The sequence below is a fragment of the Eschrichtius robustus genome, chromosome 4 (genome assembly GCF_028021215.1).
Source record: "Eschrichtius robustus isolate mEscRob2 chromosome 4, mEscRob2.pri, whole genome shotgun sequence".
NCBI classification, from domain to species: Eukaryota; Metazoa; Chordata; class Mammalia; order Artiodactyla; family Eschrichtiidae; genus Eschrichtius; species Eschrichtius robustus.
In genome coordinates this window covers 152024571-152094313 of record NC_090827.1, presented here as the reverse complement: position 1 = coordinate 152094313, position 69743 = coordinate 152024571, and the positions used below count along the sequence as shown (strand labels likewise).

The following is a 69743-nucleotide window of genomic DNA, read 5'->3' as shown; positions in this document are numbered from 1 at the left end:
TGGCGGGAGGATGCAGCCTGGGTGCTGGATGAACACCCCCAAGCAGGGTAACTGGCCCCCCGAAGGGACCCCCTCCTCTTAGCCCGGACCTGGACCTCAGAGGGTGACAGTTGTGCCTTGGGACCTTGCCCTTTCCCGTCAGAAGAGAGAATAACATTTATTTGGTGGAGGTTTACAGGAACATTGTGACCTGACCATGACCTGACCTCAAGAACAAAGGCTCTGACACCAAGAAGTTTGCAGCAACTAACCACGCCTCTCCCTCACCTTTCCCATAAAAGGGCTTTGCTGAAAGCTTTCGGGGAGTTTGGGGTTTTTAAGGCATGAGCCACCCGTCTCCTTGCATGGCCCTGCAATAAACCTCTCTCTGTTCCAAACTCTGATGTTTTGGTGTTGTCTGGCCTCACTGTGCATCAGGCACACGGACTTGTGTTTGGTAACAACTGCACAGGAGTGATGGGGTGCTACCTAGGAAGGATACATCCACCTTACCACATGGGTGGCCCACTCCCTCTGTTGTCCTGGACCCTGCGGTATGAAGGCCCTTCTTCTTCTTAGAGTCTCACCTCCCCTGTCCTTGCCCCACGCCACCTGCAGCCCATCCGCCCCGTACTCCATCTCCCTTTCTCTGAGGGCCTGTCTTCTGAACCAGCTATCAGACGGCAGAAGCTGAGGAACAAAAGCGAGCAGTTGCAGCGTCAGGATCCAGGCAGGTTTACTGTCACCATGGAAACCCTTGGGCGGAGCTTACTCGAGGGGCGGGGCGGGCAGACCCGCACCGCGGAAGGAATACCCGCCACTTACTGGCTCTGCGATCAGCCTGCTCCCGGATGAGGGATGGCATCTGGGCCGGAAGTCACGAAGGATACGGTGAGAGACGCCTGGCGATTGGCCGGGGGTGCGGCGGGACGTCACAGGGAGGCATTGTGACGCGCGGGGCTGTTATAAAAGCCCGGCGCGGCCGTGGTCTCCCAGAGGTGGTGGCGCTTGGAGCCGTGCATGGCGTGGTTCCCCGGAAGGGTCACTGTGCCGAGGTGCTGATGGGCCCCTGGCCTGGAACCAGATTCAAGCCACTGTTCTGGTGGTATATCACCTGGGGAGTCTTCGTCTTCTGGGGAGGGCTTAGAACAGGACAAGGACAGGATTGCTGTCCACAGGCAGGAAACTCGTGGATAAAGCTTTGGAGGAATTTGACAGAAAGCTTAACTTTATGAAGACAGTTTTTCACAGAAAGAGGGAAATTAATAAAAATCTATCCAAGAAAGTGTCTGAACTGAAGGAATTGCTCGGAATGTCTGAAGAAAACCAAAGGAGGAAAAATCTATTTCACTTGTCACAGAAGGACACCATTTAAAGAACTCGCCAGAAGAACAGGCGTCCCTGGACGTGGCTGGAGATGAGGGAGCCTGCGAGCACGTCCCAGGGGGCGCCCCGGGCCCTGAGCGCAGAGGGGTCCTTGGCTGAGCTCCTCCAGGTCCAGGACAGGTTCTCCCGCCTGGAAGGGGAGAGGGAGGCATTACAAGAACAGGCCGAGCGTTGGGGTCGGAAGGAGGCCGAGGTCCGAGAGCTGGAGAGCTTCTTCCTCAAGATGCAGGACTTCCTGGAAGCTTTCGCACCAGGGGCGATTTCACGGTACGAAGGCCTGGCACCCCTGTGCACCCCACCCTGGGAGGGGGCCTAAAAGGGGGGTAGAGGTGCTTCACCATGTATAGGAGTTTTGAACAAATCGTGTTGGAAGGTGACGCAAGTGTTCCTGGTGATTGGGACACCAGGGGTCGCGGTCTCTCCACCCGCACGCGTGCTCACAGCCTCCAGCTGGTTGGGTCCCAACTGGGTCTGAACTGCAAAGCCAGTGCCGAGCCGGGTGCTGTTCTGAGGGGAAGCAGACCAAGCAGAGGGGCCGCACCCAGGTGTTCCAACAAAGACCGTTTCTGGCCCAAGGCCTCCCAGCCAGTTTGCGGCAAAACTTGGGTTTGGACCTTGGCATTGCGGCAGCAGGTGCTGGTCTGATGCAGGCCTCTGGTGAGCAAATGTGAGGGGTGAGAGCAGGGTGGAGAGAGGCCAGGGGTGTGGGGTGAGGGGTGAGGGGTGAGGGCGGCAGGTGGCAGACTGGAGAGGGGGCTGGGCTGGTGGGCTGCGTGCGCGGAGCCAGGGGGCAGGTGGGAAGAGGTGCATCTGGGAGATGAGGGAGGTGGCCGCTTCCACGAGGCAGAGCTGAGAATGCGCTGGATGCCGGCGGCTGGGGGGAGCTCAGGTGAGCTGGGGCGCAGGGCGGTGCTGCTTTCTCCCTCTCCTCCCTCGGCCACAGGCTGCAGCCCAGCACCTGCACTGCCCAGAACCTTCTTACCTCCCCGCTGCCGCTCGCCGCCGCCCCTCACCTCGGGGCTCGGGGTGCGCAGGGAAGCTTTGAGCTCCAGGGAGCCGGGCTGGGACGGCTGGCTTGAGGCAGTGTTGACAGATGTGGCATTAGAACATATGTATATGTTCTGAAATATGTATAGGTTCACAGGAAGGTGCAGATAGGGCCGAAAGGTCCCGGGCACACTTCACCCATTTTGCCCGGGTGGTGACATCTTACATCACCGTAAGACAACATTCCCTAGGGAGCCGGTGTCAGTGTGGCGTGCGCATAGGGTCTGTCCTGTCGCCCTGCCCCCACCCCTCCCGCCCGCGGCAGCCGCCCATCCGCTCTCCATCTTGGGACCTTTGTCATCTCGAGAGTGTGACCTGAATGGAGTCATACAGCCGTGGCCTTTTGAGATATTGGTCGGGCTTCTGTCTAGCTTTTCAGGAACCTGTCAAGCTGTCTTAGCAGTGTGTCTTACCACTCACCTTCCCACCAGCCGTGTGAGACCTGCGTTTCTTCCAGTCTGTTGTCTTCTGGCAGGTGGGCAGTGGTGTCCTTCAGGTTTTCCTTTGCATTTGCCTTGGGGCTAGTGATACTGAACATTTTTTCACGTGCTTATTTGCCACCTGTATATTCTCTTTGGTGAATGTCTGTTCATGTCTTTTGCCCATTTTCTATTTAGGTAGCTTGTGTTTGAGTTTGAGAGTGCCTTTGTCAAATGTGCGGTTTGCAAGTATGTCCTCCTAGTCTGTAGCTTGTCTTTTCATCCTAATAGGATCTTTAGTAGAGAAAAAAGTTTTAATTTTGCTGAAGTCCAATTTAGCAAGTGTTTTATTTTATGGATTGTGCTTTTAGTGTCATGTCTAAGGTCCTGAAGATTTTCTCCTGTGCTTCCTTCTGATAGTTTTATAGTTTTACACCTTACTTTTAAATCTATGCTGTGATCAACTTGTGTCCACTTTTGTATAAGGGGTGAAGCTTAGGTCGTGGTATTTTTGTTCGTTTGTTTTGTCCTTGTTTCGTGGCCTGTGGATGTCTAGTTGCTCTGGTACCATTTGTTGCAAAGACCCTCCTTCTATGTTAAATCGACTTTTCACCTTTGTCAAAAATCAGCCAGGTGAGCGTGGTCTACTTCTGGGTCTTCTGTTCTGCTCGTTGGTCCTGGGTCTTTGCCTCCACCCATACCAGTCTTGAGATGGAGTGTACTGACTTTTCAAGTTGTTTTGACTGTCCTAGTTCCTCTGCATTTCCATATAAACTTTAGAATAATCTTGTCAGTGTCTATAGAATAAAACTTTCTGGGATTTCTGGGATTTCTGGGATTTCTGTAGGAATGTGTTAAACCAGGAGATCAGTCTGGGAGACGAGACTCTTTTTTTTTTTTTTTTTAAATCATGGGTTTTAACTCAGAAAGATATAGGTTGGAATCCTGAGTGATCTTTTTTTTTTTTTTTAATTAATTGATTAATTAATTTATGGTTGTGTTGTGTCTTCGTTTCTGTGCGAGGGCTTTCTCCAGTTGTGGCGAGCGGGGGCCACTCTTCATCGCGGTGCGTGGGCCTCTCACTATCGTGGCCTCTCTTGTTGCGGAGCACAGGCTCCAGACGCGCAGGCTCAGTAGTTGTGGCTCACGGGCCCAGTTGCTCCGCGGCATGTGGGATCTTCCCAGGCAGGCGGATTCTTAACCACTGCGCCACCAGGGAAGCCCCGGGAGATGAGACTCTTGACTGTGGTGTGTGTCTGCATTCGGGGGGATCATTGACCTCTTCCACCGCCCTGCCGTGGGGTCCCACTGCTGCCTCTGCACCCCTACTTGTCCCGCTGCTGGAAGGACGGGGTCTCGGTGGTGCCGAGAGCAAAGTCAGAGGCTCACACACCGAGGGCCCGGCTGCCCTGGCCCTCAGCGCCCCTCCACCTTCCCGCCCCTGAGCAGAGCTGTGGGACCCCTGGAGCCCCAGGGCCTCCGCGTCAGCGCGGCCGGGACTCGGGCACAGCAGCTGGGGGTGTCCGGCCCTCAGAGCGGGTTTGGAGATGGAGGGTGGTGGCAGCAGCTGACCCGTCCACTTGGCCCGGAGCCTCCATGCCTGGGCTCGAAGGTGCCCAGGAGCCCGTGGCGCCCTCGGGGCGCAGCTGGAGCAGAGCCCCAGGCCTGGCATCCACGTGGAGAAGGAGCGTGGCGCTCCTCGGCCTGAGGGCTCGCCCTCCGCCGAGGGGTCTCTGTGCTGGAGGCGCAGGGCCTGCATGCCTGTGGCTTCCATTTATTTTCCAGAACAAATGAGTTATGACTGTGACCATCTTGGCAGCAACAGCAAAGCGTCTTGACGTGTTGAATTGTCGTTTTGTGCACCAGGTTCCGTCTTGCCGAGAAGGGGCCAGGAGGTCTGGTTACCCCACCGTCCGGCCCGGCAACCCTCCAGGTCTCATCTGCTACAACACGGCTCACCAGGACCAAGCTGAAGCGCGTTCTCCAGGAAGCATTCATCTGAACGCCTGCTGTAAGTTCTCCAGGGTTTCTCCCTAGGAGTGGGACTCGGTCCCGGGTGTCACTTTCCCAGGAGCCACCAGCATGGTGTCCACAGCGCCACCGGTTCCATCCCCACTTGCAAAGTGGGAGGGTCCCCGCTTCTCCACACCCTCACTAACACTTGCTATTTTCTGTTTGGGGATTATTTTCTTGTTTGAAGTGGCATCTCACTGTGGTTTTGATTTGCGTTTTCCTAGTGACTGAGGTGGGAGGTAAGACTTCTCCTTTATCCCCTTCTCCTTCTTCAGCAGGAGAAAAGCAGACACATTTTATTTAATAAAATTTTATGTGTACGTGGGAGTCCTCACAGGACAAGGACGCCCTGAAAGGTGGTGAGGACCAGGTGTTTATAAAGTAGGTTGAACAAAGAGTGGCAATTGTGGGACAGAAGGGGGAATATCTGGGGGGATGGAAGGAAAATACGAGAGATTTAACGAGGTCTGCCCGCAGGGTCCTCGCCTGGCAACCCGCCTCTGGTGACAAGTGTTTCTTCTTGGTGCAGGAGGATGTTCTCCACGTCAAGTCTCACCTCTGCTTTCAGGAGGAAAAGGGGAGGTCAGAGCACCCTTCCTGCACCTCCCCTTTTCCTCCTGAAAATAAACCAAAATAACCAATAACCACAAAATAACCAATATGCCAAAGCAGCACACCACGGAGCGGCACGTCCTGAGCCCCTGCCCTAGCAAAGCTGAGCATCTTTTCACGAGCTTATCGCCATTCGTGTATGTTCTGTGGGGAAATGACTGTTCAAGTGCTTTGTCCATTTTTTTTTTTTAGCTACTTTATTTATTTATTTATTTATTTATTTATGGCTGTGTTGGGTCTTCGTTTCTGTGCGAGGGCTTTCTCTAGTTGCGGCAAGCGGGGGCCACTCTTCACCGCGGTGCGCGGGCCTCTCACTATCGCAGCCCCTCCCGTTGCGGGGCACAGGCTCCAGACGTGCAGGCTCAGTAGTTGTGGCTCACGGGCCTAGTTGCCCCGCAGCATGTGGGATCCTCCCAGATCAGGGCTCGAACCCGTGTCCCCTGCATTGGCAGGCAGATTCTCAACCACTGCGCCACCAGGGAAGCCCTTTGTCCATTTTTAAATAGGGTCGTCTGTCTTTTTGTTGTAGAGTTGCAAGAGTTCTTTTGTATTCTAGATACTAGATCCTTATCCAATACATGATTTGCAGATATCTTCTCCCATCCTATTGGTTGTTTTCTCACTTTCTTTCTTTCTTTTTTTGGCCACGCTGAGAGGCACGCGGGATCTTAGTTCTCCGAGCAGGGATGGAACCTGCGCCCCCTGCAGTGGAAGCGCGGAGTCTTAGCCACTGGACCAGCAGGGACGTCCTTCTTCTCGCTTTCTTGATGGTGTCCTTTGATGCACAAAAATTTTTAATTTTGATGAAGTGCAACCTTCATATTCTTAAATTTTGCTGCTTGTGGTGTCATATCTCAGAAGCCATTACCAAACTGAGTCTTAGGTTTCTTGAGGGCAGTTTTGCCCTGGCCTCTGTCCCCTCCTCTCCCTGCTCGTGCTGCACCCTGGTGTCTATGTGCGCTGCCATGCGGCAGACACCCTGATGCCCGGCAACCCGGCACCTGCATCCTTTCTTCCTGGTTCCGGTTACATGGCCACCCCTGCGCTCCTCCTCCACCGCCTGCCTCTCAGCCGTCCCTGCAGCTTGTAGGGGAACAGGCCCCGGGACAGCTCCAGGCTGGGTAACAGGGCTCTGAGGCTGCGGGCGTCTGCAGCAGGGTCCAGGGAGGGGGAAGGGGCAGGGGTGGGTGTGGCCTGAGCTGGACACCAAGCACAGCGCTGCTTCTGATGTGCAAACCACGCTGGACACAGTGTCGCCCTCCCCTTAGGAAAAGGGCTTTATATGCAGAAATTAACCATGAGTATAGGAGGGCTTACACCTCCGCGGGAGAGGGAGTCCTGGGAGACTTATTTTGTCAACTCAACTCTTTCCTACTTTGTTACATTATATTTTCTACAAAGGAATTTAAAACTACTATTAGTGCTCTAAAGGGATTTTCTCAGTAAAATTCTTCCTGCGAGCTTAAGTGAATAAAATAAAACAAACCTGTGTCAGAGGGCATTGGCGATTTAGCATGAAAGTGTCTTCAGAAATCAAGGAGTTGGGCTTCCCTGGTGGCGCAGTGGTTGAGAGTCTGCCCGCCAATGCAGGGGACACGGGTTCGAGCCCTGGTCTGGGAAGATCCCACATGCCGCGGAGCGACTAGGCCCCCCACATGCCGCGGAGGGACTAGGCCCGTGAGCCACAACTACTGAGCCTGCACGTCTGGAGCCTGTGCTCCGCAACAAGAGAGGCCGCGATAGTGAGAGGCCCGTGCACCGCGATGAAGAGTGGCCCCCGCTTGCCGCAACTAGAGAAAGCCCTCGCGCAGAGACGAAGACCCAACACAGCCAAAAATAAATTAATTAATTAATTAAATTAATTAAAAAAAAAAAAGAAATCAAGGAGTTACAGTGTGAAATGTGGAAAATCCAGAATGAATAATTATCCTTAGAAAGCAAAAGGGGCACCCAACTGCAGATGATAATAAACCTATTATTTTTTATTGTATTAAAAATTATTAAAACCAAACTCTCTGAAAGAACCAAGCAGAATATTATTCTTCCTAAACGTGTCGGACGGGGCAGGGCTCCAGCATCACAGCTCCCAGTGGAGGGAATCCCGGGTCCGAGCCCTTCACCCTGTGTGTCTCCTTGGCATTCACATCGACCTTCGGTGGGGGCGGGGGGTGGGGCGCTCCTGCTGCCGTGGACACGCACCATCGCTCAGCCTGTCACTGAGAGGTCACTGGGTTTGCCGTGACATCATCCTTGTTTTGTTTGTTTTTTTCCACTTCGTCAGAGCGCTAAGGATGCGAGGGATAAACCAAATTCCAGAAAATAATGGGCCTTCCCTGGAGAAAAGAGAGCACTGCTGCTTTCTCTCCCGCAGAGGCGAGAGGAGGGACACGCCGCCCCCCAGGGAGGACGACACTGATGGGACTTTGGTGAGAGCTTACCACGCTCGTGTCCTGGTGACTGTGATCTTTGCTGAGCGCAGGCGGCAGCTCCCGGAGTTGGGGACGGGACGCAGGGCAGAGAGGGACATCCCACGGACAGGAAAGCTGGCACCAGGCGTAAAGCCTGGACCTGGAAAAGCTCAGCAGGGCTCAGACCCCAGGTCCTTCTGCCAACCCACGTCCTCACTTCCAAAATATTGAAAGCTGCTGTGAACTGAGTCTGATTCAAGTTGCGAGAGAACTCAGACTCAGCTCAGCTGCGGATTAGACTAGATCACCCTCCACACAAGGGCCTGACCAAAGAGGGAGACTGCCCTTCTTTACTGTAAAATACACGTAACATAAACTTTACCAGTTCAGTGGTAAGTGGTATTAAATACATTCACAAAGTTGTGCTACCATGACCACCATCCATCTCCAGAAAGCTTTCGTCTAGTAAAAGTGAAACTCGGTCCCATTAAACACTGGCTCCCTATCCCTCTCCCCCAGCCCCTGGCGCCCACCCTTCTACTTTCTGTCTCCATGATTCTGACGACTCTCGGGACCTCATGTAAGTGGAATCGTGCAGTATCTGTCTTTTGTGACTGGCTTATTTCACTCAGCGTAATGTCCTCAAGGTTCATCCATGTCGTAGCAGGTGTCAGAATCTCCTTCCTGGTTAAGGCTGAATCATATTCCATTGCACGGATGGACCACATTTTGCTTATCCATTCATTTGTCAAGGGACACTTGGGTTGCTCATGCTTTAGCTGTTGTGGACATGGTGCTGTGAGTACAAGTGTGCAAGTAGCTCTTTGAGATCCTGCTTTCAATTCATTTAAGAATATACCCAGAGGTGGGATTGCTGGATCATATGGTAGCTCCATTTTTAATTTTTTGAGGAACCTCCATAGTGTTTTCCATAGTAGCTGCACCAATTTACATGCCCACCAATAGTGCACAGGGTTCTAATTTCCCCACATCCCTGTCAACAAGGTTTTTTGATAGTAGTCATCCTAATGGGGGTGAGGTGGTATCTCATGGTGGTTTTGCTTTGTGTTTCTCTAATAATTAGTGATGTATTAGCTATTCTTATATCTTCTTCAGAGAAATGTCTATTCAAGTTTTGCTCATTCTTGAATCGGGTTGTTTGTTTCTTTGTGGTTGAGTTTTAGGAGGTCTCTGTATATTCTGGGTATTAATCCTTTATTGGGTATATGGTTTGCAAATATTTTCTCCCATTGTGGGTTGCCTTTTTACTCTGTTGATAGTGTCTTTTGATGCACAAATTTTTAAAATTTTGATGAAGTCCAATTTGACTGTTTTTTCTTTTGTTGCCTGTGCCTTTGGTGTCATATCCAAGAAACTATGAAGAATGTGCCAGACAATGTAGTAGAAAAGGTGGGTAGGGAATTCCCTGGTGGTTCAGTGGTTAGGATTCCGCGATTCCACTGCAGGGAGAATGGGTTCGATCCCTGGTTGGGGAACTAAGATCCTGCGTGCTGCGTAGCGTGGCCAAAAAAAAGAAAGAAAGAAAGAAAAGAAAAGGTGGATAGTATAGTATGCATCAACAGATGGGAAATTTCAGCTGAACAAGGACACTCAGCTAAGTGTTCATTCCCAGCTGACCTGCAGCACAAGAAATGCCACAAGGAGCTCTTCAGTGAAAGAAACTCAGTACTTGGAAGTCTGGACTCGTATGAAGGGACGAGAGACTGAAAGGCCAAACATGTGGTGAATATATAGTCATAACATCTTTCTCTACAGGTGGCGAGAGATCTATCAAGAAAGACTTTTTTCTCTGACAGCTTAGAGCACAGGTAATAACAATGTTCTGTTGGGTTTATAGTGTAATAAAATGGGGAAAAAAAGGATGACAAGCATGAAGGATGGGGAGGGATTAAAGGCAACTTCCTCCACAAATTCTTGTTGTGTTATGTTGTGTTTAGTGTGAATACTAAAACCCAAACCAAACCCACCAATTCCAGCACCCCCCGCCCCACGTCGTGTTTAATCTCCGGAAGTTTTGAGCTCTCAGTGTTGAGGTCCTGCACGTCTACTGTGATGGCGTTTTAAAGTTTTTGGTCCCAGTACCCATTGCTCAAATATAAGAAATACAGTCGATTTTCACGTTCTGGCTGTACTACAAATGGCCCGCAAACAGAGCATCGTTCTTCAGTTTCTGACGCCCTGAGAGGAGAGATGTCAAGGCCAGGCCCAGGGTCGCTGTCCGTGGCCAGAGCCCAGGTCCCAGGCAGAGCCTCTTCTTGGGGACGTGCGATAGGAGTTGGGGTCCCTTCCTACCACCCCCGGGTGTCTCAATGGGTCTGGAGCCCCCGTCGCCACACCAGCGGGTGCAGAGAACAGGAGCCACAGCCCAGGCCTCCCCACTTTCCCCAGGACCCCCTCACCTGGGTGGGTGGAGGAGCCCGCTGTCACCCTGCTGCCCCCTCTGCACCACCCCCCGCTGGGCCCGCCCACCGCAGGAACCACCAGGGTGGCGGGGAGGGAATTGGGATACGACGCGGGGGGAGAAGCAGCCTGCGCTGTGGGCAGTTTGGCCACCAGCGCGAGGACGCCTGTGCCGTGAGCAATGGTCTGTGCGTGCCCAGCCTGTTCCAGGCCGTCCTGTGGCTAAAGGCACATCACCATGAATTCGGAGGGTAAACAGTTACGTTACTGCTGCAGGAACATCCAGGATCCCTCGTTTATTGCATTACAGAAACAAGGCCAGAAATTCAAACAAAAGAATTTCACTTTCGAATCCACCGTCTCTTTTGAGCCAAAAAAGTAGAAGCTGATCTTTCAGAACCGCAGGGCTCAGCTCGTGCAGAATTCGGTCTGCCCTCGAGACGGCACACGCGGAGCCCCAGCCGGTGAACACGGAAACCGAGTTTGCTCAGACAGCCCTGACTCGCCCTTCCACCGGGAGGCAGGCGCTGCTCCCCGGCGGGTCTCCCCGCTGGGGGCGCCCCTGCTGGGGGCCAGATGACCCCCTGTGAATTATCCCAGGACCGAAGGCACTTGTCTGCAAAGATGTTTCATTACAATTATTTACACGTTGAAACATGCTGATGACACCGTCGTTAACTGGCAGTTCCAGGTATTTTCCTCTCTATTCCAAGACGCACGTTTCTGTGAGGTCCAGGCTAAGATCTGTGCCACGAGGTGACCAAATGCCGGTGTCGGCCGACAACTGTGGCAAATGACATTCCTGGCATCCGTGGTGACGGGTGAGACGATGTACCAAATTAAGAAAACAGAGCATACGTTTTTATTGGAGAAAAGTTTTGTGATAAGCAAGTAACGTGCAAGCCTCCAAGCGTAAGACGGAGCTGCCGCTGAGCAGATCCGCCTTTGTGGTCAACTGTGAAATTGGGCTTTTTCCCCCTGGCACCGTGAAGGACCGCAAGGACGGAGCGTCCCGGGCTTTAGAGCCACCAAGTAGTGGAGACGGCGGCGCGAACGGGATCCGTGGCTTCACCCAAACCCCCGCCTTCTTAGACCCTCTGTGGGCAAGAAGCGATTTTCACTAATGGGTCTGCTGCTCACGCTGGAATCTCATCTTTATTATAATTCATATCATAGGGAATTATTACACAACAGTTAAACCCCCATTTTGACTTCCTGAAGATACATTATTGTGGGTTTAAGTAGCTTTTTCTATAGTATCTACAGAATTGGAAACATTTTAATGTAGAGAATCCATACTTGTGAACCACATGCCGAATGTTTATTCATTTCTACAGCGTATCAAAATGCACTGCCATTCCAAGCGTCTAAGAGGGATTTGAGTGCTAGCCACTCAGATCGGGATCTGTCCCTGCCGTTGTGCTGACCCAGGAGGCCACGGCCCGTGCCTCAAGTTCCCCTGATGGAGCCGGCGGGTCCTGCGGGCGGCCGTGAAACTACCACAGGCGTCACTGAACGGCGCCGCGCCCACCGCTGGGGTGTGTTTGCTGCGGACACGACGCTGTGCAGCCCTGGAGCCTCTCCAGGAGGACAGAGTTGCCGTTCGGGGGGAGTCTTGCCCGGGGCGGGGCGCACGCTGTTGCCCTCTCCCCGGAACCTCAGGCTGGCCCTCTGCGGATGATGCGTTAGCTTTCTAGGGCTGCCAGCAAAATACCACAAACTGGGGGGCTTAAACCCCGGCTCTGGGGGCCAGAAGCCTGCGAGCCAGGCATCAGCGGGATTCGTTTCCTCTGGGGGCTGCGAGCAAGGAGCTGCTCCAGGCCTCCCGGATTCCGGGGTTGCCGGCCCTCCTTGGGGCTCCTTGGCTTGTAGACACATCACCCCGTCCCTGCCTTTGTCTTCACACGTGCAGGGCTGTGTCCAGATGTCCCCTTTATAAGGACACCGGCCGTAGTCGATGAGGGCCCGCCCTGATGACCGCGACTTAACTTGCTCGTCAGCAAAGGCTCTGTTTCCAAATCAGGTCGTTACGAGGTACTTGGCGTTAGGACCCCAACATGCGAGTTTGGGGAGGACACAGTCCAACTCACAGCAGGTGATTTAGGACGAGGAAGTGAGGGTAGGGATTGGGAGCCTTGGTAAGAAACACGAGCTTCAGAGCAGAGACAAACTCACGGAGACCAGGGCCACCGCGTCAGAGAGGTCCCCGGGGCCCGGGGCAAGCGGGGGTGTCCCCTTCAGAGAGAAGGAGTAACGTGCCCCTCATACTTCCCGCCCTGAGACAGGGCCGCCCCTCCCCCTGCCTCCGGGTACCCCGGGCCACCCGCCGCCCTGCCCTTCGCCCCGCTCGCAGTGGACGCCTTCCGGCAGGCTGGGTCTCTGCGCCGTCCCTCGCCTGGTCCCACGTCCTCCCAGCGGCCACCGCCGTGGTTATTCTCTCCTCTGAGCCCCCACGTCATGAAGGGCGTGTCACGTCTGGCACCCCCAAGCCCGGGGTCCCTGCAGCCCGGCCTCCCGGGCTCCGGCCACTCGCTTCCACCCTATTTCCAAGCAGGGCCGCGTCCACAGGTGTAGGGGGTCCGGGCTGAACGAGTCCTTCTGGGGACCCGTTCAGCCCACTGCACACACTGGGCAGAATGACAAGCACCTTCCTCCCACCTGCTAATATATTTTGGATAGTTTTTTGTGCCGGCACCTGCATCTCTACCATATTTCTCTGCAGGTTCTGAACACCACCCCCCAATCTGGGCACCCCCTTCACGCGAGTGGCAGGGTGACCGGCGACCCCGCAGTCGGCACTCTTGTCCACGTTTCTCTGTGAACCCGTGGGGCGCAGCTGCGGAAAGAGCCGGAAAGCGTGTCGGTGGGGCAAAGGGTATCGACGCCTACAGGTTCAGCCGGTACTGTTAAAGTAGGAAAGAATAGTTACTATAGATAATATCCAATAGAGTAACTGGAAAGTGAAAAAGTAAAACTAAAGGCACCAGCCATGAAAGAAAGAATCGATGGTTGGACTTCATTAAAATCACACTTTTTTTTCTTTTGACCATTTTCACCTGTTTCCCCCAACTCCCCCACCCCCAACCTCTGGCAAACACCAATCTGTTCTGTTTCTATGAGTTCAGTGTTTTAGATTCCACACATAAGTGAGATCACACAGCACTTGTCTTTCCCTGTCTGACTTATTTCCCTTTAGCATAATGCCTCAAAGTCCATCCATGTTGCTGCAAATGGAAGGATTGCATTTTTCATGGCTGAATAATATTCCAGTGTGTGTGTGTGTGTGTGTGTGTGTGTGTGTGTGTGTGTGTGTGTGTATGTCTGTGTGTGTACACACTACATGTTCTTTATCCATTTACCTATTGATGGGCATTTAGGTTGTTTCCATGTCTCGGCTATTATAAATAATGCTGCGGTGAACATAAGGGTGCATGTGTCTTTTCAAATTAGTGTTTTCGTTTTCTTCAGGTAAATACCCAGAAGTAGAATTGCTGGATCATATGATGGTTCTATTTTTAATTTTTTGAGGAACCGCCATACTGTTCTCCATAGTGGCTGCACTAATTTACATTCACACCAGTGGGGTACAAGGATTCCAGTTTCTCCATATCCTCACCAATCCGTTTTTTTTGGGGGGATGCCATGCTGTGCAGCACATGGGATCTTAGTTCCCCGACCAGGGATTGAATCCTTGTCCCTACAGTGGAAGTGCAGAGTCTTAACCACTGGACCGCCAGGGAAGTCCCTCATTGCGGTTTTGATTTGCATTTCCCTGATGATCAGTGATGTTGAGCACCTTTTCATGTAACTGTTGACCATCTGTATATCTTCTTTAGAAAAATGTCTGTTCAGTTCCTCTGTGCATTTTTAATCAGATTGCTTTTTTGAAAATTAAACATTTCATTTCTTTGAAAGACACTGTCAAGAGGATGAAAAGACAAGCTACAGACTGGGAGGAAATATTTGCAAATCACACATCTGATAAAGGACTGTTATCCAAAACACAGAAAGAACTCTTAAAACTCAACGATAAGAAACAACCCAATTAAAAAATGGGCCAAAGACCTTAACAGACACCTCACTGAAGAAGACATACGGATGGCAAATAAGCACGTGAAAAGGTGCTCTACATCATAGGTCATCAGAAAAAATGCAAATTAACACAAGATCCCACTCCACACCTGTCAGAACGGCCGGAATCCACAACGCTGACAGCGCCACGTGCTGGCGAGGATGCGGAGCAGCGGGAACTCGCATCGCTGCCGCTGGGAACGCAGAAGGCTGCAGCCACGATGGAAGACAGGTTGGTGGCTTCTCACAAAACTAAACATGCTCTCACCATACAACCCAGCAATCATGCTCCTTGGTAATCGTGCAAAGGAGTTTGAAACTTATGTCCTGCGTGCAGAGATCTAGAGCAGCTTTATTCATAATTTCCAGAGCTTGGAAGCAACCAAGGTGTCCTTCAGAAAGTGAATGGATAAATAAACTGTGTACCTCCAGACAATGGAATATTACTCAGCCCTAAAAAGAAGTGAGCTATCAAGCCATGAAAAGACATGGAAGAACCTTAAATGCATATAACTGAGTGAAAGAGGCCGATTTGCAAAGGCTGCAGATTGTGTGATTCCAACTATATGACATTCTGGAAAGGGAAAAACTATGGAGACAGAAAAAGATCAATGGTTGGAGGGTAGGAAGGGATGAACAGGTGGAACACAGGGGATTGTTAGGGCAGCGAAACTACTCTGTGTTGACGCTATAATGGAGGACACACGTCATCATACATTCATCCAGACCCACAGAATGTACAGCACCGAGAATGAACCGCAGTATAAACCTGGGGTGGTGATGACGTGTCAGCAGAGGCTCGTGAGTTGTAACAAACGTACCCCCTGGTGCGGGGTGTTGACGGCGGGGAAGACAGGGCGTAGATGGAAGAGCCTCTTCCTTCCTCTCAATTTTGCTGTGAACCTAAAGCTGCTCTAAAAAAAAAAAACAAGTATTTTCTTTAAGTAAAAGTGATGTTAGGTTGAACTCCCAAAGAAATTATTAATATTTTTCAATTTTTGATCTATAAAAGCAGTAGATTCATATAATTTAACCGATTAAAATAGTTTGGTCTTTAAAAAAAATACACAAGCTTCTGGCAAGTCTGTCCATTTCTGTTTGTTTGTTTGTCTTAATGAAAAACGCGAACAATAACTATTTGGAATGAGAAGGGCGTTAACAGTAGTTACGGATCGCGAGGGGTTCTGTGAGCACTCGTGTCCGTCTTGTTCTAGAAGCAGATTAAGGGAGTGACTGTCTAGGAAAGCAGGCCTCTGGGATGGAGTGTGCCCGAGAGACTCTGAGTCTCCACCTGGGCCGGGGACAGCAAGGCCACCCGCCCCGGGGCGGCGAGACACCAGCAGGCCACGCGAAGGGGCAGGGGTGATGTTCTGTGGCCCTGAGGTGGACTGACCTGAGGCAGGAGTGGCAGGTCAGGAGATTTCTGGAGACGGATGTGGGACCCGGCCCCTCCCCCCCAACCCCGCCCCCACTGCCAGCCCAGGACACAAACGTTGAGTCTATGGCACCCGCAAAACTTCGGAGAGAAATTAAAGAAGACCTGAAAATTGGGAAAGCTATATCATATTCATGGTTTAGGAGACTCGGTATTGTTAAGATGTCAATTATCCCCCAAACTGATCTATAAATTCAATGCCATCTAAATCAAACCCCCGACAGGACCATTTTTTTTTTTTTTAGAAATTGACAAACTGACTCTAAAATTTAAATGGAAACGAAAAGGATCTAAAATAGCCAAGTCAATCTTAAAGAAAAAAGGAGGAAAGTCGGAGGGCCTACACTCTGTGCTTTCAGGACTTACTTATTATAAAGCTACAGAAATTAGGACAGCGTGGTTTGCTGTAGGGAACTCAATCAAGAGTCCAGAAATAGACCAACGCAAAAGCAAATCAATTGATATTACATAAGCTGCCAACGCAATTCAATGGGGAAAGGGAAACATTTTAAACACACAGTGCAGGACCCACCGGGATCTGTATGGAAATGAGCCCTGGCTGCCACCTCACAGTTTGCAAATTAATTCAAGGTGGAACATAGGCCTTGATGTCAAAACTAAAGTTATCAAACTTCCAGAGGGAGAGAGTTTTATCTCCCAGGTAGTCAAAGGTTTCTAGATAAGAAACAAAAACCACGCCCCATAATAGAAAAAAATGGATACATTAGACTTCATTAAAATTAACATTATCTGCTCACCGAAAGGCAAATTCAGTAAATAAAAAGCTAAGCAGATTGGGAGGAAAATATCACAAAACATGTATCTGGGAAAAGACTTGTATCCAGAATATAGGAAGAGCTCAAAAGAACTCGTGAAATCAACGAGGAAAAGAGGAACAGCACAATTTAAACAGAAGCAAACCATTTAAGCAGACAATTCACAGAAGTACCTATATGAATAACCAATCATCACATGGACAGATGCTCAATATCACTAGTCAGGTGAAATGTAAATTGAAACCACATGCACTAAAACAGCTAAAATTGAAAAGGCAGGATGTTGGGAATGGGAACTGTCTCCGGCTGGTGGGAGTGGACGTCAGGACAGCCGCTTTGGAAAGCAGTTTAGCAGTTTCAGAGAAAGTTAACGCCCCACCCCCCCCAACCCCAGCCATCACCCAGCAGTTCCATCCCAGACACATTCCCAGAGAACAGAGGGCTGGGCCACAGCAGTGCTCGGCAGGGATGTCCAACTGGAAATGGCCCAAACACCCGCCCCGCCAGGACGGACGGACAAACCAGGGCATCGGCACGAGCCGCCCGCTTGCAGTGGAAAAGAATGACGTGCTGACTGATAAACGGGGTGGACCTCACTGGCTTGTTTAATGGGAGAAGCTGGGTGAGAAAGCCCACGTGTCGTGTGAGCCCATCTAATGGACTGACCGGGTACAAGGCAGGGCTCTGCTCATTTCCGGAAGCTTCTTCTCTTTTATGGTTCCTGCAACTCCTTTTATTTCTTAGCGGTTTCCCTTGTAATTGTAAATTACAATTAGCGGTTGTAATTTCTTACTTTCTATACTTCTGTCATCTTGCTTTTTAAGAAAAAATTGATCAGCTAGTGGGATTATCTATTTTATTTTTTGAACAACCATATTCTGCATTTATATATTTCTTCTACCATTGTAAAATTTTCTAACCTTTTAATTTTTATCTTTATTATTTCTTCTTTCTGCTTCCTTTTACTGTTATCTCCATAAATTAAAAAAATAGAGTATGTAGGTTATTATTTCTTTCTTCTATAATTAATGCAACTTTTTTATTGAATGAAAGATTCTTTAAATTCTATAGTACTTCACAATTTTCACAATTTCCCCACACATGATTTCATATAATCCCATAATAACCCTTTTTTCCCCCTGCCCCTATCTTGCCCCTCCCCCTTCCCTCTCCCCACTGGTAACAGCTAGGTTGTTCTCTATATCTGTGTGTCTGTTTCTGTTTTGTTATATATATTTGCTTGTTCTAGTTTGTAGATTCCACATATAAGTGATATCATATATTTGTCTTTCTCTGTCTGACTTATCAGCATAATGCCCTCCAAGTCCATCCATGTTGCTGCAAATGGCAAAATTTCATTCTTCTTTATGGCTGAGTAATATTCCATTGTGCATATATACCACATCTTCTTTATCTCTTCATCTGTTGATCGACACTTAGGTTGCTTCCATGCCTTGGCTATTGTGAATAATGCTGCTGTGAACATTGGGGTGCACATATCTTTTCGACTTAGTGTGTTTGTGTTTTTCAGATATATACTCAGGAGTGGGATTGCTGGGTCCTATGGTAGTTCTATTTTTAGTTTCTTAAGGACCCTCCATACTGTTTTCCACAGTGGCTGCACCAATTTACATTCCCACCAACAGTGCACAAGGGTTCCCTTTTCTCCACATCCTCACCAATGTCTGTGTTCTTTTTCATAACAGCCATTCTGACAGGTGTGCTGTGATATCTCATTGTGGTTTTGATTTTAATGCAACTTTTTAAAGCTGTGAATTTTACTGCACTCTTCTATTTTTACTGTTCTCTAGAAATTCTGTGCTCTGTACCTAGCTTCTCTTTGGCTCCAGAGAGAGGCTTTGCCATTTCTGGGCGGAAACACTTTTTTTCTCCTAGTTTGGGTGCAACGTGATCAAGATAGTCACTCGTCCTGTTTCTGCTCTGCAGTGCCCTGCTGTCTCCTTTGCGGCCTGCTGGGTGGGCCGTTTTAGCACCTCTCCTGTGAGTGCCTGGATTATCTTCTGGGCTCGTTGTTGATTAACTTCTGGGATTATCTTCTGGATTATCTTCTGGGCTCGGTTTATTTTTGTTTTTTTGTTTTGCCTTACTCAACTTGCTCAGTTAGGAACAGGGTGGGTCCATTTCACGAACGTGACCCCAAGTAAGAAGAAAACTCGTTACGCTGCCTGGGCGGCCTCATGCCACAGATGATCTACTCTCCGCCCCGGTTACTGTTTTCTCCTTCCCAGCACCCATTTCCAAAATTAAACCATGGGGGTAGGGGTGTCTCCAGGCAGATCTCCCAAGACACCAACTGCGTCCTTTCAGGGGGGGCCTCACATTGGGGAGGAGGGGCCATACACACACACACGTGCACACACGCACGTGCACACGGGTGCCTGATTGCTTTAGCGAGAGTCACAGGGACACCTGGACCCAGGCGGCCGGCCCCTCTCCCTGTAGCTTCCTCAGGTCTTGAGTCCCTGCAGGGCTGCACCTCTACCAGCGACACACACCAGCTAGGTCTTAACTCTGTCCTGTGTCCCAGCCTTCTTATTTTCAGGCTCATAGCACCTTTCCGAAGGAACGCTTACAACGCTGGGCCCTGACGGGAGCGCTCTTGAACACCGAGCACACGTTTGAGCCCCACCTCAGGACCAGGGAGGGCCCAGCATTGTAAGAGAGTTTATCGGCGGGTGTTGTGAAATGACAGTCATGTAGTCTGGGTGGATTCAATCTCTACGGCTGATCATAGAAACTCATTATAGGTTGTTTTACTAAATGATTTCAGGGGAAAACCAAAAAATGTTATTTTCTTACCAATAAGCCAGCTAACTGTGTGTAAAGTCTTATCATCCTGTGTGGGGCACGTGTTTTATTCAACAATCAGTATTTTAAACAGAATTGGCAGGTGTCAGCCGCCTCCTGCGAGACCAAAATGCAGATCAAAATCACCGGAGGTCAGTTCTCGTTGGACAGTGGCCTGGGCAGCGTCCCTGAGCCCTGGGGGGTTACTGACGCCCTGGCTGTCCTGTGGGCGGCTGAGATGAAAGAAGGGCCCCCGGGGCCGGACAGGGCAGCCCCCATCCTGTAACAAACAGCCTCCCACCCTCATCTGCACAGCCCCGCCGGGACGTCCTCCCACTGACCTGTCCGGGAGCCGCCAGCCTCTCTTCTCTAGATCCCCCTGACCCACCGGGGAGGGGGTCTTGGTACTCATGCATGACCCACCCTCCGCCCCCAGCACAGCTGATGAGTTCGGATCCTAAGATGCTGGAAGTTTGAATGGAGAGGACCTGGCAGCTGGTGGGCGCTATGTAATAACAAAAACAGATTTGGCCTTTGCTCCTCAAACCCCCGGGATTTCTTGGGTGATGAGTGTCTTCTGTGACTCATAACCAGCTCCTTCCTAGCACAGCTGAGTTTATGCCAATGAGGCGACGCCGCTGGGGCCCGTGATAGCGTCAGGACAGGGGTCGGTCACTAGAAAAGCCAAGTGACCAGGGTGGGAACCCTCAGCCCCCCACCCCCGGACCTCCGTGGAGGGGACGGGGCTGGAGACAGGGTCAGAGCTCTTGAATGGTGAGACGGGAGAGCACCAGGTTGGTGAACGCGAGGGGACGCTGGGAGGGTCACGGCTGAGGGAGAGTGGAAGGAAGCCCCTCCATCCCTCCCCGGCAACCCCCGCCCCATACTGGGCTCTTCCACTGGTCCTGAGCTGCGTCCTTTATCATTAACAAGTAAATACATTTTCCTGAGATCTGTGAATCGTTTAGTGAATCGGTGAACCAGAGGAAGGGTGGGAACCACCGAATTTGTCGCTGCCAGGAAGAAGTCCCACGTGGTAGCGGGGGCCCACGTACAGGTGGCGCTGGAGGGGGCAGCCCCGCGGGACTCAGCCCTACCGTGGGCGGCGCTGACTCGGGGGGAGGGGCATCCAGATGGTGGAGGACGCGCCGGGCACGTGACTGGTGGGGTCTGGGAGGGAAGCCCGGCTTCCGGGAGCCCCTGGTCTCCCCCAAGCGATGCCCAGCCTCCACGCCCCGTCTCCACCTCTCTCTGTGTCTCTCCCAGCCTCTTTCCATCTCTATCTCTGTCTCTCTCTGTGTCTCTCCCTCTGTCCTGTCTCTCCCTCTCACAGGGGGCTTGAATTAACTCCCATTACTCAGGACTAGGGTCCTTTTTACCCCTCTGCTCCGGAGCTCGAGCGCGTCTTGCTTTGCGGCTTGGTCAGCCCCCAGCCTGCCCCGCCCCCAGAGCCCCCGCCCCGTGCCCGGTCCTGTGCCGGGCCCTGCCGACGGTGCCCTCAGGAGCTGCAGAGTGAGGGGACCCGCAGGCAGCCCCCCGCAGGCAGGAGGGACCCTGGGTGCGGCCCTCGGCCCAGCAGCCCGAGGCGTTTCCAGGATGCGAAGGTGTGACTCACCTGAGCCGGAGGACCCGCCCCCCCCACGGCGGGCGGGCATCCGCGGAAAACAGTGCTCCGGATGTTTGTCCCAGGTGTGCTTCCAGAACACAGAGGGGGCAGAGGCTTTGCATGGCCCGCAAGGACCAGAACACAGAGGGGGCAGAGGCTTTGCATGGCCCGCAAGGACCAGAACACAGAGGGGGCAGAGGCTTTGCAGGGCCCGCAAGGACCAGAACACAGAGGGGGCAGAGGCTTTGCATGGCCCGCAAGGACCAGAACACAGAGGGGGCAGAGGCTTTGCATGGCCCGCAAGGACCAGAACACAGAGGGGGCAGAGGCTTTGCATGGCCCGCAAGGACCAGAACACAGAGGGGGCAGAGGCTTTGCATGGCCCGCAAGGACCAGAACACAGAGGGGGCAGAGGCTTTGCATGGCCCGCAAGGACCAGAACACAGAGGGGGCAGAGGCTTTGCATGGCCCGCAAGGACCAGAACACAGAGGGGGCAGAGGCTTTGCATGGCCCGCAAGGACCAGAACACAGAGGGGGCAGAGGCTTTGCATGGCCCGCAAGGACCAGAACACAGAGGGGGCAGAGGCTTTGCATGGCCCGCAAGGACCAGAACACAGAGGGGGCAGAGGCTTTGCATGGCCCGCAAGGAAGCGTCAGAGAGCAAACTGGGCGTGCGAACGCCGCTCCCACGCCGACAAAGGTAAGTGTACAAACACATAGATTTTAGTAAGAGGTGTAAAATACAGAAAGATACACGTCTTATGAAAAGCTCTTCAGCCACACGTGCCCCCCGAGTTCCCACAGGCTCCAGAGCGTCTGGTGAACACAGACGGGCCAGAGACAAGCCGCCTCCCCCGAGACGGTTCCCTGACCTGTGATCCCGGGTGCCCGAGCGACTCCGCGTGGCTGGGCCCTCGGGTCACTTGATGCCAGGACCACGCGGGGACCCGGCGGGAGGTGGGGACGGGGCGCAGTGGCGGCCGGGAACCCACTCGTCTCTGTGTCCAGGGCCCAGATGCCGAGTCTTGCTGGCTCATAGCATCTGGGTTAGCGGGAAAGTGCGGCCTTTCAACTTGACCTTAAGCCCGCCAAGATCAGGCACCCTCCTCACTCTGACCCCAGTGCAACCCCGCAAGGTGAACCAGGCTCGCCCGCAGACAACGGTCCCCCTCACCCAGCCTCCGCCTGTGACACAGACTTTCCACTTTGATTCTACTTTTGTTGAGGCTAAACCTTCCAGAACCAACTTCCAAAAGCGTGGCTGTGCCCCCGAGTCAGGGGCGCCACGGGCGGGACGCTGTGGGCTGTGTGCTGTGAGCCCCCCGGGCGCCGGGCACCGCCGGCGTCCCAGAGGGAAGATCTGCCGGGGAAGCTGCATCCGAGGGCAGCACAGAGACGCCTGGTCCTGGGGCAAGAACAGAGGAGGCCCCCCCCCAGCCCCCCAGCCCTGACGTCTGTGTTACATGAGCGCCATGCACTCTGCTAAAGCGAAAGGGGTAAGAACGTCCCTCAAGTCCAGGGCGCTCACAAAACAGACGGTAAGTGAAAAGCGTTTAAAAGAGGCAGTAACTTGGTTGCCTCAAAGAATGGGGTTGTGCAGCCCCGGGGTCCTCAGAGATGAAGGGGTAGCCATTCCCACGGAGCTGACCGGCCAGAGCACCAGCCACAAGGCCTGGCCAACCATCCACACACCCACCTGACCAACGTGGTTCCAGAAGCTGGGGTTGGAGCATGAGTCACCTTTACGGCAAGGGACACAAAGTAAATAACGTTTTTATACTAATGAAGGTTATTCAGAAAGGACCAAGTAATTCAAATGCAGTTTTATCTTCAAATACGTGGATTCCGAGAATGAATGCCGAGAATGAATGCCACAGATGAACTGTGAGGGTTTACGCACTTCTGTGACATGCAAAACTCTGGGCTGAGTGTTTGCATCCCCAAACTCTTACGTTGACATCCTACCTCCTGTATTTGGGGGTAATTGGAGGTGGGGCCCCTGGGAAGGGCTTGGGTGCTGCGGGCAGCGCCCCCCGAGACCAGACCAGTGCCGTCTCAAGAAGAGGGAGCGAGTTGGGACTTCCCTGGGGGTCCAGTGGCTAAGACACCGCAGGGGGCCCGGGTTCAATGCCTGGTTGGGGTACTAAGATCCCACAAGCTGAAAAAAGAAAAGAAAGGAGGGGACGAGCGTGGGAGGAAGTCTATCCACATTATCGTGCCAACACGCAAGGTCAGGTCTGTGCAAGTCCACTTCCATGAAGCTTGAGGAAGCTGATTTATGGGGTGAAGGGTCGGGAGGAGGGCAGCCCTCGGGGGCACAGACTGGGAAGGGGCAGGGAGCCAATACTCCCTGTGTGCCCTTGTGAGCCTGGTGTGTGCCCAGTGAGCGCATAAAGGATACTGGTCTGTAGTTTCCTTGTAGTGTCTTTGTGCGGCTTTGGTTTAGGCTAATGCTGGCCTCAAAGAATGTGTTAGGAAGTGTTCCCCCCTCTTAAAATTTTTTGAAAAGTTTGAGAAGGATTGGTGTTAGTTCCTCTTTAAATGTTTGGTAGAATTCACCAGTGAAGCCATCGGGTCCAGTTTCTTTGTTGAGAGGTTTATTATCGTTGTTATAACTGATTCAATCTCCTTACTAGTCATATTTCTATTCTTATTTTCTATTTCTTCATGATCCAGTCCTGGTAGGTATTGTATTTCCAGGAATTTGTCCATTTCACCTAAATTATCAACTTTGTTGGTGTACAGTTGTTCATAGTGCTCTCTTATAATCCTTTTTATTTCTGTAGCATTAGTTTTAATGTTTCCACTTTCATTTCTGATTTTAGTAATTTGAGCTGTCTCTCTATTTTTCTTTGTCCATCTAGATAAGATTAATTATGTTGATGTTTCCAAATCACCAACTTTTGGCTTTACTGATTTTCTCTATTGTTTTCCTATTCCTTATTTCATTTATTTCTGCTCTAATCTTTTTTTATATATGAATTTATTTATTTATTTATTGTTGGCTGTGTTGGGTCTTTGTTGCTGGGCGCGGCCTTTCTCTAGTTGCGGCGAGCGGGGGGCTACTCTTCATTGCGGTGCGCAGGCTTCTCATTGCGGTGGCTTCTCTTATTGCGGAGCACAGGCTCTAGGCGTGCGGGCTTCAGCAGTTGTGGCTCTCGGGCTCTAGAGCGCAGGCTCAGTAGTTGTGGGGCACGGGCTTAGTTGCTCCACGGCATGTGGTATCTTCCCGGACCAGGGCTCGAACCTGTGTCCCCTGCACTGGCAGGCGGGTTCTTAACCACTGTGCTACCAGGGAAGCCCTAATCTTTATTTTTTTCTTCCCTTCTGCTAGCTTTGGTCTAGTTTGTTCTTCTTTCTCTAGTTCCTTAAGTTAGTGTGCGGATTTGAGATTTTTCTTGTTTTTTAATGTGTTTATAGCTGTACATTTCCCCTAAACACCACTGTTGATGAGTCTATTACTTTTGGTAAGTTGTGTTTTCTTTTTTATTCATTTCGAATTATTTTCTAATTTCCCGTTTGATTTGTTCTTTGATCCACTGGTTCTTTAGTTTCCACAAATTTAGGAATATTCCAATTTTCCTTGTGTTATTGATTTCTAACATCATCCTGTTGTGGTTGGAGGAGATACTTTTTTATGGTATCTAGCTTTTTAAATCTATTGAGACTTAATTTGTGGCTTAACATATGATCTATCCTGGGAAGTGCCTCATGTGCACTTGAGAAGGATATGTATGTTGTTGTCATTGGGTGGAGTGTTCTGTGCACATCTGTTAGATCTGGTTGGTTGCTTATGTCCTCTATTTCCTTATGTGTCTTCTGTCTGGTTGTTCTATCCAATATTATGAGTGGGGTTCTACAACTATTATTTTAGAACTCTCTATTTCTCCCATCAATGTTGTCAGTTTTTGCCTCATATATATTTTTTATTGGAGTAGAGTTGCTTTACAATGTTGTGTTCGTTTCTGCTGTACAAAGAAGTGAATCAGCTATATGTATACCTATATCCCCTCCCCCTCGGACCTCCCTCTCACCCCCCATCCCACGCATCTAGGTTGTCACAGAGCACTGAGCTGAGCTTTCTGTGCTTCATAGCATGTTCTTGCTAGCTATCTATTTTACGGATGGTAGTGTATATATGTCAATCCTAATTTCCCAGTTTGTCCCAGCCTCCCCTTCCCCCCGTGTCCACATGCCCATTCTCTACATCTCTATTCCTGCCCTGCAAATAAGTTCATCTGTACCATTTTTCTAGATGCCACATATATGCATTAATATATGATACTTGTTTTTCTCTTTCTGGCTTACTTCACTCTGTATGACAGACTTTAGTCCCATCCACATCTCTACAAATGACCCAATTTCATTCCTTTTTATGGCTGAGTAATATTCCATTGTATATACGTACCACATCTTCTTTATCCATTCATCTGTTGTTGGACATTTAGGTTGTTTCCATGTCCTGGCTATTGTAAATAGTGCTGCAATGAACATTGGGGTACATGTGTAATTTTGAATTATGGTTTTCTCAAGGTATATGCCCAGTAGTGGGATTGCTGGGTCATATGGTAGCTCTATTTTTAGTTTTGTAAGGAACCTCCATACTGTTCTCTACAGTGGCTGTATCAGTTTACATTCCCACCAACTGTGCAAAAGGGTTCCCTTCTCTCCACACCCTCTCCAGCATTTATTGTTTGTAGATTTTTTGATGACGGCCACTCTGGTGTGAGGTGACGCCTTATTATAGTTTTGATTTGCATTTCTCTAATAATTAGTGCTGTTGAGCATCTTTTCATGTGCCTCTTGACCATCTGTATGTCTTCTTTGGTGAAATGCTTATTTAGGTCTTCCTCCCATTTTTTAATTGGGTTGTTTGTTTTTTTGATATTGAGCTCCATGAGCTGTTTATATATTTTGGAGATTTAATCCTTTGTCAGTTGCTTCGTTTGCAAATATTTTCTCCCATTCTGAGGGTTGTCTTTTTGTCTTGTTTATGGTTTCCTTTGTTGTGCAAAAGCTTTTTGTTTAATTAGGTCACATTTGTTTATTTTTGTTTTTATTTTCATTACTCTAGGAGGTGGGTCAAAAAAGATCTTGCTGTGGTTTATGTCAAAGAGTGTTTTTCCTATGTTTACCTCTAAGAATTTTATAGTGTCCAGCCTTACATTTAGGTCCTTAATCCATTTTGAGTTTATTTTTGTGTATGGTGTTAGGTAGTGTTCTAATTTCATTCTTTTACATGTAGTTGTCCAGTTTTTGCCTCATATATTTTGATGTTCTGTCATTAGGTGTGTAAATGTTTATATTTGTTATAAGTTCTTGCTGTATTGATCCTTTTATTAACATTTAATGTCCTTTTTTGATTTAAAGTTTATTTTTTTCTGATATTAATATAGCCATCCCAGCTCTCTTTTGGTTACTGTTTGCAAGGAATATCTTTTCTATCCTTTCAATTTCAATCTATTTGAGTCTTTGGATTTATAGCAAGTCTCTTGCAGACAGTGTATAGTTGGAGCATGTGTTTTTATCCATTCTGTCAATCTGTCTTTTTATTAGAAAAATTAATCCATTTACATATAAAGTAATTACTGATAGGGAGGGACTTAACATCTGTCATTGTGCTATTTGTTTTCTTATAGCTTTCCCTCCTCATTTCCTGCATTACTGTCTTTTTTTGTGTTTAGTTGATTTTTTTGTAGTGAAATGTTTAAATTCCTTTCTCATTTCCTTTTGTATATATTCTATAGCTGTTTTATTTGTGGTTCCCATGGGGGTTACATTTAATACCCTAAAGCTATAACACTCTAATTTGAATTTCCACCAGGTTAACTTCAAGGACAACAAGACCTCTGCTCCTTTACAGCTCCATATCCACCCCTTTTGGTTGTTGATGTCACAAAATGACATCTTTGCACATTGTGTGCACAAAACATAAACTAAACATTCTTTTAAATGCATCATTCTCTTAAATTATGTAGAAAACAAGATTTGGAATTATGTATCAAAATTACAATAATACTAGCTTTTAAACTAATAATTTTTTAAATGTATTCATGTCTTAAATAATATAGAAAACAAAAAGTGCAATAACAAGCCATTGTTTCAATAACACTAGCTTTTATAATTGCCCATGTATTTACCTTTCTTGAGATCTTTATTTCTCCATATGTTTTTTGTCTAGTGTCCTTTCATTTCACTTGCATGACTCCCTTGAGCATTTCTAGTGGTCATGACCTTCCACAGCTTGTTCATCTGGGAAGGTCTTATTTCTCCCTCACTTTTGAAGGAGTTTTGGCAGGTATAGTGTTCTTGGTTGGCTTTTTTTTTTTTTCCTTTATCACTTTTAACATGTCAGCCCACTGCTTTCTGGCCTCTAATTTCTTTTTTTTTTTTTCTTTACACACAAATGTTTATTTCTCCACATTTACCTTTTTTAAATTGAAGTATAGTTGATTTACAATGTTGTGTTAGTTTCTGGTGTACAGCAAAGTGAGTCTGTTATACGTATATACATACTCCTTTTCATATTCATTTTCATTATAGTTTATTACAGGATATTGAATATAGTTCCCTATGCTATACAGTAGGTCCTTGTTGTTTACCTACTTTATATATAGTAGTTTGTATCTGCTAATCCTAAACTCCTAATTTATCCCTCCCTCACTGCCTTTCCTATTTGGTAACCATAAGTTTGTTTTCTATATCTGTGAGTCTGTTTCTGTTTCCTAAATAAGTTCATTTGTGTCATATTTTAGATTCCACATATAAGTGATATCATATGGCGTTTGTCTTTCTCTTTCCAACTTACTTCACTTAGTATGATAATCTGAGTCCAACCATGTTGCTGCAAATGGCATTATTTCATTCTTTTTTTTATCACTGAGTAGTAGTCCATTGTGTATATATACACCACATCTTCTTTATCCATTCATCTGTAGATGGACATTTAGGTTGTTTCCGTATCTTGGCTACTGTAAATAGCGCTGCTTTGAACACTGGGGTTCATGTATCTTTTCAAGTTATAGTTTTCTCTGGATACATGCCCAGGAGTGGGATTGCTGGATCATATGGCAACTCTACTTTTAGCTTTTAAGGAACTTCTTTATTATTTGTAGACTTTTTGAGGATGGCCATTCTGACTGTGAGGTGTGAGGTGATACCTCATGGTAGTTTTGATTTGCATTTCTCTGATAATTAGCAGTGTTGAGCATCATTTCATGTGCCTCTTGGCCATCTGTATATCTTTTTTGGAGAAATGTCTATTTAGGTCTTATGCCCATTTTTTGATTGGGTTGTTTGGCTTTTTGTTATTGAGTTGTATGAGCTGTTTGTATATTTTGGAAATTAAGCCCTTATTGGTTGCATCCTTTGCAAATATTTTCTCCCATTCTGTAGGTTGCCTTTTCAGTTTGTTTATGGTTTCCTTTGCTGTGCAAATGCTTCTAGGTTTGATTAGGTCCCATTTGTTATTTTTGCTTTTATTTCTATTGCCTTGGGAGAGTGACCTAAGAAAACAAAAATTCTCTGATTTATGTTAGAGAATGTTTTCTGGCGTCTAAAATTTCTGATAAGAAATCTGTCGATAATCTCATTCAGGATTGTGTATGATGATTTGCTTCTCACTTGTTGCTTCCAAGATTCTCTGTCTTTGTCTTTTGAAAGTTTGATTATAGTGTGTCTCAGTGTGGGTTTCTTTGAGTTCATCTTACGTGGATTTTGTTGAGCTTCTTGGATATTTATATTCATGTCTTTCATCAAATTTGGGATGTGTTCAGCCACTATTTCTTCAAATATTCTCCCTGACCTTTTTTCTCTCTCGTCTCCTCCTGGGACTCCCACAGTGTGAATGTTGCTCTGCTTGATGGTGTCCCACATGTCCCTTAGGCTCTGTTCACTTTTCTTCAATCTTTTTCTTTCTGTCCCACATACTCACTAATTTCCATTGTCTTGTCTTCAAGTTCACTGATTCTTTCTTCTGCCAGCTCAAATCTGCCTTTGAATCCATGTGTTGAATTTTTATTTTAGTTATTGTATTTTTCAGCTCCAGAATATCCTTTTGGTTTCTTTTTTAGGTTTTCTATCTCTTTATTCATATTTCTATTTTATTTGTACATTGCTGTCTTGACTTTCTCCACAGCTTCTTTCAGTTCTTTGAGGATCTTTAAGGTGGTTGTTTTAAAGTCTTCATCTAGAAGACCTACCATCAGGTCTTTTCATTGGTAGTTTATGTTGATTTATTTTTTCCTTTGAATAAGCAATACTTTCCTGTTTCTCTGTGTGCCTTGTGATTTGTTGTTGTTGTTGAACATTTAACACTGGACATTTGAATCTAATAATGTAATAACTCTGGAAATCAGATTATCCCCCTTCCCTTGGGTTTGCTACTTTGTGTTATTGTTGTTGTTTATCGTTATAGGCTGTCTCTGTGCTGAGGATAAGCCTAAGGTATAAACTTAAGGTCTTCTCAGATCATTTCTGATCCTTTCCCTGGGCATGCATGGTCACTTTCTGATTTCCCCATATATGCATTTGTTTTTGAATGTCTGGCTCCCAAAAGAGGAAAAAGAAAAAAGTGAACAGGGATGAAGGCTGCCAGCCTTTTAAAGCCCCTGGAAGTCACTTCAGCTGGAGGGGTCGGGTCTTGCAACAATGGGGGAGGTGCAACAAGGGCCACCAGCCTGTTCATCTGCACCTCTGTGATCAGAAACAGCAATCAGTGATCAGAGCACAGATCCCCAATATCTGCACAGGGTCTTTTTTCCCCACCCTGGTTTCCCCAAGCTGTGTGTAGGCTGCTCCAGAAACACACGCACAGCTGTCTTCCATGAGCATAGGGGGTCCAGTGTAGGTAGCTGCTACTGTGTTAAAAACTAAAATTGACCAAGATTAACCACAATTTACCATCCAAGGCTTTTCCTGGATATTTCAAGCCTTCAACAGACTCCAGAGTACCCAGATGGTTACGGGGAAGATTCTGCCCCTGCATTTATTGTCCAGGTGGGAGATGGAGTCTCACCTCACAGGTGCTTCCTACTCTGCCATCTTCCCTGAATCCTCTCTTTAAAAAGTACTTGTTATAAGGACCCTATAAATAACATGAACATCCACTGAAATGCGGGATGTGTCACACCTCTGTGTGTGTGTGTATGTTTAAAAGCATTATTTCTTATTGATCACACGGTAATTACAAGAATGTCAGACATAATGACCTATGCAATCTAAACAAGACAGACCGATTCAAATTTTCCATAGTGGGAAAATATACATATTGAAACTTAGCCATGTGTATAGACAGATGCCTGCAGCAAGAGTAGGTGACGGGAAGTTAGGGTTGAAGGACCGTGTGCAGTAAGATTGCTTCCCCTCCATCATAGTAAATACCTTCCATTAACACATAGATATTCCACAAACATCTGAATACACAGGAGTAAAGTATGACCTGCCACATGTGCAAAGTGTTCTCACTATGCTGTTTCTGTGATACTCCCACAAAAATAGTAAATAGTGAACCCCGTGCAGGTAGTAGGAAGCATCAATCATTTATCCCAGGTTGGACTTGGAGGGTGTTTACCTGAACATTAATACTTGTAAAGAGCCTATTTCTCCTTTTGCTCTGTCTCCTTCACTATTGACATGCACAATTGACAACCAGTTGATGGTTGTTTGACCTAAAGGTGACAACTGAAATACTCTTAAACACATAAGAATTTTAATAACATATTTTAGTCACCCAGTTAACATAAAACGTGGATCATCTATAGCTTTAGATCAAAAGGTAGAGGGAGTGCATCTGAACATCAGTGCTTTTAGGTTCAGTGTTCTGTAGTTCCTACCATTGTCCTAAGGAATGAAACTAAGACAACTTTATCAAAGCAGGAACTAGTTTGAACTCTTAGATCAGAGAAAAATCCAGAACAGAAGAAATGTCACTCAATTTTTTCTCTGGGCCTTTTAAGAAAGTAGGCCAAATTTATAAATTATCCAAGGTTCATGTTGAGCAGTGGTGTTTTTCTGTGTGTAACTGTCTAGAGAACAAACCCAAAAGAACCCCCTAATGTTGTGACAGTGTTGACCCCGCCTTCACTCATTAGGAATCAGGAACCTTGAACAGCAGTTCAGAGTGTTCTTATACACCCCCATTCACCCTGCTTTTTTGCCAACTATTATGGCCAGTGTGTTTGGGGGGCAGGCATGTTCAACAAATTAGGCTTAAAGACCTTCTCTGGTTGAGTAGAAACCCTTCTAGAAAGAGTTGGCCGTGATTTGAAGCTATACTATAAAGCTATAGTAATTAAAACAACATGGTCCTGGCATAAAAATGGACACATAGACCAATGGAACAGAATAGAGAGCCCAGAATTAAACCCCTGCTTATACAGTCAACTAATATTTGATAAGGAGCCAGGAACATCCAGTGGGGAAAGGATAGTCTCCTCAACAAACAGTGCTGGGAAAACTGGAAAACCATATGCGGACCATGATATTGGACTCCTGTCTTACACCACTCAAAAAAGTTAACTCAAAATGCATCAGATGTAAACGTAAGACCCAAAACCCTAAAATTCTTAGTAGAAAACATAGGGAAGAAGCTCCTTGACATTGGTTTTGGCAATGATTTTTTTTTTTTTGGTATGGCACCAAAACCACAGACAACAGAGGAAAAAAACCAACAAGTGGGACTATATCAAACTTAAAGTTTCTGCACAGCAAAGGAACCAAAAACAAAATGAAAAGGCAACCTATGGACTGGGAGGAAATGTTTGCAAAACATAGATAAGGGGTTAATATCCAAAATCTATTTAAAAAAATTAATACCACTCAATAACAAAACAAAAAAAAACCCATTTAAAATGGGCAGAAAGACTAAACAGACATTTTTGCAAAGAAGACACCCAAATGACCAACAGATACATGAAAAGATGCTCAACATCACTAATTATCATGGAAATGCAAATCAAAAGCACAATTAGATACCACCTCACACCTGTTATAATGGCTCTTATGAAAAAGATAAAAGATCACAATTGGTGGTGAGGATGTGGAGAAAAGGGAAACCTTGTGCAACAGGCTTTCTCTAGTTGCATCGAGCAGGGGCTACTCTTCGTTGTGGTGCGTGGGCTTCTCATTGCAGTGGCTTCTCTTGTTGCAAAGCATGGGCTCTAGGGGTGTGGGCTTCCGTAGTTGTGGCATGTGGGCTCTAGAGCGCAGGCTCAGTAGTTGTGGTTCATGGGCTTAGTTGCTTTGCGGCATGTGGGATCTTCCCAGACCAGGGATCGAACCTGTGTCCCCTTCATTGGCAGGTGGATTCTTAACCACAGTGCCACCAGGGAAGTCCCCAGAGTATTTTATTTTTATACTTCTGAAATTTGTAAACAAGACAGCCTAGGTTAAACAATACAGTTTTCCAAAGCTGCATGTGCTCATTTCATACTGTTGATGTGAAGAGTTTTTCTGCTTGAAGTACAAAAACAATTTCCTAAAGCTCCTAAGCAGGAACACTACTGTTCTTATGATCTGTGATTAGATGAACTGATCAGTTTCAGTTGGTAACATCCCTTTTTTCCCTTGGCAAGTGTTTAACAAATTCTAGAACAGATGCATTTTTCTAGGCTTACACCAACAATTTCATTCCAAATGTCTCCTGAGAGGCATGTACCATACACAGGAATCCATCTCTATCCTTCTCACTTTCACACACTCCAGAAATTAGTATGGACAAGCTCACCATTCTGTGTCTGTTCACCAGCAGGAACAGGGTGTCAGAAGTGGGATCTGAAGGCATCAAATCCCGAGAGGCAATGGCCCCCAGAATTGAGCAAGGTACTCACACTGAGCCCCTTGTGCTCATCACTTCCATGAATTGCCACCTGCTTTTGTTTTGGTGAATCTCTTCTTAGACTTCAAGTTTTGCTCTTTTTGCGTTTTGAGCTCTCCAACTTTATTTGGGATCTGGAAAGTCTTTGTCGTTTCAGGGGGAAAGTTTTGTCCATTCCAGTTCAAGACTTTATCTTTGGTGAGTACTCAGTTGTTGTCTGGAGCATGGAGTGACAAGATTCTTTTTGGGGGATTGAGCTGTGATCTAGGAATTCGTTTTATTCCTTTTGGAATCTGGGCTAGGACTCTAGCAACTTTATTGGGTTTCCAGGAGAACTAAGGGAAATGGGATCCCAGTCACCTAAATGTTTTGAGGGCAGTCCTCCTTCAGGGACTCCAGCCAGTTTCATGTTTAAAAACTATGGACCCGGGCTTCCCTGGTGGCACAGTGGTTAAGAATTCACCTGCCAATGCAGGGTACATGGGTTCGAGCCCTGGTCTAGGAAGATCCCACATGCCACGGAGCAACTAAGCCCACGCGTCACAACTACTGAGCCTGCGCTCTAGAGCCAGCGAGCCACAACCACTGAGCCCACATGCCACAACTACTGAAGCCCGCGTGCCCTAGAGTCCGTGCTCCACAACAAGAGAAGCCGCCACAATGAGAAGCCTGTGCACCACAATGAAGAGTAGCCCCTGCTCCCTGCAACTAGAGAAAGCCCGCACACAGCAACAAAGACCCAACGCAGCCAAAAATTAATTAATTAATAAATAATAATAAAAAAAAAACTATGGATCCCCCACGTGCACATTTTTAGCTAAGTGGGCTGAACAAACCAAAAGTAATCTGGAATTACAGTGGCCATTATGGGGAACGTTCAGTCTCCCTAAACTTGTTTTCCTTAAGATTAAATTGGAGGACTGTGGTTCTAAAATTAAACAAAATGAATGGCATGTTTGTTTTCACTGGTAACTGGAAGCTTCCAAACATGCACGAAACTGTAAAATTGCCTCTTTGCAAGATACCATTTCTAAATTGGCTCAAACAACCAAAAAAAAAAAGAAAAAAAGGAGAACAAAATGGCTTCCAAAGCCTTGTGCTTCTTGTGTCCCCCCCTGCCCCCAATTTCTTTGTCTCAGGTAGGGTCTTGTGTGTCTTCCCACTCCGTTTGCCTCAGACTCTGCCCCTAGAAACTATCTTGTGCTCAGGCCCTGCCCCCAACACCACCTTCCTCTCTCCTCCTCCCTGAAAACCTGCCTCTTTAAAATGAGAGCCTCTGAAGATCCAAATGCTGACCCTAATTACTGCTTTTAAGTTAACTGGGGCAAACCACTAGGTGAGGAGATCCTGACTCTTGATCAGTGATGCTTTCAAGGAAAGATCTTGAGCAAAAGGGGAAAATGTAGAATTAATTAAGGAGCAGTCCACTAACCTTTGGAGTCAGGACAGGCCCGTAGGGGGTGCTCTCACACCCACCATGCATGTCAATTACCCCCCAAACAGGAAGATGCCTCTACCTACTATCCAGCAGGAAGAAGAAAACTTCCCTCCAACCCCACCCCCCAGCAGTCCAGCCAATCAGAGACTGCAGCAGCTCAGCCAATGGGAAGCCTCCATGCTTTGCTCCCCCCCCCAGCTCCTCCAATGGACTCTTCCGTTATCACAGCCCCTCCCAACTCCTCCTCTTCCCTATAAAAGCAAGTCCCCATTTCTTGTTCTCTGGGTTTGCCTGTGGTCTGTCCTTGTTTGCATATTCCGAATCACAGTTCCTCCACTACTCCTGAGTAAACTCACTTTTGTTGGTGAAATAACTGGCTGTCATATTATTACAGTTGACAGAGGCTTGAGCTTAGCCTTGAGCTGCACAGGTTCTGATTGCCTTGATGCTGTTACTCTGGTTGATGTGATCAGGTTCCAGGAACTCGGTTTTATCCAGGACAGGAAGCTTCTCATCCTCCCGTGGTTCTGTTATCGCAGGGCATGGGGGCTGGTGGAGGTGAGGGTAGAGAGTCGAGTGGCTCCCATTGCGACAGTGGCTTTCTTGTGTCGCGTTAGGTTTTTTTTTCAATGCTAAACTTAATATTTCTTTAAAAAATCGTTTCAGAAATGAGTGTGAGATGTGGCTTAATTTGAAAGTCTTCTCTTAACTAGTGAAACCTAATTTAATTTCTATTTTTAAAAGGAATAAAAGGGAATAAGAATGTGAAGTGGTTGAAAGGAAACTAGAGTCGGTGTGGATGCCAGGGATGCTGGATGCTCTCCCCGCTCCGGGTCCTTGTTACACTGTGGGAGCCTCTTTCCTTAACCATTTCAGTTCTCCTCCTCCCCAGCGGGAACCTGCGGCTCCGTGTCAGGCTCCAGACGCATTTCTCTGCGGAGAGAGGCCCATGGAAAGTAGCCGGCTGACAGGCACCCGTGGCCTGCAGACATTCTGGCCACGACTACCACGCGGGGTCACTGCAAGGAGGGGTCCTAATCAGGAGGGAGGAGTCATTGCCTCCAGGGGCCCCCACGCGAGCCCAGTCACCCCCATAGCCGCGCTCCTCGCGGGACCCCGACCCCCCACCCCCACCCCCGGGGGCGCTCTGGGAAGCCAGCACTGGGGCTAGGGCAGCAAGCGAGCGACGGGTGGAGAGAAGCCGCCCCGCCCCGCCTCAAGTTCAAGGAGAGACCACGCCCAGCCGTGCTTCCCTCTGATTGGCTGAACGAGAGAAAGGCCGGCGATGATTGGGTGGAGCGGACGCCTCTCGGCGCCCATTCTCCGCCACGGGGTGGGGGCGGACGTGATTGGTGCAGGCATCGGCGCGCCCCGCCCCGCAACGTCACTACCCGGCGTGCCGCGCGCCGCGCTTCCGCTCCGCCCGCTAATGTTTTGGCCGGTCCAAGATGGCGGTGCAGGAGTCCGCGGCTCAGCTCTCCATGACCCTGAAGGTGCAGGAGTACCCGACCCTCAAGGTGGGGCCTGCGGCCGGGGGGCGCCCGCGCCTGGCCGGGCGGCGTCGGGGGGGAGGGGGAGGGGCGGGGCGAAGGCCAGGGCGCGGCATGGGGCACCGGGCGGAGGCCGGGGGTCTGGGGGCCGGACTTCCCCGGGGCCGGGGGTCTGGGGGCTGGGCTCCCCGGGGGCCGGACTCTGGGGGCCGGGCTCCCCAGGGGCTGGGGGCCCGTCTCTCTGGGGGCCGGGGCTGGCGGCCGGGCTTCCCGGGGGCAGGGGACCTGAGGGCCGGGCGGGTGTGGCGTGTGGCCATCCATGCTCCCGCCTGCCTTCGTGACAGGGCGGGGAGCGCGTCTGCCTGGCGCCCCGCTTCTCCCTCCGGAGCCCGATTGTGGCCCCTTCGTTCTATAATACCGTGAACTGCATCAGCGACAGTCCTGGTCGTAGACAGGCTGGTGACTTTGGAGGCTGGGATCTCAGGGCTGTGGGGTCGCGGGCGCCCAGCCAGAGTGCCCACCGTGACTGGCGGTTGGTGTCCAGCTCTCCTCCCGGAAGCTCGTGTCAGACGGTGTTGATGGATGGCTTCCAGCCTCTAATTAGGGAACCTGTGAGGAGAGACCGCACGACCCAATGGGAACCCATTTGCGGGGCGTCACCAAACCTGAAATACAGCCCTTGCCACTCGGTCGCCAGTTGGGTGACCTTGGATGGTCGCTGAGGCAAGTCGACTTACGCTGGGATGAAATCGGTGTTCCCGGGAGAGGGGTCGGTGCTAGTTCTTACCTAGTTAGTAGAGGATTCGATGGTGACTGACTACAGTGAAGCACCTGGGAATAAATTCCTTCAACGCTCAAGGTTATAACATTCCCAGGAGAGCTGCGGCCGAGCCTGCGTGCGTCTGAATTCCTTTCCCGGGGGCCACGTCGCATCTCTCCTCCCGGAGGACCCAGCATGCCTGTCCACGTCAGTGGTGGCAGAGGGTGGGTGCGGTGTGGCCAGCTTGCTGTGAGCCCTGTGTTCACTTCCTGGGAGACCTCGGGAGGGTCCTCACCGCCTCTGAGGTTGTTTACTCCTGTCAGACGAGCACGCCTGGGTCGGCTCAGGGTGAAGAGAGGGCTCTGGCTGTGGGAAGGTAGCTGAAGGGAAGGAAGGGAAGCGCTGCTGGCCTGAGCCAGATGCCTATTTGCTGGACCGCAGGTGTAGGGCGTGCTGTTTTGACATTCCACTCCCGCAAGACCCTGCGGCTCGTAGGCCACGATTCTCTGCTGCCCGGGGCACCCAACCAAAACCAAGGGGCGTGAGTGGGAACCGCTGACTGTGAGCTTTGGTCTCACTCAGCCCCTGCCAGGCCTGCTGCTTGACTGACAGACAAGAAGGTTCAGAGATGAAAACCGTGGTGGTGAATGTGGGGGACACCAGACAGGCAGGATCCCTCCTCCGAGTCCTCCTCTCTCGTTTCATAATTGTGAACGGAGTCTGAGTTGCAGACTTATCAAACAGGCTTTGATTAACGTAGTTAGGCAGATACTCCTAGAGGTAAAGGATTTTGTTTTTGGTTCTTTTTTGGCTGCATTGGGTCTTTGTTGCTGCACGTGGGCTCTCTCTAGTTGCGGCGAGTGGGGGCTGCTCTTTATTGCGGTGGCTTCTCTTGTTGCAGAGCACGGGCTCTAGGCACGCGGGCTCAGTAGTTGTGGCTCGTGGGCTCTAGAGCGCAGGCTCAGTAGTTGTGGCGCACGGGCTTAGCTGCTCCGCGGCATGTGGGATCTTCCCGGACCAGGGCTCGAACCCGTGTCCCCTGCATTGGCAGGCGGATTCTTAGCCACTGCACCACCAGGGAAGTCCCAAGAAATATTATAGTATCATTTCAAGTGAGCTTGCCAAATAAAGACATTTCACTTCTTTTCTGGAATGATTTTAAAAAGTAGAATTTTTGCAAGGTACTCTCTCCATTTTCCCTCACAGATTATTTAGATCCCACAGGATAATTCCTCTGTTCTCTTGACATGTGTGTCACTGCTGAGTTAACATTTTTGTCAGGAGTAATTCCTACTGGATAATGAGGAGGTTTCACGAGGAACATGGGAAGGGCTGTTGGCTGGGGAGCTGTGCTGTTCATGGTCTGGAGAGAGTCCAGAGGCAGGGGGTGCGGGGAGAGGGGGCGGGGGGACAGGGCAGGGGGCAGGGGTGACGGCTGAGGGTGGGCGTTCTGGAAGGCGTCGGTTGTGCTTCTCTAGCCCAAAGGCAGCTTCTCGCGCAGGGTGGCAGGGACGAGCGTGCAGCGGGCGAGTGCCCTTCGGACAGGACGGGGCTTCCTCCCTGCTGGAGGGCTGGGCAGCCTCCTCGCGGCCTCAGGGCTGGTCAGCTCTTCTGCTCTTCGCTCCTGGCAGAGCGGCCCTCCCCTCCTGGAGCCCCTGCTCCCCCCGGGGCGGGGCGGCCCAAGCCTGTGGACGTTTGGGTGCGTCTTGGCCTCGGCCCCCAGATGTGAGGAGCACACCTCTAGCTTTGCCGACTGTCCTGGGCCGGGGGCGCGGGTGGTCCCCATGAGAACCACTGGTCTGGACCTTGCTGTGGGGAACTTGTTCTTACCGCAGCGGGCGTTCCCGGGCACCCTGTGCTCCGGCCCTGGCTGGCACCTTTCCCTGCAGTGTGTCGGGTTGTGGGTCGTGCCCCTCAGGCCTCAGGGAAGGAGAAGTGGAAACTCCAGGGCATGACCCACCATCGTCAACTGGAAACCCTGTTCTAATTATGTTTTTAGAAGTTTTTTCTGATTATAAAAGCAATTTGTGTTTATTCTCCAAATTACTTTGCTAATTATCCCATTAGTTTTTGGAGTTTTTACTTCTGTTTTTTCCCTTTGGATAGCTGAAGGAAAATCATATTTTCGAGGCCTTCTTTGTCACCGTCCAGATCAGGTGGGATGTTCGCTCAGCCCAGGGGAGGGACCTGGCATCGTCTCTGGAAACCTGCTTTGGACCCTGACTCCTCCCCTTGAGCTCACCTGGGCCCACCTCTGGGCTCACCTGGAGCCTCATGCTGGCTCCCCAGCCCCTCTCCCAGCTGTCCCCTGCTCGTCACACGTGACAGGCTGGGAGTGTGGCCGTTGCTCCCAGCTGGGTCTGGAGGCAGATTCTCCTGTGTCTTTGAAAAAATCTGCTGCTTTTAATGTGTTGACGGTCTTGTTGACCAAGTACTGCCCTGCAATTTCAAATCCTGGCTTTGTACTTGTAGAAAGTTTGTGTGCCAATTACATGCTAAAGTTATAACTTTCAGTGCGGTTTTCCAAACTTGGTCTCAGCCGGGCTTGGGGCATCACGTGTTCTCAAGTTTGAGAAACGCTGGTAGCATAAAGTGTTCAGACTTTTGAGACAAGTATGTGATTATGCTGTGTCCCAGGTGGTGGCCGCGGCTGGGGCCTGACCTCTTTTTACTTTAGGTTTTGTGATTTCCCGAGTGAGCCAGTCCCTCCCTCCGACGCTGGCCGTCTCTGGTCCGCCGCTGCTTGCATCATGATCGCCTTCTTCTCAGGCTGCAGCCTCGTCACACCTTCAGGGCAGTGTTTGTTCTCAGCTGAAAGAGCCCGCACGTGGCCTTGGCTTCCAGAGCCCCACACCCAGAGCTCGGCTGCGTGCCCCTCTCTGAAGCGTGTGCCTGCCCCGCGTGTCCTCCTGGCTTCGCGCTCCCCTGTCTCTCACTGTCGCTGGCGGGATGTTTGACCACACGAAGGCGACCTGGTGGCGTGTCCTGTCCTTGCGTCCTCCGCGCCGGGCCCTCCCGGAGAGACGTGGGTTGTCATGAGGGGTCCCTGCTCGCTGCTTGTGTTTCTAAGTGTTGTTAGTGTTTTAAACAGATTTCAAGTCTGGAAAAGAAAGGGCTTTCTAATCTCCATTTCTCTGTAAGGGGTGGGCTGTTGGAGCCGGTGCTGACCCCCAGCCCTGGGCAGGTGGTGGCAGAGCTGTTGGGGGAGCCGTGTGGCCGCACACGCCTCAGGCGCCTGGCTTCCGGCCGGGTCTGTTACAACCATGATCCCTGAGCACGTGACATCTGCGCTCTTGGAACTCTCGGAACAAACCTGGGAGAGGGGGACCCGATGGTGCTCGACAGCGGGGCGGCCTCAGGGAGAGACGGGTGAGGCCCCGTCCTGGTCACACGCTTGGTGGCAGGAGGCATTAAACGAGGGACACAGAGTTTCAGCGCACCGGTTCGGGGGTGGCCGGGGAGGCGTGTTTTGGGGAGGAGCCATGTGCGCTGAGTTTAAGTCTTGGCAACCCTGACACCGGAGGCTCACGGTCCCACTGGAGCGAGGCAGCTCGGACGTCCCCAGAGCCCTGCAGAGGGGGCAGGGGCCACTGAGCGCCTGGCTGGCGACACGGGCCCGGGGGCGGGGACGGGGCGGGGCGGGAAGACAGGCCGGGAAGAGGCGGGATGTTTGATGCTGACCTGAACCTGGCCAAGCAGCTCCCGCCGGGGTAACAGTTGGTTATTTTCAGGTGTACGTTTTTTACAACCTTTTGAAAACCAGAATTATGCACTGTTTCAATCACTACTAACCAATAGTTAACAACTAAATATTGCTGAGTAGTTTGATAACTGGACTATGGCGCAGAATATAGCCGAGGGGAGAAAAGCCCCAGCTGGGCCGATGGCCTCGCTGTCCACAGAGCCAGCCTTCCCCTGCCACCACGCGCAGCCCCTGGGGCCTGGCCTCGTCCCCTTTCCTGTCATGACAGCGGCCCCCCTGCCCTGCCCCATCTGAGCCAGACCTCCCCCGGCTCCCCGCCCCATCCTGTGCCCCGCCCAGGTCTCTGCACGTGGGAGCCGGCGTCCTAGCGCTCCACCAGCCAGGCTGGGCCAGGGCTCTGCCAACGTGACGTGGCCCACGTGGCCCCAGGCCACCGCCCTGAGCCGGATCCGGCCCTGCGGTGCCTGCGCTCTGGCCCTCACCCTGGTGTTTTCTTTCTGGCTTCGGTCACCCTCTGGCGCTTTTTCTGTCAGATGCCCCCTTGGGACGCTGGTCCTCAGTGAGGGGCCGTGTCTGAGCGGTTGTCGCCCTCCCAGTGCCTGGAAGAGCTCCTGGCCCGTGGGGGGCACCGGCGGTAGCTGTTGGCCGAGGGAGCGTCTCCTCTGTCTGGGGGGAAATCCCTTAAACAGTCACATCTCACTCTTGTCCATGAGCGGCATTCCGGGTGGGGCAGCCTTCGGAGTTTCCTTTCTCACCCCCCCACCCCGGCCCGCACCCCTCTCTCCTTCCTTCAAGGCTCAGCTGCCGGGGAGGAGTGTCTGCGCCCTGCCCCTCTGTGCACTCACGGTGTGCATGCCGTGGCCTTCTAGGTGACAACTGGACAGCATCCTCGGGGCACCCCCTTCGAGATGGCCACCTCCCGGTCTCATGAGCAGCCTCCGGGCTGGTTTTGCCCCATCACTCCCTGGCAGGGCTCTGGCCAGGGTCTCCAGGTGACCCCATGGTGCTGCCTGAGCCCCTGACAGCGGCTGGTGCTCGCCCCCACCTCTCACCACGTGTGCCACAGGCCGCCCTTCCTTCCCGGCGTAGGGTCCCAGGCGGCTTCCGTGACGCCACCCACACCTGGCTCCTCCCAGGCTCACAGCCGCCCCTCATCCTCCTTGTTGGGACTGCTCGCTGCCTTGGTGACCCTGTTTGAGGACCCCCGTGTGTACCAATGACTCCCAGCTGGATCCCCTCGCCAGCCCCAGAGCCTTGGACCCGGGAGCCTGTCAGACGTCCCCTCTTGGGTCTGTAAGGTGTCCCAGCATGTGGAAGTCTGAACTCGTTGTCTTACCCAGCTCCTTCTTAAACCCGCTCCCCCATCTTCCCGGTCTCACTGGGGGACAGCGCTTCCATCCCATTTGGCTCAGGCTGGAACCTTGGAGGCAGCCTTGACCCCGCCGTTCTCAGAGCTCACATCCAGCCTGTCCTCACATCCTTTTCACTCTGCCACCGTGGCCTGAACCAGTCCCTCTCCGGGTGGTTGAAGGAGCCCCCGGCTGTCCCCGGCACTGCCCATGCTTCTTCCTGGCTGCCTCCGTCTTACTCGGGGTAAAGTCCAGGGTTGTTAGAGTGGCCCTCCAGGGCCTCATGACTTGGCCCCCTCTTCCTCCTCCCCCAACATCGTCCTCCCCCCCCACCTCCTCGCCTCCCCCACCTCCTCGCCTCCCCCTCCCCCTCCCCCCCCTTCCCCGCCACCTCCACTCCTTTGGACACTGAGCCACAGTGGCCTCCCCGCTGCTACAGGATGTGCCAGCATGGGGGGCCTCAGAGTCTTTGCTCTTGTTTACTTTGTCCAGAATCCTTTCCCCCAGATGTCAGTCTGGCTTATTCCCTCACCTTCCCTGGTCTCTGCTCAGGTAACCACCTTCTCAGTGTGACCACCTTATTTAGACTGGGAGGCCCACCATCCCCTCTTCTGCTCTGTTTTTCTCCTTAGCTGCCGCTGCCATTTGACTTAACTGTGTTTTGCTTCTTTGTTTCTAACCACTGGGATTATAAGCTCTTTGGAGGGCATAGAAGAAATAACTCTTCAAATAACAGATGAATTATTAAATATTATTTTGGCAATTCTATCCAGTGAAGTAAGATTGAAACAAGTAAATGTAGCTATTAGAACGAATGAGACAGAATATGTTTATGTACCCAGAAACACAAGCAAACTAACCAGAAAATGACTGCAATTAATTATAAAGGTCAACACAGTAACTGGGTACATGAAAAATAGACAAAAGTCAGTCACTTTTCTGCATCCCAGCAATAACCAGTAGAACATCTCCTGGGAAAATGCCAGGAGGAGTAAAACGTTAGGGTGACTGCAGCACGCCAGCAGTGGGCGCCAGTGGAGGCGCCGTGGCTGGCAGCGGCAGCGGGGGCTGGGTTTCTGTTTGCAGGTGCTAGCAGCAGCTGTAAAGACGCCATCTGACTTCTCTGTGTGCTCGATCAGACCTTTCTTATTTATCACGAGGGAAGCTCCAAGAAGGGTGTCTCTGCGGGACACCAGGGTCTGCTATGAAACTGCGGAAGTAACAGCCTTGTTGCAAAATTGCTGGCTTTGGTTATACGTTGTATGGAAAAGGTGAGACAGTGTTTCCCTGGCGTTATGCATACAGTCGGCACTGGTGCCTGCTCGGGCTCTGTGTGTCGTGTTTGGTCAGTGAGCCGTCCCGGGCCTGGAGACGCTCATGTGGAGGCCTGGTGCCAGGCTGCCTTGTGTGCACGCCGGCTAACTCAGCATTTGCAGCGTGTACTGTTCTACTCATACTGCCCTTGCTGAGATGGACCACTGGCACGAAAAGATGCCTGTGAGTAACCAGCAGTCGCAGGTGAGAGGACCCTGCCCCCAGGAGGGAGAATATGGAGGTGCTGGCAGTGCCCTTCCCGCCTCCAGCTTTGTCCGCACTTCACGGAGTGAAAAAGTCCATCTCATCACATGCCCCTAGAGGTGGACCAGCGACATGTCACTTTTCAAGAAGCCTATTTGAGAGAGGGGGCTTGAAGCACTGCTGTCCTTCGTGAGCCTCCCTCAGGTGTGTGCTGTGCCCGGGGAGGTCAGCCCAGGGGAGCGTGGGGCCACTGTGACTCGTGAGACTCCCGTGCCACACGCCAGAACACGAGGCGCAGCTCTCCAGGCCAGGCAGGGGCGTCTGCTGCCATTCAGGGCTCAGTCCAACACTTTACAAGATGTTGTTAGCTTTGTGATAAATATTTAGAAACCTCTTCTGAGGTTTCTTAATTGTGAAAGATAAAAGGCCTCATGCCATTGGGGAAATACTTCCTTCCTGTGCTGGTAAAAATGGCTGAAAACATTATAAGAACAAACTAAAATGCATCTCTTTGTCAGCAAATACTGTGAGAAAACCCACAGCAAACACTGGAGAAGGTTTGAAGAAACATGTACCAAAGCAGATGGCACGGTGTGGGAGGGCTGCTGTGGAACTGGGTGAGAGTACAGATGTTTCATACAGGTCTCGATTAGGGTGTTTGCCAGATTCTGTTTCAGTCATGAAAACAGGAAGGATTACTTTTTGCGAGTCACTGAAGGGGAAAGAGGTACTGGAGGAAATATAATTTAACATTCAACTAATTAAATGGAGAAATTCTGTGATCTTAAAAGCTGTAGTGAAACAAATTACCAAGGAAACATTAAATAGATTTGATTAATACAAATTTAATTTTTTGGTATAACCAGATAAGATAAAACCAGAATTTAAAAGCAAGTAACAAACCTTAAAAAAATCCACCAAATGTGAACCATAAAAAGCTGGTTCAAATTGATGAGAAAGCTCCAATACCCTCTTCCTTGTTGAGTATTGGGTGAGGAATACAAACAGAAAATATGTAGAAGGAAAAATGTGTTGAGTTGAACCGCATAAAATCACCCTTTTGTAAAAATGATGGCTGAGTAGCCTATACCATGTAAAAAGATTAAAAAAAAAAAAAACTTCCCATAAAGAAAAACCCAGGACATGATGGCTTCACTGGTGACTTCTATTAAATGTTTAAAAAAGAGTTAACATTGCTCCCTCACAAACAGCCAAAAAATGGAAGTGGAAGGAAGTTTCCCAGGTTGTTCTGTGAGGTCAGTTTTACCCTGATACCAGAACCAGACAAACAGTACCACAAGAAAACTACACACCAGTCCTTATGAATGAATATAGGTGCTAAAATCCTCAACAGCATGCCAGCAAACTGAATCTGACAACATATGAAAAGGATTATGTACCATGACTAAGTGGGATTTACCCCAGGAATGCAAAGTTGGTTCAACATGTAAAAGCCAACGTAATGCCATACTAATAGTATAAAGGACAAAAACCACATGATCACCTCAGTAGACACAGATAAAAACACTTGACAAAATCCATCACCCTTTCATGATAAAAACACTCAACAAACTAGGAATAGGAGAGAACTTCCTCTACCTGATAAAGGGCATCTCTGAGAAAACCACAGCCGACATCGTGCTTCGTGGTGAAACACCAAAAGCTTTCCCCTAAGATCAGCAAAAAGACAAGGACGTCCACTCACCATTTCCGTTCAGCATTGTCCTGGAGGTTCCGATTGGGGCAGCTGGGCAAGAAAAATAAATAGCAGGCATTCAGATTGGAGAGGAAGAAGTAAAACTCAATTTGCAGATGAAATCATCTTGTGTATGGAAAGTCCTAAGGAATACACACGTACACAACACACACACACAAACCTGTTAGAACTAATAATCTGGTTCAGCAAGGTTGCAGGATACAAGGTCAGTTTATATAATAGAAATAATTTGTATTTCTGTATCCTAGAAATGAACAGTGAAAAGGGAAATGAAGAAAAGAGTTTTATTTACAATAACACTGATAAATTGGATTTCATTAAAGGGAAGAAGCTTGTGTTTCAAAGGTATGCTGTTAAGAAAGTGAAAAGACTAACAGAAGAGAGATAAAATATTTGCAGATCATTTTTGATAAGGATCTAGTATCCAGAATATGTAGAGAACTCTTACAGTTCAATAATATAAAGACAAATAACCCAATGTAAAAACGAGCAAATGGTTTGAGGAAACTCCTCTGAAGAAGAGATACAAATGGCTAATGAGCGTAAGAGGAGATGCACGACATCATTCGTCATGAGTGAAGTAACGAAAGCGTGATGAGGCGCTGCTTTATGCCCATGGGAATGACTGTGAGCAGAAAGATGGGCAGTAACAAGTGCTGGAGGAGGGTGTGGAGAAGCTACAATCCTGACAGACGCTGAGGAATGTAAAACGGCGCAGCCGCGGTGGAGAGCAGTCTGGTAGTTCTTCAGAAAGTTACACACAGTTACCATATGACCCAGCAGTTCCACTCCTAGATAACCTACCCAGGAGAAGTGAAAATGTGCCCATACAAACACCTGTGCAGGAATTTATAGCCTTATTATTCATAATAGCTCCAAAGTGGAAGCAACTAAAATGTCCATCAACTTATGAGTGCATAAACAAATGTGGTATTCGCATAATGGAATACTATTCAGCCAGAAAAAGGAATGAAGTACACGCTACATCACGGATGAGCCTTGGAAGCATTATGCTAAGTTTAAAAAAAAAGCCACACACAAAAGGCCACAGAATGTATGATTCCATTGATATGAAATGTCCAGAATAGGCAGGTCCATTCAAGTAGACCGTAGATTAGTGGCTGGTTGCCTGGCTATGGGGAGTACTTCTGTAGGCAACGGGTTTCTTTTTGGGGTGATGAAAATGTTCTGGAAGTAGATGGTGCTGATGGTTGCACAGCCTTGTGATTATACTAAACACCACTAAGTTGTTTACTTGAATTAAAAGGGTGAATTTTATAGTATCTGAATTATATCTCAATTAGAAATTGGTAAAATAAAAAGTGATACAGGGGGACTTCCCTGGTGGCGCAGTGGTTAAGAATCCGCCTGTCAATGCAGGGGACACGGGTTCGAGCCCTGGTCCGGGAAGATCCCACATGCCATGGAGCAACTAAGCCCGTGCGCCACAACTACTGAGCCTGCACTCCAGAGCCTGCGAGCCACAGCTACTGAAGCCCACGTGCCTAGAGCCCGTGCTCCGCAACAAGAGAAGCCACCGCAGTGGGAAGCCTGCGCACCACCACGAAGAGTAGACCCCACTCGCCGCAACTAGAGAAAAGCCCACACGCAGCAACGAAGACCCAATGCAGCCAAAAATAAATTTTAAAAAGGGGGGTGTGGTTTAAAAAAAAAAAAGTGGTGCAGCTTACCTTAAATTATCTTTCAAAGGGCGAAGGTTTTAGTTTTGATAAAGACTAATTTACTGATTCCTCTTTTACAGTTAGTGCATTTTGTATACCTGCGAGAAATCTTTGCCTATTTCAAGGTTGTGAAGATTCTCTCCTATGTTTACGTCGAGGATTTTTACAGTTTCAGCGTTTATGTTTAGGTGTGTGGTCCATTTCGAGGGAATCTGTGCAGATTGTATGGGGCACAGGTTGAGGTTTGTCCTTTTCCCACGTGCGGTCCAGTCCCGGCGCCTCTGTTGGGAGATGGCTGGTCCTCTCGGCCCTGAATTGCCCTGTCTCTCTGGCTGGCCACACTGACCGTGCACGTGGGTCCACCCCCGGGTCCCCCACCCCCCTTGGTCTCTGTGCCTTCCTGGACCAGTGCTTTGAATCAGGCACCATTGCCCGTATGTTACCAGTATCATTCAGGATATTTTTTTATCCAGGTAGAAAACAAATGAACCGTCTCCATCATTTCTAAGTGTCCAGCAGTGCTGAGTCACGCTCAGATCTCTAGGACCCTCTTAAGTCAGCTCGGGCCACTCTGACAGAACGCCCCACAGCACACACTGTTCCTGCCGGTGCTGGAGGCGGAGTCCCAGAGGAGGGGCCGGCACCCCCCAGCACAGCTGCTTCCTGTTCCCGCTGGGAGCGTCCCACGGTGTGTGCTGCTCTCCTCGTGGTTGTGACTGGCGTTTCCCCGAGTGTTAGTGGTGCTGAGCGCCTGCCCACACGTGTCGGGGCCGCGTCTCTCTTCTTCGGAGAAATGTCAGTTGAGGTCCGTGGCCCGTTTCTCAGTTGGGTTATTTGTCTCTCCGTCGTGGAGCTTTCGGGGCTCCTTATGAAGCCTGGATAGTAACCCTTTATCAGGCGTGTGGTCTGCAAACATCTCTTCCCGTTCCCGGGTTTGCGCTCTGATGATTGCTTCCTTTGCTTTGCAGAAGTTTTAAACTTTAATGTAGTCCCATTTGTTACTCTTGTTTTTATTGCCTGTGCTTTTAGGAATGTATTAAAGAACACATATTTTTTCTCTTGGTCTGGCTCTTTGTTGGTTTCCTCCCTCACTGCCATTTCTCATATCTCTGTGATTTTGTTGTCTCACCAAGGACTGTCTCTGAGTAGTTTTCCTCCCAGAAGGGGTTTGGCTGCTAAGGGGTTTGGAGCCTTGCCTATCTGAAAGCATCTCAATTTTGCCTCGTTCTTGCCTCTCATACCTTGGCATGGTGTAGAGTCTTCAGCGTTTCTGAAATTCCACCCCTTCTTTTGGCAAAAGCCCCTTGGGAAGGAGGCTGAGGAGCTGTGGGTGACAGAACAGCAGGGGACAGTTGGGGAAAGGCGGGAGAGGCAAGGCCTGGGCGGCCCGGCGGCCCCGGGAAGGACGTCGATTCCAGGTGCTCGTACAGGGGGAGGGGGGCATGGGCAGCAGAGGGTGGGACCCGAAAGCTCAGCCCTGCAGAGCGCGTGGCCCAGCTGGCGTGGGCCCCGAGCATGTGGGCCGGCGGTCTGTGACGTGGGAGGATGGCCAGGGCCAGGAGAGGCGCGGGGCTGGTGCAGGTGCAGGGGACGCCTCTGGGGGACGGGAGGGTCCGGAGCCATCAGGAGCGCGGGTGGGGCCGGGTGTGGGCCACGGGCGGGGGCGGCACCCTCGCCGCCACCACCACCACCACCACCACCGGCCGGGCTGTGCCATGGTTCCGTTCCCGCACTGTGGATGTATGCCAGATCCTGAGTCGGCTTCTTTCCTCAGAAGAGAAATAGGTAAGCTTGACTATCACCTTACAGTATAAATTGTTGGGACTGGATCCTGACAGTGGACTGAGGATGAGTGTGAGAGCGTCACCGGCATCTTTTTTGGATAAGAGTTAAAAGTCGGATCCCCAGCCCACGGAGCTTTCTTTGGAATCCCCCTGCCTCGGTGGCGCGCACGGGTGTACCGGTGTGTGCCCGGCCCGTGCGGGCTCTCTGGCCCGGGACAGGGACCCGCGGACTCCTGGCCCGTGATCGCACCCGTGCCTGTGCAGGCATGTGACTCTTTTCTTCTGTGTCGTGGTTGTTTTGATTACATTTATTGGAATAGAATTTTAACGTCTGGATGTGATAATAAAAAACAACTTAGGAGCTTTTGTTTATTGTGCATCGTGGGATTTGTTCAATTTGTTTTCTAGTAATTCCACTTTGTTTTCTTTTATGAATGTATCGGTCCAGCTCAGATTACAAATACACAGTGTGTTCACGCAGACGGCCTGTGGGACCCGGGCAGGCTGCCTCCGCTCCTGGCCCTGGGTCCTGAGGGCACAGCCGGTGACCCACTTCCAGTAGTTCTGGAACTGAGTGCTCACTCTTTCAAGCAGTAAAATTAACGCCTACACTCACTTGGGTTTAACCAACAGCCTGGAAGGGAGTTTGCAGTCATCAGTGACACCCCACCAGCCCTGACCTCAGCCCCCTGCGGGTGTCTCTCCCTGTCTGCGCACCATGGAGGCTGCCTGGGGGGGTCGTCGGGTCAGGACGGTGGCGTTGGGGGGCAGACCGACGGCAGCTGAGGGGCATCTTCCCCGGTGCCGGTGTCACACAGTCTTGGGGTTGCTCTACGTGCCGCTCCCATTACAGAGACCCATCCCCCCCAGTCCTGGTCTGGGAGACCACGGGTGGTGGTTGAAGGCTGGGTCGTGCCTCCACCCTCCAGAAATCCCATCCTGTGGCAGGACACGCCCTCCACAGGAGCTGGGGGGGATCCTTCACCACATGTGGTTTGCTGTCTGCCACAAGCCTGGCACCGTGTTGGGTGCTGTATGCAGTGGTCACTTTCTGACCAAGTGGACACCGAAGGAGTCCCTCCGTTTTTTCTTACAGGAAGTACTGAGTCCAGAGGAGGCGGCCAGTGTGGGGGGTGGACCACGGAGACCAGTCCGGTGGCCCGTGCAGGGGAACCCATGCCGCCCACCAGCAGCAGGTGGCCCCGAACGTCCTTGTGAGGCCGTCTCCCGTGTCCTGCTGGGCTTGGTCTCTTAGCTCGGTTGTGCTTTGATAGCCACCCCACAGCAGGTCATCAGCGAGCCCGAGTCCCAGCGGGGTGACCACCCCTCGCCGAGCGCACCCCATCACGCATGGCAGATGTGGCTCGGCTCGTGGCATTCTGCCCCTTAGACTACTGATGAGACCCAAGGCGTGGACAGGCATGTTTACGCACTGCCGAGTGGGAGTGGTAGCTGAGGGCAAGGACAGTGCTGGCCTTGCTGGGTCTCCGGCGAAGAGTCCTGCTGTGGTGGCCCCTCCGTGGCTGGAGCCTGGCCCTGCCCATCTCTGCCATCACCCCGGGGTCTCTGCTGCTGGGAAGCCCAGGCTCTGAGCCAGGCCCAGGTCTCCTCCCTGCCAGGCATGGTACCTGGCACACGGCTGGTGCTTAGCAAGTGTCGGTGGAGCCAGCAGTGCCCCGGGAGTGGGTGCTTCCCTGCTGGGCAGGTCTGAAGACGAAGCGCTCACAGGGGCGGTTTGTGGCAGCCATCGCAGAATTCCACGGAGACCCGCCGTGTGGGCAGGGAGTCCCTGTCTTCGGTGGGTTTCCCTAGGGGTCCCCGGGGTGTGGTGCTGGACCCTGCCTGCTGCGCTGTGATGACCTCGGGGGCCGACGCATGTGTGAACAACAGTTCTCCAGACTTCTCAGTGACGCTTTGTGGGTTTTCTGTCTTCCCGTGCTCTGGAGGGAATGGGTGTGTTTTTAATGACTCGGGAATGGGCGTCCTCTTTTTGAGATCAGTTAAATGTGTGCCTGTGATCTCCCACGGGTGCTGATGCCGTCACCTTCCTAACCCTGAGGTGCACCTGCGGTGCTGCTTTCTGTCCAGCCTCAACCTGGTGCCCGCCGGGCTCATCAGCATCTCTGCTGCACATCGTGGGCTTTCACGTCCAATCGATTAAAGCCCGCAGTACTGCTCTCCTTTTTGGTCATTTCCTTAACTGTGTTATTCTAGATGAACTTGGTGATCTTTCTGTCCGCTGACTTGTGGAGGCTTCTGGGAAGAGTGGAGGCTGCACTACATCTTAGATGTGGGTCAGGGTGCATCTCAGCCTTTGTGTCCTTGTCTAGGAACACAGGTGACCCTCGCTCACATGGGCCTTTTGTGGGGCTCGGGCAGGTTTTAGAGGAGATGCATTTTTAGAGAATGAGAAGCCGAAGCCTCTTGCCTCAAAAAGTGCCACGAAGGAGGCCCGCACATCCCGCGTGGACGATGGGTGGCGCCCACCCGTCGACAGTGTGGACTCAGTGGCCTTCTGTCTTCTGCAGGTGCCCTACGAAACACTGAACAAGCGCTTCCGTGCCGCACAGAAGAACATTGACCGGGAGACGAGCCACGTCACCATGGTAGTGGCTGAGCTGGAGAAGACCCTGAGCAGCTGTCCGGCCGTGGACTCTGTGGTCAGCCTCCTGGATGGTGTGGTGGAGAAGCTCAGTGTCCTCAAGAGGAAGGTCAGTGCTGCTTCCGGGCCATGCTGCCTGCTCTGCCCCCAGGCTGCACGCACCCCATGGGCGCACCCTTCACCCAGCTGTCCTGAGAAGGGGCTGCCTCCTGGGGGAGCTGCGGTGGAGGGGCCCCCCTCCCCTGCTGTCTGCGCTCTGGAGTCTATGTCAGCTGTAAGGCCGGCTTCCCGGCCCACATTCCTGTTCCTGTAGGGCCAGCTTATCCTGACTCCAGATGTCCCAGGGAGCCCAGGTGGGGGAGGCCAGGATGGGTAGTAGATTGATTTATTATTTTCACAATTTCACCTCAAAACAGCACATAGGGTATCTTGTTTCTGGGAGTGGTAGGTATGCCCACTGATAGGCCCTAAAAAGTGAGATAAAATATTTGAAAACATTTTATTCACCAGAATTGGAGAGCAGGGTGTCGGGGGGCTAGAAGGCAAGGGACCCCTGCTGCCTAGAGAGAGCCCCCAGCAAGGGCCTCTCTGGCCAGTGACTCAGGGCCATTAGAGTGGGGAGCCTGATGGCAGGACCCAGCAGCACTACACCTCAGGTGAGGGTGCCCAGAAGTGGACTTGCCGGGCGAAGCACTGCCGCCCACCCCCTCCTTCAGCCTGGTCTGAGTGGTCCCAGCGGGTGCTGCCTCCAGGCTCCAGGTGGAGTAAATGCAGTTCTCTTGAGTGGAGGATGCCTTCTGTCTGAGCATCAGATTGTTCAACTACAGTAACCAGCACAGGTACACAAGACACCACGACTGCGACACAGCAGGAGTAGAAAGAGATCTGCACAGACTTCAGGTACAGAAACTATCAAATACCATACTTTACTGTGCTTAAAGGATGAAAAAATAGCTTGAAAATATCTGCAGGGAATAGAAAGTATGTCATTTAAAGTTAAAAAGAACCAAGTAAAAATACAAGAAGTGAAAAATAGCAAATGAAAAACTCAAATGTTTGCTTACAACAAACATTTTAACACTTAACAATCAGACCAAGCTAAAGAGAGAGTTAGTGAGCTGGAAGGTGGGTCTGAGGAATTTACCTAGAATACAGCACAGGGATGAAAAGACGAGAGCACATGAGAGGGTGAGAGATTAGGGAACAGAGCAGGGCCTCTGCAGTGGGCCAGAGTCCAGCAGAGGCGGGCGGGAGCAGAGATGTGCAGGGACAATGACGGGGAGACCTAAACAGGTTAAATAAAAGTAAACGTAACTAGGATTTTCACATAGTGAGACTGAAGAAAAGAGAGACAGAAAAATCTTAAAAGCAGGTAGAGGAAAATCCACTTGTCAAGGAGCAGCAAATATCCTGACAGCTGACTTCTTGATGGCAGTTGGAAGCCAAACCATAGTGGAATGTGCTGGAAGGAAACAAGGGCCGACCAGAATTCTGGACCTGCTGTCCAGTGTGTAGCCACCAGCCACCTGTGTCCATTAACATTTAAATGGAATGAAATCAAGAATTCACTGCTGGGGTTACACGAGCTACACTTCAGGTGGTGACAGTGGCTGCTATGTGACGCAGGCGTAGAACACTTCCACTTGGCTTTCTTAATTTTGAGCAAAATTGCCTTTAAGGGAAAGTATTATAAAAGATAGAAAGTCACGTTACAATGACAAGTAGTTTCATTAACCAGGAAGCTATGACAGATTTAAAGTTCTACGCCTCTGGCAGCACAGCCCCAGCGTATGTAAAGCAGTAACATCCCTGAGGAGGTGGACAGACCCTGCCGTCCCCTCAGTAGCAGCAGCCCCCACACTCTTGCTGCTCGTGGCCCTGGGCCCCAGCTCCCCTCTGACCTCCCTGCCTCCTGGTCCTCGGCGGTCGGGGTGGGGTGCCCGGTCGCCGCCTGTCCTGAGCGCCCCCTCTGTTCGCGTGTCACAGGCGGTGGAGTCCATCCAGGCAGAGGATGAGAGTGCCAAGCTGTGCAAGCGCAGGATCGAGCACCTCAAGGAGCACAGCAGCGACCAGCCAGCAGCGGCCAGCGTGTGGAAGAGGAAGCGCATGGACCGCATGATGGTGGAGCACTTGCTGCGCTGCGGCTACTACAACACGGCTGTGAAGCTGGCGCGCCAGAGTGGCATCGAGGTGGGCGCGGGGCTGCGGGTTCCCAGGGCCACGGGCTTCCCAGCCCTGCGTGGAGGCTCCACTCGGCCATTCGTGCGTCCTGAGCCGGGAGGGCCCCTCCCGCCCGTGACGGCTCTAGGGGTGCGTTGCATCTGCCGCAGTGGTTTGCACGCGTTGCGAGGAGCAAGAGTGTGGACAGGGACCCCTCCCCCCACCGCTGCCCGCTTTCCTGTCGCCAGGCGCGTCCCGTGACCGTTCTCCTGGGGGTGACGCCTTTCTCTGGGGTCAGGCACGTTTTCCATCTGTCCGTGTGTGGTGGCCCCGGGGGTGCAGGTGTGGAAGTGCTCAATACCCTAGGCTGCTGGCCAGTGGCAAAGGGGGCTGTCACCACCCCCCGCCGGGCCTCTGCAGGTCGGCCTGCACCTTTCTCTGGCCTTCGGGGCGGCGTGGCTGGGGGCAGTGGTACCTTGGTGTCCCGAGGGCAGCCTTCACTGGGGGGGCGGGGGGGCAAGGAACAGTTGCTCGGGCTGCTCAGACCAGAGTGCGTGGCCACCCGACCCTGTCCGCGTCCTGTGTTGACTGGAGCCTCTGGCGGCAGAATCCGTGTGGACGGCGGTGTCTCCCTCGTCTCCACGTGGGGTCCCGTCTCAGCCTGCTCCTCTGCCACACGCTCGGGACCCACTGGTTCCGCCCCTCCTCACCCTTAAGTTCTCAGTCTGAGCACGGCTGGCCACCTGGGGCCCACCTGCCCCCACCCCCCCGCCAGTCCCATCCCCTGGCATGGCTTAAATGTCACCCATGTGTGCGTGGCTCCCACGCTGGGTCGAGGAGCTCAGCCCTGGCGGCTCGAAACCCCAGCCTGAGCCATGCCCCCTGTCCCGGCAGGTGGCCTTGGGTCCCTGGCAGCATTGTGCTGTCACCCCCACGCCGGCATCCACAGGTCCTGGCTGTGTGCCCTGGCCCCACTTCCTGCCGTGTCCACGTCCCTGTCTAGTTCCAGTCCCAGGCCTTTCCTTCGACGTGGCTGACACACTCGTGCAGCGGGGCTGGGGACGGGGGCTCCTCACTCTTGCACCCCAGCCCCGGGCAGCTCCCTGGAGCTGCGTGTGCCGCGTGCCCAGGCTCCTGCTGTGGACGGCAGGGCCACCGGTCTCAGCTCGGTGCCCAGTGGTCCCTGGTGCCTGCTCTCCCCACCCCTCCCTCCCCTGCCCAGCACGGCCAGCTTCTGACCGCCGGGCTCTCCTAGCCTCACATTCCTGGCCCGGCTCGTCCATCTGCGGCGGGCGTCAGGCTTCACTCCCGCGTGCCCCCTCCTCTGCCCCTGCGAGGGCGTGGCCACGCACACCTGCGGTGGCGGGTGAGGCACGAGCTCCCCACGCCTCCTGGCCCCCAAACGTGTGCCTCGTAGAGGGGAGAAGCACGAAGCCAGACGAGATTTGGTGAAGGTGACGTGTCTGCAGAGGTGCCAAGAGGGATGGGAGGGTGGCAGGGGAGGGGCTGGCGGTCCTCAGAGGAAGGTCGCAGCCCCAGAAGGTTGGCATGCACCTCGTTGAGGAGACAGTCCTGGAAGGGGGTTTCCACAGGAGCCCCCAGCTTCACACAGAGCGCAGGAATCCAAGTCTCTTTCAGAAGCAGATGCAGGAGGACATCCTCGTGGCCTTGGGGTTGGGCGAGGCCTCCAAGGAAGAGGCTGCAGCTGGGACTCCTTAATGTTAAGAACTTCTTTTCATCAAAAGACACCATGAGGAGGGGGAGTGCGGGCTACGCAGACGGCCCAGAAGGGAGGATCGCCCGGTGGGGTCCACTGTGGTCCCTGCGTCAGCAGCTTCCATGCTTGCGCCTCCCGGGCGCGGACTGTGCGTGGCACTCACTCTGGCCCACCTCCCGCCAGCTGGTTTAACATCTTCACTGTGGCTCCCATAACTGAGGGCCCGAGGATGTCAGAGGACCGTCAGCAGGAAAGGAAAGACCTGGAAAGACCCGGGATGCCGGGGGGTGCAGGCAGGAGAGGCCACTTCTTGGAATTTAGAGCAGAACTGGAAAAGATGGGAAATGGGAGAGAAGAAAGACTAGAATGTCGTCTGGGGGCCTGGCCTTTGCCCAGTCGGAAGGGTTCAGGAGAAAGAAGACAGTGGAGAAATGGCCAAGGAAGCGGCACGAGAAAGCAGCCCACCTCTCTAGTGAGGGCGGTGAGCAGAGAACTGGATTAGTGAGTCCTGGTTGCAGCACCCGCGGGGCACCTCCTCGTCAGAGCTCCCCGCAGGAGGGCAACGCCAGGTGGCAGCCGGGAGGAGCAGTGGCCGTGGCACTCGGCCCGCCACACTCCCAACCCTGTCTGACTGGGTCCTGTTCCGTAATCGGCAGTCGGGACGGGGAGGTTGGGGGCGCTTCCTGCGGGCCCAGCCGCTGTCCCTACTGAGGACGCGAGTAGAGCCGCCCTTGCGTGGCCGCCCTGACCTGCCCGCTGTCTGGAGCGGCTGTGCAGGAGCTGGAAAGCTGACAGGGCATCTCCAGTGTGCCCCCCCCCCCCAACAGGAGCGCACCCCGGGCCCTCTGGTCAGCTGCTCTTCTGCCCTTGACCCATTTGGTTCCGCAGGAGATGCTTCTGGAACTAGCTGGTCCATGGGCGCCGCCTTGTTGCCAAGTAACTGTACTCGATTATTTCTTCTTGTTAATTTTGCTGTAAGTGCCTGGTTTTCACTGCAGCATCATTAGCTGTATGCATTCAGTGACTCTCTTGAAATAGAATAGGTGTCTCTTACTTAAAAGCTTGCACCTTAACGCTGCATCCACCAGTAGGACTCTGTCCTTTTGCAGCACAGCTCCCGCAGGGAGCTTGACGTGGCCCTGGTGCCTGGGTACGGAAGTTCGGTGGCGAGCTCCTGGCTTGCTTTGCTGTGGTAGACCTTGGTCGAGAGAGTGTGGGCGAGAAAGCTCTCTTGTCCTGTGCTCTGCAGTGCCCAGCAGCCCGTGAGGCCTGAGTGGGGACTCTGGAGACACGGGGTTCCAGGGATGTTTGTGTTGGGTGTTTCACCGGGTAACTGAGAAAACGATCTTCACTGACGTTTTCTGCTCGAGTCTGTTCCAGATGGAAGAGAAATTTACCTTTTGAAATTTTCGTTTTCTTCTAATGACCCCCCTCCTTTTGTGATGTCTGAGCATTCTTCACCTTGCCATGTGTGACCAGGGAGGTCCTTCTTGCTGGCTGTAACCCAACCTCTTGCTGGGGGCCTTGCACTTCCTGGCACCACACAGAGCCCCCTTGACTGCAGCAGGTGTGCACTTGAGTTGGTGGGTTCGTTACCGCGGGTCCCTGGCCCTACTGGGATCCTCCAGCCCAGCAGATGCAGCTGCACTTGGCCTGCCCTCCCAGATTGCCAGGCCTCAGGGACGGAGAGAGGGGAGCAGACAACGGAGGGCAGAGAGTTGCAGCCCCTAACCACCCTGCTGCCCCTTCTCAAAAATCTAAACTTGAAATCAATCTGCAGAGCAAAACACAGAAAATGAGAGTATGGCCTGCTGGGGTCTCCGTGTCTGCCCTGAGAGGTGACGGGGGGCAGACCTCTGCCCTTCAGGGCCCCAGGTTCTGGCAGGGCCTGGGCTCTCGGGGGGCCTGGGAGCCAGCATCTAACTGGGGCGCAGGCCTGCCTGCTGTGCAGACCCGGCCCGCGGAGGGGCTGCCCCGGCAGGGGGCGGGGGTGCTCCTATAAGATGAGGCTGCTGGGCAGCGGGTGCTGTGTCGGGCCGGCCTTGGGCGGGTCCGGAGTCCCGTGCTCTGAGCCAGTGCTTCCTTCCCTGCAGGACTTAGTGAACATTGAGATGTTCCTGACAGCCAAAGAGGTGGAGGAGTCCCTGGAGAGGCGCGAAACGGCCACCTGCCTGGCCTGGTGCCACGACAACAAGTCCCGGCTGCGCAAGATGAAGGTGTGCGGGGCTGCGCCTGGGCGGGGCTCCTTGAGGGGCGGGGCTGCGCCTGGAGGGGCGGGGCTGCACCTGACAGGGCTCTTGGAGGGGGCAGGGCGCGCCTGGGCAGAGCTTGCAGGGTGGGGAGGCAGCTTCGCCACCTGCAGTAGAGCCAAAGTGCTTTCACCTGTCGGTTCAGAGTTCTGGGGTTCTGATTCATAGTGGAGGGTTATTGGGTTTGGTGTGGGTCTTGGGGTTTTATTGGGGGTGGCGTTTGGGTTTTAGGTAAAATCCCTGAAAAGTGCACCCCCTCTGCATTATGGTTTGGACAGAAGTTCTGAGCACGAGGTTCTAAAGGCACGAGGTGTTGACCGGGCTCGCGCTGCGCGTGGCCGCTGCGGGGGGTTGGCGCCGGGTCGGCCCCCACACACGTGGGGAAGCCGGTGGGAGCAGGTACCCGCCTGCCAGGGTGCAGAGTTCCAGGCTGGGGTATTCTCCAATACAGCCTTTCTTGAGACCCACAAGCAGCTTCAAAAATAGGCACTTAAACATAAATTGCAGAATTTAAACATGCTTACTGAAAGGTGTCATTGCCTTAGGGCTTGCAGGAATGCTTGACTGTATTAACCTTTCCTGCCTCTGTCAGAAAAACGTTGTCTTCTGTGTTCTAAACTGAGTGCCGCTAACCCCGCCCCGCTGAGCTTGTCGTGTGCACGTAGTCACCAGCCAAGGGTGACACTCTCTGCCACTCAGGGCCGCCAAAGCGAGCACGACGCGAAGACGGGACGGAAAAGTAGAGTGGCCAGTGGCTCCCCTAAAGAGAGTGAGGACCTTGGTATGGAAAGCATAAAAGGAAAGCCAGAATTGGTATGTAACACGCGCCCGCTCTCCTGCTCCACCCCCACGGCTGTGCGCTCGCTGGGAACCCGGGCAGAAGGAAAATAGGCCTCGGTCGCGACAGGCGGTTTCTGCAAGCCCTGTTCCCTCCCAGAGAACACTGCTGCTTGGCCAGGGCACACCACGTGGGCCGGGTCAAAGCGGGGGCCTTGCAGCTACCAGGGGGTGGGCTGGCAGGGACCGAATCCACGGATGGCACAGGCCTGTGACCTCGCCATGTAACTTGAAGGAGCATACGTAGTCGTCCAGAAGTGCGTTTGGAGGACAAGCTGACGACACCAGAACGTGCTCAGTACAAAAGAGCGTCTGAACACAAGTCAGTACGCAGTCAGTGTACAGTTCGTACACGTGTGGGCACACATGAGCTCCTGCACTTGATCACACTTGCAGGCCGCGGAGGGGAGGGAGCTGGGGTGGGGGGTCAGGGGTGCCCGTGCCAGATGCCAGGGATCCCTCAGATCAGTGATGAGATTCTAGACGAGAAAAGAAACTCAGACCCACGTTTCCCGCAGTTGAGAAATACTTCCAAGGGTAGGCGCAGCAAGGAAAGTCTCCGGAGTTGACCTGGGTTTCTGGACACGTCAGGCTAACAGAGGCAGCAGCGTGTGTGCTGCGTGTCTGCCAACTCGGAAGGGGTCATAAATGGGAGAACGCCACGCCTTTCTCAGACAGCACGAGGCGTGTTCAGCCAGCAGCACATGACGTCACCCAGATCGTAGCCGTCCACGGCGAGTGTGAATGCCTGCGTGTGTGCTTCTCTCTCAGCGGACTGTTTGAAGGTTAACCTGGAGAGCAAAGAGCCACCGTAAATAACGAAACACATTTCCACGTGTCAGTTGTGTAAAGCTGTGACCCAGCGTTTACCCGTAACGCTCCTCGGCTGCACATCCACCGGCGGCCGCAAGCAGAAGCAGTCACCGGGCCCCCGGAGGCAGGCGGGGCCTCTCCCCGCTGCTCCCCCTCTCGGCCCTGCGGGTCTGGCCTCTGAAGGGGCCGTGTCCTCTTCACTGGTTTGTGCGGCACCTGCCAGGCCGCCCGCGCCCTGCCCCACCCAGGCGGGGGTCAGGACAGACTGCTGCCCAGGGCTTAGTCCCCCGTGCAGAGGGCAGGGAGGGGGGCTCGGGCTGGGAGACCGCCTTCCCTGAGCACCTGTGGGGTGGATGTGTGGGCACCAGGTAAGTGGCTCTCTGCACCTCTGCCGTGCCTCGGACGCCCTGGGCAGCACGGTCCGGCGGTCAAGTCAGCCCGGCCTCCACCCCGTGTCCCGGGGGCGGGGCTGGGGGCTTTGTGGAGGGTGTCCTCCCAGGGTCCGACCCAGGCGCTTCCCCAGAACGCAGTGTGCACGCCGGGGCTTGGGTGGGGAGTCGCGGGGTTGGCAAACTTGAGTTGAAGCGTCAGGCGTAGAGCACCGTTCCCGCCATCTTGCAACCTGGGCGCTGTGGCAGTGACAGTGAGGTTTGCGTCCTGTTCTGTTAATTCCACGTATTCTGTCTCTGGTGGAAACCATGTTCAAGATGTGATCATCTAAATTACTTCTTTTGTAAAATAATCCAGGTTTTTCACCTTAGGTCACGAAATTCATTTTGCCTGCTCGCCCTCTACCCCCAACCGCAGGGGTTTTAGCCCCAATTGGATTGACGTCGCTAAGATTTCAAAGTTAGTCTGGGCTTCCATACAAGCGACCCCCCTGGTTGGGGCCCTGTTAGCCACCCGCAGAGTCTCCCGTGGAGCTTTGGGACTGACGCCTCCCAGGTGACGCCTTTGGGAGACGGCCACCCCCTGGCACAGCAGCCCCAGCTCCCCCGCACCCTCGGCAAATCCTGGGGCTCCTGCCTCTTCCAGGACCCGGCCCCCGACCGGCTCTCACTACCTCTGCCTCCTTCTCCTGGTCCTGGCCAGGTGCCGGCCCCGCCCCCCAGGGCCTCTGAACTGGTTCATCCCTCTGCCTGGAGCGTGCTCCCGGAGCTCTCACAGCCCCCACCCTGAGGGTCCTCGCCCAGCGCTCCCTCCCACCCACCTGGCGCCCAGGCCTCACCGCGGCCTGGCTCCAGAGCCGCCTGGCGGTGGAAGGCGCCCCGTGTGGCTGGGGGCTGCCGGCCGGCGAGGCTGGGGGTAGAGGAGGGCGCGCGCTCGCTGACTTACAGGAACCGGGCCGCTGTGTCTGTGCGGTTACCCGCCGCCCCCTGCGCTGCCGACGGCCCACGCTGTTTCTCGCCCGCGGCGCCGCCTGCCGGCCCTCCCTGCCCTCCCCGGCCTGGCCCCAGGGACGCACTCGGGGGCACATTTGGCCGAGGCTGCGCTGGGAGGGGCCGGGCCCCAGCCCGTCAGAGCCCAGAAAGCCACAGCTGCGGATTGAGATCGCGGTTTCAGTGGCAGCCCTGGCGACTCGGAGCGGCTGTCGCTGTGTGCGTGGCCTCAAGCTGGCACGTGGCTCCGGTGACCCCGTCTAAGCTGCCCATTGTCTTGTCTTCACCCTCAGAGCTGCCTGGAGTTCAGCCTCAGGATCCAGGAGTTCATTGAGCTCATCCGGCAGAACAAGAGGCTGGATGCCGTGAGGTAGGCCTTCCTCCTGACTCCCGGGGCGGGCGTTTCGGGTCCCCTCCCGGTCTGGGTTGGGGCAGGCAGGGCGGGTGTCTGGCAGGTCTTCTCTGGCTGGCTGGGCCCTGCCCAGGGACGCACGGCCGCTTCTCTCCCATTGCTGAGCGGGGGTGAGGCCGCGGGCGCCCCCGACAGGGCCAGGCCTCCACCGCACTCTTCCCGTCGTGGCCCCTGGAGCAAATGGCCGTCCCAGGTCAGGCTGTGGGCAGCGGGGAGCGCAGCGTCCCCAGGGCAAGAGGGCCCTGGGCAGCTGTGTCAGTCCTCCCGCGGCTGCAGCTTCAGCCTCGCGCCCCCGAGCTCCGTCTCCTGGAGGCATGGGGCGCCGGGCTGGGGGGCTCCCAGCCCAGGATGTGGTGGTTAGAGGGTGGGCGGGGCCAGTTTTGCTCTCCACGGGGAGCCTCAGGGAAGGAGGCTGGGGTGCAGGTGTGGCGGCAGGGGTCCCCGCCCCCTCCTGCTGTTTCCACCCGCACATGCAGGGCTCAGCGCCCGGGGTCTGATCGGTGGACGTGAGTGAGGCTGTTCTGGGGGTCACTGCAGAGCCGCGAGGCTGGAGCCTCTCTGGAGCCCCAGGGGCTGTGCGGGAGGAGGGGCGGGTCGGATCCGGGTGCCATGGATGTCGTTGCGCCCGGTTCGTGGCACCCAGGGTCACCTGGAAGGGCTCGGGCAGGTACCGTTTGCGTTCAGGCACTGCCTCTGGGTGTTTTCTAGGTGGGATTCTGTACTTGGTGCCTCGCAGCCCGTCCCCGTTCCCTTGAGGAGGGGGTGCCTGAGTACCGAGGCTTTCCGCGTGTCTGGGTGGGGGTGGGGCCCAGGATCCCGCAGCTCCCGCAGAGCCGAGCTTCCCGGCGCTGGGAGCGCAGACTTCAACAGGCCGCGCTGTCCTTTTCCAGGCACGCGAGAAAGCACTTCAGTCAGGCCGAAGGGAGCCAGCTGGACGAGGTCCGCCAGGTCATGGGCATGCTGGCGTTCCCGCCGGACACGCACATCTCCCCCTACAAGGTAGGGTGCGCCTGGGGGCCCTGGGCGCTCGTAAGGTCTGGTCTGCAGTCACTGCCACAGTCGAGCGTGGCCCATGCACGACTTGTTCCTTTCCCGTCTTGGGCCTGGTTCGTGGGACCCAGGGTCACTTTTCCCGTCTTGTTCCCATTATGCTGGTAAAAAAAAAACTTAAATCAGAAAAGCTGCAAAGTGCAGCTCCAAGTGCCTGACCGCTCCCTTTCCCTCCCTGGGGGCGCCTCTCTCTCTGGAGTGCCTGGTCAGGGCTGGACAGGCCGGGGCCTCTGCGCGGCTCTGCCAGTGTCTTTCCCGACCTCATTTGTTCCTGATCTGCTTTCTCTTCCCTGCACCAGGATCACTGGGCACATCTGCCCTCGGTCCCTCCCCCTTGGGTGGCTCTCCTTGACCTTGAGGGTCCATGTGGGGTCTGGGCAGGGGCATACCCCCCACAGCTGTGGTCCTTTTGAAACCTGGGGGCCGCCCTAATGACCTTTGACCCTTCTCTGGGAAAAACACCGCAAGTCCCGTCCTGTAAAACCTAAGAAGTCTGACAGCCCCCCTTCATTCCTTCCTGTCTCCTTCCCCTGAGGTTCAAACTGGCTGTTTTCCCTGGGGGTGGCCCATTGAGTCCTGGGTGCCGCCCACCACTGGTCTCCTCTCCTCAACAGCCTTTTGCAGTGTTTACAATGTGAACAGGGTTTTGCAAATCCTGAAGTTGTGCTTCCTTTTGATGAACGATTCTGTCTTTAAGTCATTCCTCTCTTCTTGGTTTTTGTTATAAACACTCAAGAGAAGACAAGCTACACCTTCAGCACTTTGCTCAGAGGCAGCTCGTCACCCACAGCTCCACGCCCACGAGCACAGTTCGGCCAGGCTGGCACACCTCGTAACAAGGAGCCCCCCCCCCCTCCAGTTCCCACTAACATGATCCTCGTTCTGTCTGAGGCCTCATCACAGTGGCCTTGATGGTCCACAGCTCCTAGGTCTCTCTGCGGAGCCTGGGGCGCTCCCTGCCGCTCTCCCCTCCTCCTCCTGGGCCCACCTTTTAATGGTCCGTTTAGTCTGGCATCGCCTCCAAGCTTTTAGCTGCTGCCCACTGCCCAGTTCCAAAGCCACGCCCCCGTGTTTAGGTATTTGTTACCTAAGGCATCCACTTCCGGTAGCCGGTTTGTGTCTTAGTCCCTTCTGGCGGCTGCAACAACACACCACCACAGATGGGGGCTTGTGAACAGCAGAATGTATTGCTAACGGTTCTGGAGGCTAGAAGTCCAAGATCAGGTGCCAGCGGGGTCTGGTGAGGCCCTCATCCGAGTCCCAGACTTCTGCTGTGTCCTCCCGTGGCGGAAGGGTCGGGAGCCCCCTGGAAGCTGTTCTTAGACGGGCACTAATCCCGTTCATGAGGCTCCACCCTCGTGACCTCATTCCCTCCCAGAGGGCCTCCCTGACCATCGCCTTGGGCCTCAGCATTTCAGCGTGTGCAGGGAGAGGGTAAAACCCCTTCTTTGTGTGGTGAACCAGCCCTGTGCTCCGGGCCTTGAAGCTGGTCTCTGTCCAAGGCCCTGAGTGTTTGCCCTGCAGCCCCGCCTGCCCCACAGAGTTCTGTGGGGCCCCTGGCAGACCCGGCCCCTGCCGCCCAGAGTGTGTGGCGCAGGCCTTCGGGAGGTGGCTGGAAGCTTCTCGCCCTGACTGAACTCACACCTTCTAAAGTGTTTGGGAATGTAAGTCAGCAGGTCACAGAGATCTTCAGGTCTAAACTCAGGTTTTAAGTCACAGCGTTTGCTCTTCCTGCTCTGGAGATTTGTTAGAAGTGCAAGAAAGGCCGGCCTGCCCTTGGGGGCGAGATGTCCAGCTCAGGAGGGCGTGGAGCGCATCCCTTCCCTTCCCGATGCGGCCTTGCAGGGGCTATAAAGAGCCAGGCGAGTGCTGCCATCATGGCCTTGTGGAACAGGAGGGGCCGAGCCTCAGAATGGGCTCCGGGCCAGGGCGGAAGCCACAGCCGCCAGGGCGGGCCACCCCTCCCCGGGGCAGAGCTCTCCACCTGGTGCCGACACAGCCTCCCACCTCTGAAGGTCGGTCAGACAGATTGAGCAGCACAACAGAGAAGACCGAGGAGATGACACAGGAGAACCTCGGCTCAGAGCAAGCGGGGGATCTCGGGTGCGGGAAACTCAGAAAACAGAGTTGGGACAGTGGAGTGTCCTGGAAGCAGGAGCAGGGGGCCAGATACTCCTGAAACGTGCTAGAGCAGCCTGGTTAAGGGAGCGAAACCCTCGTCCCTCGTGGTGGGAAGTCACAGGCGTGTCCCTACGGGTCACAGCGGGAACGGCACGAAGTGCTTTGAGAGGCGGCTGTAGCAGAGGCTGCGCAGGGCCTTGTAGTTGGCACTGGGCAGTGCCAGCCCCTGGGTGTGGACCTCATTCTCCGTGGACTTTGATAAAAGAAATATTAAAAGCATCTCTTAAACGTTGGAGTGTGATGTGTACCGTACGCCAGGACCCTTGAGGAGCTCACACAGAACCTCTGACTGTGCTTTTGTTTGTGTGTCTCCCCCTCCTTCCCTGCGCTCTCTTCTTGAGTCTAAACCTGGGTGGTTTTAGGGATGGACATGATTTAATCTTCTCTTCGAATAAGTGGTTTCCTGGAATAAGGCTTCTCCTTTCAGCCCTTAACGCCCTTAGCAAGAGGCTCTGGAGCTCGCTCCGTGCCGAGCTGTCCTTTCAGCCCCACGTCCTTGACGTGCCTCGAGGCCACAGGACACATGCTCCCGGGCGTCCGAGTCCCCTCCCAACAAGTCGGTGTCCCAGAGGCGAGTCGGCAGTGGGCTCGCCGTGGGCCGGAAGTCGAGGCTGCCCTCCAGCCGCCCGCCTGCAGCTTAGTGGGGGGACTTCCTCCCGTCACCTTTCATCTGTAGGGAAGATTGGCGTTTGTTTGCCGTTGTCACCCCAACTCTGCCCCGCTTCTTCCAGGACCTGCTGGACCCGGCCCGGTGGCGGATGCTGATCCAGCAGTTCCGGTACGACAACTACCGGCTGCACCAGCTGGGGAACAACTCCGTGTTCACCCTCACCCTGCAGGCCGGCCTCTCGGCCATAAAGACACCGTATCCTTCGCGCTGGGAGTGGCTCCCCGTGTGCCCCTCTTAGTGTGGGGCTGGCGTCCAAGACCCCGCTCCTTAGCACGCTCGTCCTCCACCTTGGAACGGGCGCTGCATCCCCCGACTTGGGACCCGTGTTTTAACTGGGCTGCAGCCCCACGGTGTTGAGACTGGGGGAGGGGGTGCCCAGTGGAAACCTGCCCTGAGCCGGGCCGCCTCCAGGTCCTGCCCAAACTCCAGGGATCGAGCCATCTGGAACAGCCTCCCCCGTGGTGCCTGGGGGACCCCCTAGAACCTCGGCCGGCCCCCGCCCTCCTTAACCCGCGCGCAGGCAGTGCTACAAGGAGGACGGCAGCTCGCGGAGCCCCGACTGCCCAGTGTGCAGCCGCTCCCTGAACAAGCTGGCGCAGCCCCTGCCCATGGCGCACTGCGCCAACTCGCGCCTGGTCTGCAAGATCTCGGGGGACGTCATGAACGAGAACAACCCGCCCATGATGCTGCCCAACGGCTACGTCTACGGCTACAACGTGAGGGCGGGGCCTGGGCTGCCGGGGGAGGGGCGAGGCCTGTAGGCAGAGTGGGCGGGGTCAGCGGGTGGGGCGGGGCTAGCAGGGCTGGGCCCTGAAGGCTTAGGGCTTCGTGGCAGGGGTACCTGCCGGAAGTAGCTTTTGCGAAATGCAGTGACTTGTTTCCCGAGACTTGGTTGTGTGGGTTTCTCTCACGGAAACGTTGATTTAAACCATATTGGCCCATCTTAATGCGCTTGGTCTTTCTTTTCAGTCCCTGCTCTCTATCCGGCAGGATGATAAAGTCGTCTGCCCGAGAACCAAAGAGGTCTTCCACTTCTCCCAGGCCGAGAAGGTGTACATCATGTAGGCGGGTCGCCGCGCCCGGGCGGCTGCGGGCCCCTGCCTGCCTGCCTTTCTGTTTCTTGCGACCAAAGATCAGTGAGCAACGACAAACACTCTTGGGAAGAGAAGAAATAAGATTTAACAAGCTCGTACTTGATTTTGTAACAAGTCAGCTCTTCGACGCTTCTGAAGCGCTTTCACCTTTCAGAGAAACTTCTTTAAAGACTGACCACGCGGAGGGAGGCTAGAACCTTTCACCATAGGAACTGATTCCTTCCCCGTGTTCTCACAGTTCCCTCCCTTTTGCTAACGAGGAACCTCGGGGGACGGGCTAGTCCTCGGCCGTGGCCCGGGAGCGTTGGTGGCCATGCCAGACTGACCTGCAGCGACTCGGTGCCACGGGGGACCCTGTCACTTCTCTGTAGAGCTGCTGCCAAAACGCCAGCGCCGCGGGTGGGGCCGGCCTCCAGGACCGCCGCCTGCCTGCAGCCGCGCCCGCGGGGCTGTGTTAGGATGTGTGTAGGCTCAGTGTCATGTCACTCGTGCCGCCTTATCTCCTGCCTGAGAATGTATCCGTGGAAATCCGCTGGACCGGGGTCTGCAGAGGCCTTGCCGACGGCTCCGTAACTTTAGCTCTAAACACTATTCATTACAGAAGCCAATAGTTCAGTTGAAGTAACTACCGATGACTTTTCAAATCAAATGAACCATTGTAGTTTACACGAAACCGTATTGTAGAGGTTTGTATTCAACGCTTATTTTTGCATGTTGATGTTGATTAGCTAATAAAATGTAAATGTAAGACACGCGAATAAAAGCGTTTCTACTTCTTGTTCCGCGTGCACGTCCCACTCCGCCGGCGGTGTCTGCCACCTGGCCACTGGTCCAGGGTGGGGCCTGGGTTGGTGGAGAGCTGCACCCATGTGAGCTCCATCCCAGAGTCCTGTCCCAGGGCCCCTTCAGCCTCACCGCTGCCCCCCGAGCAGCACCTGGTAACTGGGGGTCCCTCGGGGGTCATTTGAGGCACCTGAAGCAGAGCGTGTCTCCTACTGAGAAGGTGCCAGGCTGGGAGGAGGGGCCACTGCTCAGATCTCCCCGCTGAACTTCGGCAGGGATGGCGCGGCAAGGGGGCTCAGGGTTAGGATGCGGGCGACCACGTGAGCCCCTCTGCCTAGCAGGTCGTGCCTTGGTGGAGGGGCCTCCCCCTGCCCACTGCTTCGGCCCCCTGCGGTCCAGGAGCTGCCCAGTTCCCTTTGGCAAATTCCTCTTCTTAATTCGCACACCTTCTGTCACTGTGGCCAAATGGGGCTCAGAAGCAGCTGGAGGCCATTTGGGCTCGGTCGGGGCAGGGCCACCTGCTCCCCCAGGTCCCCAGCGCCTGGCCCCAGGCGTGCTCTGTGCTGCGAATCTGTCCCCGTTGCTCCTGCAGACATTTCCTGCTAGGACCAGCGCTGGGTTCTGTGGCCCCTGCTAACCACTCCCTCACGCCTGTTCTCTGCCATGTCGGCCGAGCCCTCTGGGTTCCTTGGCCTCCTTCCTGGCCTCACTGCTGTGCTTCCCCGACCGTTGGCCCGCCCGGGCTTCTTGCTGGGTGCTGGCCGCTGTGGCTTCCGGCCTTGGTCCCAGCTCTCTGCTCCTCTGCTCCTCTGCCAGGCGCCCACGCCGACCCCTATGCCCTGGGTCCACATCCCAGAGACCACGGTCTCCAGGTCGTCGCTGTGTGCTCTGCTTAGTGGGGGCCAAGGATGGCAGCGCCGTCTGAGTGGGGTCTCCCCGTGCCCGTCTGCCACCAGTCAGGCCCGGCGCACACGTGGGCTCCCGGCTCCGCAGGGGTGCGGGGCAGAGCTGTCCGCGGGGCGATGGGCTCCTTGCCGCCGCCTGCACCCAGGGAGGGGGCAGCGGGGGCTTCTGCTGGCCCCATCCCCATCCTGTCTGCCTGCCTTCCTGCCCTTTCCTTTCTGTAGAAGTAGGTCTTAACTGAGCACACGCACGAGGATGAGTTTCTGCACGCGTGGTCGTGCGTGTGGCCCGAGGGCCAGCGGGCCCTCAGGGCTGCCCCCGGGTCCTTCCCAGGCGAGTGCTCCAGCAGCGGTGGTTCTTGGTGAGAGTGGCTCAGCGGTTCTCAGGCTCGGTGAAAACAACCCTACTGTCGGCTCCCCAGGTGGCTCGCCCACGGGCAGGGGCAGCCCATCCTTTCCACTGTGTGCAGCGTCCCACTGGACGTGTGGAGGGTGACTTCCCGTCCACACGCTGGTGGACACTTGGTTGTTTCCAGATAAACCTGCCCCGAGTGCTCTTGTACGTGGCTTTTGCTGAACACACACACGTGTTTTGTGGGAGGAGCGCCGGTCTTGTGTTACCTTTGCTAGACAGACGGCTGGCCGGCATGGGCCCCCCCCACCCGCCCCGCTCACACCGCCGCCGGCGCCCGGCCTTCCACGTGGGCTGCACGTGCTGCTGGCTGTGAGCACCGGCTCCCTGTGGGCTTGTTTAGTTGTGAAAATGGCACGTGTGGAAACACAGATCTTAAGTCAACAGCTGGATGAGTTTTGCTAAATAAATGTTCACACACATTAGCCAGCAGGCCCAGGTGGCCAGCGCCCCCGGCCCCTCCAGACTGTCTGCTTGCCCTGCGCACAGCCGTCGCTCCGGTTTTCATAACTCAGGCGAGTTTCGCCTTCACTAAAATCAAATCACGGACTGAGCTCTTAGTCCCTGACTTGTCTCACCCAGAAACTCCCGTGGTCTCTGTGGGCCGCTGCTTCTCTATGCGCACCCAGCCTGGCTGTCCACCCCGCCGTGGACACGCGGGCGGTTCCCGGGACGTTGGCACCCCCGTCTCTGGACATTCCTTCTTCTCTCCTGGGTAAAAATCTGAAAGTAGAGTCCCTGTGTCCTGGTGTCGTCACGTGTTTAAGGTCGCAGCCACCAAGGACTTCCTAGAGCGGCCACACAGCCACACCCCTCCGCGCGCCCCACCTCATTCTTTTCTATGTGTGTTTGTGCTCTGCGTTTCCTGGGCTGGGTCTGCCTCACTACCCGCTGACTGGTTAGTCATAACGCTGTCAAGCCTTCTGCCCCGTTTTCATTGGATTACCTGTTACCTTAATTAGTAGGGATTCATTACATATTCTGGCTACCGACCTTTTGTCAGAAATATGTATATACACTTTATTGACACTGTCATTTGATCAGCCGAGGTTTTAATTTTAGTGAAGTTCAATTTATCAATTTCTTCTTTTATGGTGAATGCCTTTTTGTATTCTGCGAAATACTTGCCTATCTCAACATCACAATGATATTCTCATATCTTCTAGAAGATTGTGTTAGCTTTTATGTTTAGGTCTGTGATGCATCACAAATTAACCTGTGTGTGTGGTATGAGGGAGAGGTTGAGGGTCATTTCTCCCCGGTGTGTTTATCCTGTTGTTCCAGCATCAGAAGACTTTCTCCCCATTGAATGATGGTGGCTCCTTTGCTGGGAAAACCACCCCCCGACTCTCTCTGTCTGGGTCCGCTTCTGGATGTCCTCACGCCACACTCCATCTCAGTCACTGGAACTTTAATGGAATTCTTGAACCCAGGGAGTGCGAGTCCCCTTTGTTCTACTTATTTTCTAGGTTTTCAAGATGGTGTCAGCTGCTCTACTTCCCTTGCACCCCCATGTAAATTTTAAAATCAGCTTGTAAAATTCTACCGAGAAAAAAAAACAGTCTGCTAGGATTTAAACTGGAATTGCGTAGAATCTCAAGATCAATTTGAGGACAGTCTTAGTCTGCTCAAGCTGGGTGCCTGAGACAGGAGGATATTTCCTCACGGTCCTGGAGGCCAGAGGTCCAGGGCTATGGTGCTGGCAGTTGGGTCCTAGTGAGACCCCATCCGTCCGGCCGTCTTCTCCGTGTCCTCCCAGGAGGACGCCGGTCCTGCTGCATCGGGGCCCCGCCCTTATGACCTCATTTAACCTTAATTGCCTCCAAACAGTCACACAGAGATATGGGTTGCGGGGGGGTGGGGGGGGTGGGGGGGGTGGGGCCTGATTCAGTCCATAACAGGGACTTGAAAATCGGCAGTTCTGAGTCTTCTAATCCGTGAACACAGGCTGTCTCTCCACATGTTTATTCAGATCTACTTTCATTTCTCTCATTTACATTTTGTAGTTTTCAGTGTACATACCTTGCACATATTTTGTTAATTTAACCCTAATTATCTCATGATCTTTAACGCTATTGTAAACTTAATCTTTAAATTTACCTTTCCAATATTTCCAATATGGTAACAGACAGACATAGAGTGATTCTGTATATTGACCTTGTATCCTGTGACCTTGCTAAACTGCCTCATTAATCTTAGTAGCTTTTTGGTAAATTTTAAGGAATTTTCTATGTACACAATTGT

The 69743-nt window shown here is 52.8% G+C and overlaps 1 protein-coding gene and 1 long non-coding RNA gene across 4 annotated transcripts; one reads left to right on the top strand and one right to left on the bottom strand.

The window, feature by feature from the left end:
• Positions 1-34520: 34520 nt before the first annotated feature.
• Positions 34521-36630, bottom strand: LOC137764411 (uncharacterized). The gene is made up of 3 exons (XR_011073974.1): positions 36513-36630; positions 36144-36334; positions 34521-35254 (listed from the first exon to the last, which is right to left on the bottom strand). It is a non-coding gene; the product is annotated as an uncharacterized lncRNA (long non-coding RNA).
• On the top strand, positions 35647-66165 carry MAEA (macrophage erythroblast attacher, E3 ubiquitin ligase). 3 transcript variants are annotated; one of them, XM_068543602.1, is made up of 10 exons: positions 35647-35752; positions 50767-50949; positions 52827-53030; positions 56811-56933; positions 57666-57779; positions 60289-60365; positions 61298-61406; positions 64370-64503; positions 64829-65024; positions 65278-66165. In XM_068543602.1, exons 1-10 carry the CDS (start codon positions 35684-35686, stop codon positions 65371-65373), a joined length of 1305 nt encoding a protein of 434 aa, XP_068399703.1. In that variant the 5' UTR covers positions 35647-35683; the 3' UTR covers positions 65374-66165. The 3 variants fall into 3 exon arrangements, with proteins under 3 accessions (XP_068399703.1, XP_068399704.1, XP_068399706.1); XM_068543603.1 differs by lacking the exon at positions 57666-57779; XM_068543605.1 differs by lacking the exons at positions 56811-56933; positions 57666-57779; positions 60289-60365 and having other exon boundaries at positions 64833-65024.
• The last annotated feature ends 3578 nt before the right edge of the window (positions 66166-69743 follow it).

Bases quoted from the DNA above. Each gene is read 5' to 3' on its own strand.
- MAEA (XM_068543602.1), top strand. From the start codon at position 35,684: ATGGCGGTGCAGGAGTCCGCGGCTCAGCTCTCCATGACCCTGAAGGTG. The intron at 56,934-57,665 runs GTGTGCGGGGCT...TCTGCCACTCAG, and splicing joins CCCGGCTGCGCAAGATGAAG to GGCCGCCAAAGCGAGCACGA. The intron at 57,780-60,288 runs GTATGTAACACG...CTTCACCCTCAG, and splicing joins TAAAAGGAAAGCCAGAATTG to AGCTGCCTGGAGTTCAGCCT.